Source organism: Rhyacophila brunnea, unplaced genomic scaffold, assembly GCF_057557595.1.
Source record: "Rhyacophila brunnea isolate RB1 unplaced genomic scaffold, BYU_Rbru_1.0 scaffold_8, whole genome shotgun sequence".
Classification (NCBI taxonomy): domain Eukaryota; kingdom Metazoa; phylum Arthropoda; class Insecta; order Trichoptera; family Rhyacophilidae; genus Rhyacophila; species Rhyacophila brunnea.
In genome coordinates, this window is record NW_028233350.1 from 38,890,127 (window position 1) to 38,944,315 (window position 54,189).

Here is a 54,189-nt window from a genome sequence, read left to right on the forward strand (position 1 = left end):
AATTGCTGCATCTATCTACCTGTTGATACGCAAAAAAATGTTTCACCTCTAAATCAAAGTCTTGAATCTTCTCTGTCGTTCGAATGGAAAGAAATCTTTTTCAAAAAAGGTTTGAATGTATCCAAAAAACGCAAGAAAAACAATATTTGCAAGAAAAGCTATAAAAAAAGCTTTCGACAAAAAATACAATATTACCTAAAGGGAGCATGGCTCTCCTCGACTTGTATTTTGGACTGAAAATATGTACGGCATAAAAACTGCTCGGACGTAAAAAATGGGAAGAAAACATAAAAAAGGAAGGCCTCGAGAAAAGCTGCTTAAATAGGAAATATGAGAAACTAAAAAACCTCTCGACAATGCTGAAGACTTTTGGAAGTTGCAAATTTAAAAAAATAAATAAAAATCATATTTTCAAATAATATTTGATTTATTATAAAATATTTTATTGGCTTAACAGTATTTCTTAAGTTAATAACACCAATGCTCCAAATATTCTAAAATAGATAAAAAGTACACCATGAAAATAATCCCCTAAAATGGGGGTTGCATTTTTGTCAAGGTTTGTATTTTTAATTCATAATACGATATCAGTCGAAAATTAAACTATGAAATATCAACATTCAATAGTAGGTACTATATTTTGAAACTTACGTATATTTATATAGTAAAAAATACACTTTATTTTTAATAGTCAGCACATTGGTTTTAAGTAAAAACGTTAATGGGATGTTCAGAACCATCCCTCACTGTACACTGCAAGGAAGCGATGATTCCATATAGCTCAACATTCTAAATTTACCGTTTCTGAGGATCCATAATCGTCCATGATCTGGTATCTGGTAAATATCCAGTGAGAAATCTATCGGTAATATTTCTCATATAGTTATTAGTAATAATCGGTCATATTATTATGATAACATTTCTTTTCATAAACACCAGCGTGTCTAATCTTTGTTATCCAGGTGGGCATGCAGATCTTGTTTATTAAAATAAAAATATGCGAAGCTTCAAAAATATTGTGTCCGATTTTGTAGAAAAAGTTTATACCTACCCCATGCTATTCTGTTTATAATCAGTAAAAATGTCAAACACATGTCAATTCGATTAGATTATTGTAGTACATATTTATTTGTTGCATATTATACTCTAGAGATTATTTTATTTATTTATTTATACCTATAACATATAATTTAACACATCCTTGAGAAGGCATTGATTGTGTTTTCCGGAGTGATGCTCGTCAACCGTAGACATATAATTATATTTTCAAGTAATAAAGGCATTTGGGTGATTTAAATTTTGAGCAACGTATCAATAATTAATGTAATATTAATCCACTGATTATATTATGTCCATGGCCCGCCCTCTAACTACCTTTGCTTTGCGATCCCAAATGTTCTGAAAAAATACAAAAAAAAGTATTTATAACTTTTGTTTATGTGCATTATCAGTATCCCTAATATTAATACTTACAGCGTCTCTGTCGTGAGTTAAATGAAACAGTTTTTCGACTCTCATTCAGCCAAAAGTTTTACTTTTATCAAGTCTCGTGCACTCCTCTACATATCCCTTCAATCTACTCTGCAGTAAATTGGCTCGCAAGACTTTCTGGTTACAGACCAACAACAACAAACAAACCGATCGCTGCCTGAGTGCTTATTGTTATTATTTTAGTTTGTTATAATCATTTACCCGCGTTCAATAAGCAATTTTTGACACTGGTAGATAGATAATAAAATGGCAGTTCAATGATACTTAATGAACTTAATAATAACACATTCATTGCAAAATTTCTAATGTGTAAACCTTACACATAAGACTCGTGCCATTATCTGCCTAAAGCATGGCTGCCAAATTTCGGGAAAGCAGGCCGTACCTTCCATCCTGAGGTCGCTATGGTTACCCAGTATATAACTGCCACTCCAAATTATAATTCATTTTTACATCTTTAAATAAATACCACACTCTGTAATAACTCTCTATTAACGTAACCCTTTCAAATCTAGCTTCCTAATTAAGGCACTTCATCGAAAGGGGAAAACCCTATCAATAGGTTAATTAAATACTAGAACAATATATAATGAACATACCCGCATATTGATTTGTAAACCTTGCTTATTGTAACATGCCTCAACGCCTCTCGCAACGTGTTCTAGGTCTGTGCCATATGATTCGATGTATTCACAATCGCTACTAACGTAGTGGCATGACATTGCTTGACGGGTATCCTAAAACCATAAAATATATTTTATTTCAGCAACGAGGTCAAATTTGGAACCCCATGGTACTGTGTAAATCAGTGGCGAAGGGTGGAGGTATTCTGTTAAGATCCGTCATAAATAGTGCACACTAAACTTTTTCAGTCAAAAGTTTTTATTTTTATTGAAATAAAACTACAATTATTTACAGATGGTGTAAGTTAGTTTTTAAAAATCAATTCAATGCTGCCTAAACCAAACCATAGTAGTTTTGGTATGCTATAGGCGATCCGACAAAATAGTGCACACTTTTTCATTCACACTTATTTCTTTTTGTTGAATTAATAATACATAGTACACGTCATGATGTTTGTTGGTGTTTTTTTTAATTAATTAAGCCCTGCCCAAATCAAACCATTATAGATAAAAAAAAATATTCTATCTATAAAATATCCAAAATGATGTGTGATTTAATGGCATAATATTAGATATTTTATAGATAGACGAGTATTTTTTTTTACTTTTATCTATTATGGCTTGGTTTCGCAGGGTATAATTGAATTTTTAAAACTAACCACCACTACCTGATATATCTATAATACTATGACTGATAAAGTTTATTGTGCACTATGTATGTCGGTAACAGCCTACTTACACCCCTCGCCACTGGTTTAAATGTATAGATGACTTATATTAACGTATGGGTAGTAGTTATATCTGTTTCACCATGCGCTAATCAAAAATTACGTTTTTGCCCATGCCTATATTATATGATGGTGAGTCTTTCCAAATTATTGTTTTTCCTTCTAGCTAAGTCACCAAATAAATACAGTATTCTCTAGAAACTCTTAATAGAGTCGATCTTTCATTTTTTTTTCTTATTATTAAAATGGAGATATTTGTCCTCTCTGCCAACCATGGAGTACTTAGCATGCCTATCGAACAATGATAATCAATAAGATACAATAAACTTACAGTTAATGAATTTCCACCAGCACCATGAACTAATAGCGGATGGAAGAATACTGTATCTCCACTCTCCATTGGCAGATATACACGTCGTTCTTCGGGCGCAATGTCCTCGGAATTTTTTATTTCATAAAACGCTAAATTTAGTTTACCCTGAAAAGAAGAAGATAAATATTTCATATAACATGAGGACAGTCAATACAAATTGCCGAAATAAATTTTGATTCTGCAATACAACATTCACAACCAGGGCTCGAAATTTACCGGAGCGCCGTTCCGGTTAGTGAAATCAGTAAAGTTATCGCTTATTGTTATATGGCTTATCTATCTCAGACGGCCATATTTTTTCCATGAAATGGAGCGATAATTTTGTCGATTTCATGAACCGGAATGGCGCTCCGGTCCATTACGAACTCTGTATCTATTAAGTATTCCTATATTATTTTTCTTTTTGTTCATCATAATCAGACAATCTTCACTAGTGGGAATCGACCGTATTGAAAAAAATACGTAATGCTAATTTGAATCGACCACAGTATTTGAACCTTTGACCCCCGGCTACTACTCTTGACTACTGATTAACCCAGTGGTTCTTAACAGTGGCGCACCCAGGATTTAATATTGGGGGGAGGCCAAGGAGGAAAATGTAAATTAGTCCTATAGGCTCTTTTTCTTCATCACATCCTAATTTCTCGTTTATCGGTCTTTTGTCTATTGCACTCGGTGTACCTACACCATGGTCCCCACATCCTGAAACGGGCCCTCGGGCTAGGATATTAAGGGGCACTCCTACCTACCGCTAAGATTAAAGGCAGTGTGAAAGACTACATTAACGTTTTTCAAATTATGTTTTAGTTAAACAGTGATAGCAATACAATGAATAATTGGCGATTTTTAATACATCTACTTTAATAATGGAGCTGTCGAGTATCGACACATAATAATCAAAAAATATATTGCACAATTATATAAGTAATTGAAAATGTTCATAGCCATGAAGTATAATAGCGCCAGGCGACTTTTGGATTTTAGGCGACCCAGGGATTGGGTTTCTAAAAAAACCTGACATAGTCGAAATTTTTGTGTTAGTAATTAAAATCTAAGAAATTTTTCTAAAAAGGGTGCTGGAGAATTATTACAAATCATTTTTTGCCGTGTTTTTATTTGTCTAAGGCCAAAGGTATAGTTTATTGGCTTTCAATTTCAGTGTTTAAAGTTATTCTGATAATTTTCATTTTTGGGGGGTGCCTGGGCCCCTTGCCCCCCCCCCCCCCCCCTGGGTGCGCCACTGGTTCTTTAAACGTAACCTTTTCGAAGTCACGGTGCACTTTTGATCATGAGAAAAAATTGCTGTGCACCAAAATAAAACGGTCAGAAAATAAAGAAAAATATACGGACATAACTTTTATTACAAATTAAACAGATTAACAGTCAAAGAAAAAAAATATTAAAGATAATATAATATATAGACCTAAGTAATGAAAAAAAAACTGTAACTAAAATTACCCTTAACAAAATCGAATTTATTTTATGTGAAAATCGATCAATGTGATCGGATTTTGCAAATTTCAGAAATATTAGGTCGAATATTTGATATACCTAGCTACCCTCAATTCTTCGTCTAAATTCGTAAGTCTTTCTCGTTTATTAGTTAAGACGGTACTTCAGTGAAACGGCAAATAATTTTCTACTATAGGTGCGACGAAATTTTGGACTGGCTGGCAGTCGGAGAACAAAAGTCGAGCTGTGAACACGTCAATTTGTTTTGTTATGGGGACGGGAGAATTAATTCTTAAATCGTGTAAAGATGAGTAAAAACGTTACCCATTTACTTGAAAAAGAAAACATGTCAATGAATATATTATTATTATTAGTAATAGAACAATAAACATAACATTAAATGGACGCATGTTGACTTTTTATGACAAATTATGTTTTGTGCTGCATGCGTCATTTGCACAATCTTCGCGTTGCGTAGTCACGATCGTTTTAGACCGTGCCCCAGCTGAAGTATAGCCTTAATGTTGAGAAACCGAGCTCACACAAATGTGATGTTGAAAACTGTAACAAGATTTTCATTGCCCTTATGTAGAGAGCTGGATATTCATCTTGGTCAGAAATACAAAATAGTTGTCCAGTGTTGCCAAGTAAAAATTTAAAATTTCAGTAGATTTTGACAAAAAATTCAGTAGATTTCATAAAATATCAGTAGATTTTGAAAAATGTGGTTTATTAGATATGATTTAAAACTAATAAGAATAACAATAACTAATAATATTAATTTATTGTAAGCAATGATGATATTAATGGGTAAAATGGCGCTCTTGGGTAGAGTTACAATGCTTTTTATGTCAATTTAGAAGTGTATAACATCAAAAAAGGTCATGCGTAAATCATTATAAGTTTATTATTAAAAGAATCATCAGTTAATTTACAATTATGGAGAAACACAAATATCAGTAGATTTCTTGAATTTCGAAAAAAAATATCAGTTGATCTACTGAAATTTCAGTAGACATGGCAACACTGGATCAACCATAGAATATTATTTCAAAATTTGATAACGTAACATTTTTTTTATGGCTGTTAAATGATAATTTTTTAAACCAATGAAACTTATATACATTCAATTAGCTCATATAACCCAAAAATATTTAAAAGGTATTCAACAATAATTGGTGTTATACATATTATTTAAATCATTATCAACCAGGATCAATCCACTGCTGGATAAAGGCCTCCCTAGCCTGATTCTATTCCTTTCTGTCATTTGAATTCCTGTATTTATCAAAATCGGTGATATTATATTTATCCTCATATTCATATCGTCATCATAACCATCGACCTGAACCAATCCACTGCTGGATAAAGGCCTCCCTACCCTGATTCTACTCCTTTCTGTCATTTGAATTGCTGTATTTATCAAAATCGGTGATATTATATTTATATACATATTCGTATCGTTATCATCATCATCATCAACTAGGATCAATCCACTGCTGGATGAAAGGTTCCGCAACCTGATTCTACTACTAGCAGTTAAACGAATTTGTGATACTATACCTATTTATATCATCCTTATCAACATCGACCTGAACCAATCCACTGCTGGATTAAGGCCTCCCTAGCCTGAATCTATACCTTTCTGCATTTTAATTACTGTATTTATCAAAATCGGTGATATTATATTTATCTACATATTCATATTGTCATTATCATCATCGACCTGAACCAATCCACTGCTGGATAAATCCCTCCCTAGCCTGATTCTACTCCTTTCTGTCTTTTGAATTGCTGTATTTATCAAAATCGGTGAAGTTATATTTATCTACATATTCATATCGTTATCATCATCATCATCATCAACTAAGATCAATCCACTGCTGGATGAAGGGTTCCCTAGCCTGATTATATTCCTTTCTGTCATTTGAATTGCTGTATTTATCAAAATCGGTGATATTATATTTATCTACATATTAATATCGTCATCATCACCATCGACCTGATCCAATCCACTGCTGGATAAAGGCCTCCCTACCCATATTCTACTCCTTTCTGTCATTTGAATTGCTGTATTTATCAAAATTGGTATACTATTATGGTAATGGATCTACATACTCATATCGTTATCATCATCATCATCAACTAGGATCAATCCACTGCTGGATGAAGGATTCCACAACCTCATTCTACTATTATTAGCGAAATTTCAAACTGTCTGACGTGAATAAAAAACCCATCCCGAAGATAAAACTATGGCGCCATCTATGCATACTTATCAATTATATTAAAATCCAACACCGCCAAGCCGTCTGCAAGACCTAGCGAGACAGACTGGCGAGAGCCAGCTGGCTCAGCTAGTCTACTTTATTACTTGTTATTTTTACCGAAATCCTTTCAATTTGTCAGTGGTTATCAAAAAAAATTTTTGAACAAAATGAATTGTCAAAGACTTTTCGGTTTTCACTAATTCGCGGATTTTTCTGCTTTTATCATTTTTCTCGCGGTGCACTTGCAACAACCTAGCGGTGCACAGGTTAAAAACCACTGGATTAACCTAACCTAACCCAGCCTAACCCAACCTAACATTAATAAAAAATAACAATATTTATTAGTTTTGTTACTTGAGGAATAGCATGCATGTGAAGGGGGTCCTTGTGCGTCCCTGGTAAGACGTACAAGCATCCATTATCCTTATAGATAGACTCCATTGCAGTCCAGCACCCTATAATCTTGTCTGCTGGACGAAACGGAAAATATGTGAGATCCTGTAAATATAATTATGATTGATATTACAAATCGAGTTAATATTTAATTGATTATACTGCAGATTTTATAATATATTCAGAATATTTAAAAGAAAATCTGTAGCATAAACGTAGAATTAATTATTTAATAATTATCAAATACAAATTAACCATATTATTATGAAATGTATTAAAATAGTTCGTACAAAATAACAAGTTTTTGTTTTTTTCTCAAACAATGGTTATTACATTGATCTGACAGTGCTATAATATATAGGTATGTTATCTATGGTTCTATTGTTCTATATAAAACTTCATTTCACATGTTTCGAACGTTCTATATTTAAAATTTGACTTTATTTTTTATGTTACGTTATTTCTACCTCCTGGTAACCATGTTTTCCTGTTACTTTACGATATTTTGTAACGAATTTTGGTCTTGTATTTCTTTCTTGCAAACGATTAAGATTTTTTTTCTTCAATAAGTTATCTATATATGGAACCGACAATATTATGGCTTTTTTTGCATCAAATTACTTTTGTCAACAAACATTTTCTACCTTTATTACCCTGAAAACAATGTAAGCAGGTACCCAAACTACTTTGATATTAAAAACCCCATACGTATTCAACATAGTTTTATTTTAAATTAAATGAATAACAAGTATTGAAGGAAATGTTTCAGTTTTAGTACATATGGATTATGTAATCCATCCATTTCTCGTAAAAAAAGTATCCATTAAGGCAGCCAAGATCCACATTGTAAAGCTAATGAAAAATATTGCAAAAAATTAATACATAATATTATATTTGGTTAAGAATATTCTGAATTTATTACAATAATATTGCACATTACGAAACGTGAACTGATAAACAATTTTAATACAACATTTTAAGATATCAAAAAGTGAAGCAATGGCAGTTATTCACTATCTAAGTGGACTTATTAATTCCAGATGTTTACGAATTATAAAATTCACATTCATATTATAAGCATTTTCATATAATGTGGTATAATGTATAAGTAATGTAGTATAATGATGTGTAAAGTGTTAAAATGTCTGTTTCTGAAACCGTGATTTGAGGTTTTGATATAGCGTATGGCAATACATGTTGTTTTGCAATCTATGTTAATTTATATTCACTATTAAGAGTATAGAACATAATTTCAGCGAATTATTACCAACGGTTTCTGGTAAAACTCTTATGAATCCTCCATGGGAATCGAAAGAGATTCCCACACAAACTAGTTGGTTATTAGGGGGAGTGTAGTGCTATCGGGGACAGAATTCAATACAATTCATGGGAAACATATCATAATCTTATTCAGTGGAGGATATGTATTGCAGATGAAAGACGGTAGTAGTCGTTCGTGATGATGGAGGAGGTGAGAATTTATTTACTGTTTCAAATAACTACAAGGGTACAATCGATGCAATATAATAAATATAACGGTAATTCTGTGTGTCTTTAATCGAAACTTGTAATCGAGTGAGATGTCCAATTGATTCTGAACTGCTATTTTATTGAGCGGCGCACTATGAAATAATATGTTGAAATTATTATGAAATATTAATAATTTGTAATGTTATGAAATTGCAGATTCGCTATCTCATAACAATACGAAATCATATTATATATAGGAACTGACTACGTGAAAAATGAATATTTGCTAAATAATATTATAATTGAGATCTGGGTTACATGAGTCCGAAGACAGCCACAAAACTATGGAATAATCAAAAATCTTTTATATACTACTAATGTTATCTATTTACCTGATGTGGTGGATGAATCGATGAACCTTTTGGTTTATTCAGCAGCATACTATGCATGCCCATTATGTTCGGTCCAACGAAAGCCTCCGCATAGTCGAGAAGTAGAGGAGACTCCGTGTACACGGAAAAAATGGGATCATTAAAAATGTCTTGAATCTGTAAAAATACACATTGAATTATTAAGAAACTGATGATTAAAATGGTTCAAATGCATAAGTAATCAAGTAGAATAACATATACATCTAGCTAGACCGAGAGCTGGGTGAGTTGACCAAATCAAGAGTGCCATGGATTTTCCACTGACAAAGATTCTGCGCGTCACTGAATGCTGAGAAGGGTAAAGTCGATGCATGAATATTGCTGAGTGCTGCCCTACGCCCAAATCAACTGTGTCATGATTTCCATCGATAATATCCCAACGACGAAAAGGAATAAGATTGATTTTAAAGATAAAACACAATATATTAGTAGTCAAATTACGCCTCTCATTAGCATGTATCAAATGTATTAAATACCAATAAGTAAGATCGACAACCACTTCTGGGGTTGGCACCACGAGTTGTGTATGCTATATCCCATGGTAGGCGAATTACAAAAGTAATTGCTTCTCTGATAGCTTAAGGTGATGTCTCTAGGTAAAGTTGTTATCGAAAAATAGCTAGAAAAGTTTATTAATCGGTAAATATATATTCAAAAGTAATGAGAAAAATAAAATAAAAAATTAAGATGTATCGTGGAGTTCTATATACCAAAAATACGTGTCAAATTCGGTACATTTCTATCGGGTGGTAAGAATGAATGACATAAGATTTATTATCAAAATTACGATAAAAATGTACGTAAATCTATTACCTAGGGAAACGCTAAACGTTAATTGGAATTTATTATATCCTTATATCTTTTTTTTCAAATTTAAAAAACATCGATTTGGAGGTTAGAAAGCATGCAATTAAAATCGAAACATCTCGGTTCAGACGTAATTTATCGCAAAAAACGTTTAGCGTTTCTATTAAAAATATTATTTAATAATTTTTAGGCTAGTTATTTAAATTTAATCTTGTATTTTTGTATATTAACGAATCGATTGTAAATAAAATGAATATTTGACAAGACTTTATCGACATATGCTGCTAACGCGGAAATAAATCGAGCTATTTTTGAAACAGTACTTGCATAGATTAAAAAATACATACACACACACATACATTGAAAATAAAGGTTCGCCAGGTACGAAGACAAAAACTGTGTTAATTCTGCTGTCAATAATTTTTGTTTGCGATATTGGAGCATATGTCAATGGACTACATATATCAACCTCCACTTTCTGAAATAGTGTTGTGTAATTATTTCAGATATTTATTACTGTTTTGACGTACCTACCTTTTATAAAGCGATTTTAAAATAAATATAGTTTCATAATAATATAAAGAAAGCATACGAGCGAAAATGCCTAAGATACTTCTGACACACATCAAATTTAATCTTTGTCTAGTAACTATACAATTTATCCATATAAATGTTAAGTGTTTAAAATGTTATAAGTAAAAAAAAATCGTCTATTCACGTGGTAGTCGCGAAAATTATGAACAATATACAATGTTAAAAATAATATGAATTGTTAAAATTTCTAGTCACAATATTATTCAAAGACAAATTAACCCGATCAAAACAGCCTCGACAAACTTCCACTTCACTAACTTTTGTTCTATATGTTTATCCTGGATACAGCGGCAAACACATTTTGAAAATAGCCGATATACTGGATTATTTGTTAGTTTGGGTAAGTTTAAGTTAGATTAGGTAATCCTAACAAATAATCCAGTATATAGGCTATTTTCAAAATGTCTTTGCCGCTGTATCCAGGATAACCGACCTGTACCCTAACTTTAATTACATACATACTATTGTATTATATTTGGGCCATCAAACGTTCATTCCTGTCTACGGCCTTAAAATTATTATCTACGTGCCTATATAACTGTATGCCGTCCTGTCAAAAAGTGGAGGTTGATAATTTAGTATGTAGAAAATAGAAGTTATTATTAGTCTCCATAAAATATAGGGTAAACAATTCAGTGAATGAACACATAAGAGGTGAATTTGAAAATAAATTAAAAACGATTAAATGAACTAAGAAAATTATAACAATAGGTAGGTACAATAAATTGTGTATAACCGTGGTATTACTAATTTTATGCCGTGATGCTTTGATAGTTGAACTTTTTATAATATTTGGATCACTATTTAGTTGCTCATTTATCTGCTACATCATAAAGTCGTAAATATTGTTTTTTTATGAAGCAATCATAAATACAAAAAATTAAGATCTACTTTTCAATCATAGTAGATGCCTAAGAATATGGTATAGGTGTTGATAATTTTTAATTATTTATTCGAGATCTTCAGGGAATTACAAAAGTCCACACCTAGAAACCACTGGGCCAATAAGGTTTCTTTTTATGTCTCCAAATCCATTTCACTTACACATTTATAGGTAAAATAAATAAAACTATCTTTTATTTTATCTTGCACTGTTCTTTAAAATCGACATTAGATTTTTTCAAAGAAATAACGTTCTGTCTTTTTCTTAGAATATTATGTAATCAGTGGTGCACTTACTTCAAATTCTAAATTTTTTTCTTACGTTTTACAATTTTTTTTTTAATTTGTCACTTATATTGTCCTTGGGTTTGCTTATCAAGATTTGTTCACATGTTTATTTACGTTTTTTCTTACCTCCAACTTCTTTTTTATTCAATTCGTTGCGTGTCTTACTTTATTCTTATCTCAGATATAGTTAGTTAGTTAATACAAACCGTCCACTCTGTGGAGGCCCATATGAACCCATTAGGATCGGACATGGTTGAAACGAAATGAATTGGGATGTCTATATAATATCGACATTGTCATAATTATAACTACAGTCGAACTCGGTTATTACAATCTCGGACATAGCGAGATCTCGGATGTAATGAGGAAACAGTCGTTGACATTTGGTATATGATTTTCTCCGTACATTTTTATTCACTGTTATAACGAGATACTTATCGGATATACCGAGCTAAAATACTGGTAATGTGTTGATCGTTTAAAGACATTTCGACCCTAAGCAATAAAATCCGATCGGACAGGATACCGCCGGGGACAGATTACGTTTATGACACTAGTTAAGTGTCTAATTGTTGTTTTCGCCGACAATAAAAATACCTATTCTCTGATATAACGAGTACCGCTTATAACGAGCACATTCAGCCGGTCCAACCTTCCTAGTAATAACCAAGTACAACTGTATATTCCTTATTTTGTTTAATAATAATTCGAATGGCATTTGTTTTGCTATTCATTTCATATCATTCTTTTATTCCACCTCTAGTAGAAATTCGATGTAATTGTCAATTGTACAAGATTAAACTCAATCTTATAAACATTTGTACTTAAATGTTCATTTACTACTATAAATGAATTTTACTGTAGAAAAATATTTATATTAATTCGTATTGACAACGTAAAAAAATCTGGTTCATTGACTGGACAGGATACCCTTGTATTGCCACTGTAAAAAAAACTACGGTAAACAAAATGTAAAAATCATAAACACTTTAAATCAAATCAAATAAGACATGTTAGAATTGTAAATATTTTATGGGGAAAATATGAATTGTAAATATTTTTACATAGGTAAGTAAATATATAATAAATTTAAATGCATTTTTATCAAGCTTATGATTTTTAATATGTGGCGACACACAATATTTTATTTTATATTTTATTGCCATCTGGTTGCGATCGACGAAAGTTTTTAGTAACACATTTTTAGAAATTCATGGTAGATGCCTGTAGATGCCTTTAGATGGCGTTGAAGTCACATTTGATCGTAAATTGAGGCAAAGAATTCGCCTTAAGTGGTGCTCTTGAAATACCCAGTCAAAGGGGTGTTGAGTGGGAGCTACTATGTCCGCTTCCAGGTCTGGCATCATGAATACTATTGTCGCAAGTAGACGAACCGCAAAAAAACTACATCCCTCATATTATGTATACTAAACCCCACTCAGCACCTGGACTAACCAAAGTTATTAATATATCTACGATTGTACTTTCTACACGTTGTTTTCAATAAATGAGTTATTATTTTCGGTGTTTGGAACAAACATTATTCGTCTACAAATCTTTGACGCATTATGAATTGTTAGAATCACGCATTGTTTTATTGTTTTACATGATAACATAATATTTTAGTACTGCATTTGTTAATAATTGAATTTTTTCAATGCAACAAAGTGACATTATACTTATCTACATAGTTAGATAGCGAAACAGGATAAAGCATCCAAAACACACTAGGTTCCTAACAAATTTTAATTCCAAAATAAGTATACATAATAATATACTTTATACAGTTTTGACATAATGTAATAAATCGTAGAATTATAAATTTCAAATTTTAACAGTGACATTTTCATAAAAAATGTATTTGTAATGTAAAAGAATTTTCTAGTCGTAGAATTGTGGATAGAAAAATTTGCGGTTGATTGTTTTCCAACAATCCATTATTTATATTATTACACTAGGTATCTCTATTTATTTTATATAATTAACTTACTTTATAGTATAACTGCACTCCTTTCTTGTCAGAATCTATCATAGTAATTTCTTTCATGAGAACCACATACTTTCCTTTTTCAACGACGCCATTGCATATGTCAGTAAAATGTGCCCTGAAAATATTGTAATAACTTGAGCAGTGTTTCCTAAAGTGGGCGATTTGAATCATAATAATAGTTGTTATATCATTCAAATACATATTATTATAATATATAGGTCTAATAATTAGACATACAATAAGGCAGAGCTTCCTAACCTCTTTGATACTCGTACTTCACCTCTAGAATTTTTTGATTAATACTTACACCCCTACATAATTAAGTCAAATGGTTTTTTTTTAAATTACAGATTGTAATACATATTATAATTCTGCGGGTGAACAAATTGATCTTGGCAACAAGCTTTTAACTCAGTGTTAAATCTAAATTGAGCAATTCTTATAAAAAATTTAAACAACAAAATTCGATAACTTCAAATATTTTGTCGGATTGCAAGCCGCGGTTTGCATGTAAATTAGAGTGATTCCTAGATGTTGTCTTGATTGACATAATAGAACTGAATCTAGATTCACAGCAGTATGATATTACAAGTTTAGTGGAATGAGGACATGGAATGCTTAACAACGAGTATTGGGACCATAGACTATAGATACATATTGGGACCATATTATGCAGTACTGAACATCAAAACACTTCTAAAACTGCTTTTAAATTACATTTAGATTTTCCCGCAATATAATGTCGCTTAATTTCAAAATCAGCCAAGTCCATAATGGATGAATAGGAGAAAAACAGCTTTTTGTTTTCTCAAGCGCACAGTCACAAGGGTGAAAGTTTATCGAGTATAGAATATTTAAAATTAATATACATATTCCACATTTCGATAATGCATAAATGCTAGAAAGCAGTAGTTCTTCAACAATTCACAAAAAAGTCAAAAATACCTAAAGGTGGACTTGGCTGATTTCGAAATCTAGCGACATTAATTAAACTAGACGATTGTGAAAGGAAATTAAATTGTACTATTGTGTATCAATTTATTTTTATGAGAAATAAGAATTGACATTTTTAAATAACAAACTAAAGTTAATTGTAAATAACATGGCCCCCCTTTAAATTGGGAACCCCTGCAATCACAGAACGGATTAATAAGATATAAATGCGAGAGCCCGTAATAATAGACTTTGAAGCCAGCTTTGGTTTTGAATTAATGACGGTTAGGCAATAAAACGCTAAAAATGCAAAATACAAAATGTCTCTAGATTGATTTTTCGCTTCGTTTATATTTATTTATTTATTACTACGTAATATCGTCACTGTTCTGGCAGAAGACACTAATTCGAAAAAATTACATTTAGTTAGTTATACCAAAATGTTCCTCATTTCAAACTCTACTGTCTGGAAACCTTCTTAATAAATTAACAGTCTTTATTTTAAAGTCATCCTTTTTACGATTACTTAATAAACTCATACGATAGACCATTTTAACAACTTCAAAGTCAAATTACTCAAAACTAGTATTCTCCAGTTAGTGTGTTCTGCCAGAACAGAGACGATATATGAATACAAGTATCATATCATTTGATCTAATTTTATGCAACGTAATCAGGCAAAGAGACATATCAGTGTAGTAAAAAGTGCAAAGTTATAAAAAGTAGGTACACTCTACTAGTCTACTCTATAAGCATACATTATCGTAGTAGATTTTATTAATATAAGTTACCTGCACGTTTCGATGATATCTTCCGAAATTAATCCCTTCATTATCATATATCCATTTTTCTCAAATAAATCTTTCTGTTCCTGACTAAAAACAATCTTAGGTCGAGAACTTTCTTCGCCAACTGATACACTGAAATAATAATACAATTACATATAATTAATTCATTCTAACAATTTATTTGCGTACTATTTTCAATTATTATTCATGACGTGTAACCTCAAAGGGATAGTGTTATACGAAACCATACCAGCGCATCTATTCTATACATAAGACTGCTTTTGCGCTTGTTAGTTGTAATTGTTAGAATAAGTGCTATGTTTTAACAGCACCTATCTTGGCTATGATAAATTTTAGAGCGAGATAGACAGTTTTGACTGTTTAGAGGGCTAACTTATCGTAATTGTTACAATAAGTGCTAATACTTCGATACAAACCTATCCTAGACAGTGACGTCCCGTGGGGGTAGGCAGATTGAGCGTCGCTTGGAGGCGGCAGTTACTCAAAGGGCGGCAAATCGAGGAGAATCATTTGTGTCGCTACATTTCAAAATCAGCCAAGTCCACCTTTAGGTATTTTTGACTTTTTTGTGAATTGCTGAAGAACTACTGCTTTCTAACATTTCTGCATTATCAAAATGTAGAATTTATTAATTTTAAATATTCTATACTCGAAATAATATATACTTTCACCCCTGTGACTGTGTATTTGAGAAAACAAAAAACTGTTTTTCTCCTATTCATCTATTATGGACTTGGCTGATTTTGAAATCTAGCGACACATTTGGTATACTTATAAAGAAATAGCTACATAAACTGTGTACTTAATAACGAAGATATCTTTCCTTTAAAAAAATCAGCTTGCTGGTTGGAAACAAAATGTATTAATTAACATAAAAGGTTTAACAGGACTGTATTTTTTTGTCGGGTTCGCGATGTCTAGTTTACTTCGGTTGCCCTTCGACGTCCTTGGTGACCAAAAACGACACGAGCACGGATGATAAAAAATATTGTACCTATTTATAAAAAATGGGGCGGCATTATGTCTAGGAACGTCACTGATCCTAGGTAGCTGCCGTAGCGGTCGAAAGCAGTCTTGTGTGTGGAATAGATAAAAGAAACTATTGAAGAAACCCTTGCAGATGGGTTTATGGTTTCGCTATCAAAATCGCTGCGACGTCTTTATACTTTCTAGCATAGACTTCGGTTGACTACTTGCTGTTTCAAATCGTAATGTACGAATATTTGTTCACGTAGGTATAATAATTATTAAGATCTATCGTTAGGTGTCAATACTGACTAAATTCAGACTGTGTCACTGAATTGCGAATTACGATGGTAGTGTTTTCAAATTATGTTACATTGTATTGTTGTTTTAATTTAATAAAACGCATTTTACTTTAATTACATTTAACTTTTTTAGCACTTTAAAAGTGGAATAATTACTACAAAAAAAATGCGTTTTATTAAATTAAAACAACAATACAATGCAGTTCCACCATGAATTGACAGTTAACAAAATAAAAGAAATTATGTTACATTCTCAAATATATTCGTTGAATAAAATATTAATAAAATATAAAATATTAATTACATTTAGGTACAACGCTTTTCTTACCTACTTATTTTCTAAAGATATTTTTAAGATAAAATTATATTTCACCTTGAGCTATTTTTCGTAGGAATATTATAGAGACTATTTCAGAATTTAACCTTGTCTACCTAAAACTCAAAACAAAATAATCCTATTTTACAAATTACCAATAAATTGATAAGTGTAATAACTGAGGGCTGAGAATTAAATTAGTATCGACAAGAAGTTATCTATTATTATTTACAATTAAAAAATGAATAACACTAATACGAGAAACAAGGTTCAAACAGTATAATTATTCCTAATATTGGATTACTACCCCATACGTCTTTTCCCTGTCTCACCCTCTCTCAAACGTTTACGTGTATGTTCTATCTTACTGGCTTTCTTCTAGTATTTCAGACTTAATTATGAGTCTGTGAACTGCTGCATCAGCTTTGCGGACTCTTTGTTTGTCAAACTTTATGTTACTACGCCTCCCTTTCAAAGAAATCTAATCTTGGCGCCTCCCCCATCTCTTTATTCCATTAAAAAATACAGACACATTGTTACGTCTGCAAATAATGTACATGTGCTTATTTTATTAGCACAAAGTGCTCTTTTTTCTACTAACTTGTTGACTGCGGAGCTTTTAATTACTATGTAATTACCGCATTTAAATAACATGCTAATTATATCGAATGGCCAATTAATTAGTGTACAACAGGTGTGCCGTCCGCGTTGAAAGGACTAAATGGGCCTGCATTGATTTATTCACTCAATTTTACCCAAATAGACAAGTTTAGCAATAAAGTTATCGTTCCTAAACAAATTTGTTTCTTCAATATGATTTGACTATTTTATATAATTTTTTCATGTACCGTTTAAAAAAAATTAAAATAAAATCGGTTAGGTACATGTTCAAACACGCGCGTTAACATGATCTTACTCCCCACTCCAATTTTAGTTTGTCAATTTATGGCTACGGCCGTATGTTGTAGCTTAACCACTGGGGAATGACAAAAGAAATGGCGTATTTCAAAAAAACACTACCTTATTCTTAGGTCAATAATTATTATAAAGCAATCATTATTCGTAGAATGTTTATCACACTTGAATGGTCAAAGACATAGCTTATAATTAGTATCTTTAGAATTATCTTCAAATGTGTTAATCTTGCCCATTTCCCCTCAAGGGGGGGGGGGGGGGCTGACAGGGCTCTAGCCTGGGGGCCCGGATTCATTGAGGGGCCGGCGTGGTGAGTCGACCAGATAATTGAGATAAACACACATCACAAACTTGCTCTAACAGTGAAAAAAGTGGCCAAGTATGAGGTGATGCATGAAATTTTCAATTGTCTCGATACTCGACAACTCCATAATTAAAGTGGATTTAAGTAGGTACTAAAAATATACTAAATACCCACAATTTTACACTTTTTACACTGCCACAGCAGGGCGTCATACTGCCATTAACCTTAGCGATATGTAGGGGGCCTGACAAAGATCCTAGCCTGGGGGCCCTATTCATTATGTGGGGGCCATAATAATATATAATATGTAGTTTTTAATTTTTTTTTTAATTAAGAAAACAAAATAGCTACCCACACTTCATTTAGTCGTTAACACCAGTCGGTTGTAACACCATTAGTAGATAGTCTTGATAATGGTGTTACAACCGAAATAGCTATCGACAAACCTTTTTTAAAAACCTGTAGAATTTAATATTAATTATATTTTCATTTCTTGAAAAAATACATTTGTTTAAATTACTGTTGGTTTAATATTCATCAAACGCACACATAATATGATAACATTGTAAATATTATGATAAGACTCACTTATTTATAGCGGATGTCAATTTGGGAGATGCATCATTTTTGATAACATTGCAAGCTGCCATGTTAATTAATTTTTAATTAATATGTTGTATTGGTGAACTATTTACTGTATTATTTATGATTCACTGTGTCTTATTTTTGTGTGTCCTAATTTTAAATACTACACAATAAGATTCATTTCGATTGCCAGATTTAGCATTTTTCGATAATTATTGTTTAAATAAAAATAAATCACCATCTGTATAATATAAATTAATAAATTTGTTTTGTTTTCAATTAAAAAAGATAACAATGTTAAATAAATATATCATCATCAACCGGGGTCGATCCACTGCTGGATGAAGGAAGGCCTTCCCTATCCCCATCCACCCTTCTCGGTCTCTAATTCTTTGCTGCCCCGTACATCCACCGCACTTAATGAGTTCGTCTATCCAGCGGGTTTTAGGGCGTTTATTGTCCCTTGGATATCACAGTATGACAGCATTTTTTCAACAGTCATCCAGCCCATTTCCATTTCATCTGCTTAGCGACCTCTGTCACATCGCGTACTCTTGTCTGCTTCCTTGTCCATTGGTTTATTTAGTGATATTTACGCGTTATGCCCAACATGCACCATGTCACGTTGCGCTACTCTAATAAATATATGACTGTAGAACTGTAGGTATACTAGTAAAGCTCTCCTCCCCGGCCTGGCCACGTATATTATCTATGCATCTGCCAGAGCCTCTACTCTCCCCTTGCGCATAATGACGAAACGCACTAATACAACATTTCAAGTTCCATTATTTCGAAAATAAGATCGGCGACACACATGTTTTTTTATATTACTATCTGGAAACTGTCCATTTGGAATCTATTACTAACTTGGTGAAGTTTTCAGATCGATAACGTCATTAAGATAGAAATTTTGCCTAAATGCCTAAATTTAAATAGAATGTATAGACACTCATTAGCACCTGTATAAGAATTTTAAGTTTCTGGATATATGGGAAGTAGACGAAAATTAAGCATGACAGAAAAACTTAACTGAAAAACACACTAGGTGTAGTGACACCGTGGCAATTTTAGGTACATGGAGACCCAGAGTACTGACAGGTTAGGAGGCACTTTACAAAAATAACAATATTCAATGTTATAATAAATATAGTAAGTAATAATTATGAGCCCAGAATTTTTTACACTTTGATTGACTTTTTACTCCCCGATTGCGAAAAATATGCATCTTTTAGATTTTGGTACTTTTTTATGAAGCAACTGCCTGATCTCCTTCATGGAAAACAATTAGTGACAGCAGCGGCGATTTTATTTGACGTAGATGACTCAATCGATTTAAAAGGGGGCCTTGAAACAGTCCAAACCAGTCATAACATTATACTGAAATCTTAAGCAGTGTCACCAGATACAATAATTGACAAAATATATGAAAAATCAATGAGTTGATGAAAATTGGATATAATCTCACAAGCAACTCAAAAAAACCAATGTAAACCTTTCGTAGATTTGAAAAATAAATATTATCTTCTTTTATTGACCATGATATCAGTAGATCTACTGAAATTTCTGTAAACATGGCAACACTGATCTTGAGAGCATTGAATCCATTGGCGAACAATGGTTATTCTAATATTTTCCGTGTGACCTCTGATCCAAAATTAGTGATCAATTAAAAATAATGTGAGTTTATTATACAGATAACTATATTAATTATATTGCTGATAAATGTCATTGACAATTAATTAAAGCCTATGAAATTGATTTTTTAACAAATCTAGCTAATACCTACCTACCATTGTTTATTCAGAAAAATAGTGATTAGCCAAGGAGTCACAATACAATATAGCAACCAATAATCAGTTGGGAACCCCTGTATTTGAATAGTCATTATGTATTTCGATTTTGTCTTGTAAAAAAAATGTCGTTTAAGTTGTGATTATATTGAGATTGTCACTGCGACAAATTTAGTCTATGGTTTCGTAAATTCAATGATGGAGTAGGTAACTTAGTAATGAGTCTCTGTAAATTCAATAATATTTTGAATAGAACCCAACCCGCAGACACAGTAGACAACATTCTTATAGAAAATACATGGTACCAACCACTAAAAACATGCGATTTTGACATGATTCGAAAATGTGTAGGCTAGTAGAAAATGATGAAAAACGTTCATTGAGTCATGCAGGTGTCGATGCAGTGCAGTACAACATGAGGTGACCTCACTGTTGTTCTGGTGATTTCGGCAGATTTTGCTAACTGACAATGTTCGTTCAAAGCAACAGCAAAAAAACATTTTAAACACCAAGAAAAACGACATGACACACTTTTTTCTCGTAGCGGCAGCTTACTGTAACGTCATGTGATATGCACCATTATATATTTCACACTTTAGTTACAAACATAACTTGGTTAATCACTTATTTCAAAAATAATAAAGCTTTAACTGACGTCATCTCACTTTAAGCTCTCCTAGCCAAGTGATACTTGGCTAAATAACGCAATGAGTATATGCCTCTTAGAAAGACCCTAAACCCACCACTCACTGACAGCATAGAAGACAATGCTGATACATTTTTATCCCGTTTGCAAGAAGTAGACAGGGCTAATTTGTATATTGTCCATGGTCGTTTATCATTAATAATGTTTATTATGTTCCTGTAGATCGGATTATCGTTCTTAGCCCCTATATAATAATTTCTTGTTAGCCGCCTATAATATTTATTTTACAATGTGAGTTTTGGAGTAATAAATAAAGACATTCCTAGGTTTAATTTTTCCATTTCTGTTTATTATAAATATAAAAATACAATGTCAAAACAGTAATTATACTTATAAATTTGGTTATATTATTTAACTTGAAATATAATATATATACATTATTAAAATAAGAATATAATCTCACCTTAAAAATAAAATAATTGTTTTTTACAGTGGTACCTATATAGGGTACCTATAGTTAATAAAATTTTCAATAGAAATTACATAATCCTGTATCTACTACAATCTATATAGTATTATTAACATATTCACGGACATGACGTCTATAAACGTCGTATTTTGTGAGATGTGATATGACAGGACGTCCATTGACGTCCTGTACTGTGGAACGGAATACGACACGAAGTTTATAGAAGTCGTATTTTGGATTAAAACAATATGTTCCCTGCTACTTGTTTCCATATTTCCTTACTTATATTTACTACATATTTCCATTAGATAGTGTCGTATCTTAAGACTTAACTCATTTCTATATATTATCTAAATTTAAAAAATATTATTTTTTAAATGTGTCGTACCACTAACACTTTTATTATTTACATGTATGTATATTATGAATATATTGCCAGATATTTTCTTTTATATAAGTACATATGATTATATATTACAAATTTTTATAGAAGTTTTTCCAAAGGTAATAAAAATCTCCCAATTTATTGATAAATATTATTTACATTATAATATTAAATTCCCATACCCAAACTAAATCACCATTTTTCTTCCATAGTTTATATCGCATATTATTATATCATTTTCAATAATGCAATATTATTATGTATATTATCTTGTTTAAAATGACAATAATAATTTGTTTCGTGTATCCCTTGAATTATAATTCAAGGCGTTCACCTCTGACAAGTTTTCCTCTAATATGCCATACAGTCTGTAAAATAAAAGAACATCACTTATAAAACTATGCTTCAGTCTCAAATGATTACTTTAGCATTTTTATGACAGCACCAATAATTTTGCTTAAAACAAATAATCTTAACACACTAAGCTGTCATTTTTGGGTTATCAAATTAGTAGAATAGATTTTTAAAACGTCATAACAACTATTTTTTTTCTGATTCCCAACAAAAATTGATATTTGTGTTCAGTATTGTTTGGCAAGCATAGTCGTTGGTCCCAGGTTCGAATCCTGGATCTGGCAAGTACACACATTGTTTTTCAATTTGTGTATGAGTCAGAGTATGGACCTAATAGGTTGAGCAAGTGGCTGACATCCATTTCTCGTAAAAACAAAATCTGTTAATACAAACCTCCACTCTGTGGAGGCCCTATGATCTTATTGAGATCAAACATGGTTAAAAAAAAAAATGTTTGGCAAATCATCATGGAAAGATACAGTTGTACAGCGTATACAAATCTATTTGAGCTATGTTTCGAGCACCACGTGAAACTTATTGGCTCTACTGTATATAATAATATAATACAGTGATTCACCGTCTAAGTGTGTATACAGTGGCGAACATTGGAGGTAGGTTGGATCCGATATAAATAGTGCACAAACTTTGTCAGTGAAACGTATCTGTTTCATTGAACTAATACTACAATGTGTAGATGTTCCTTAGTTTTTAAAATTCAATTAGCCTAATACAAACCGGATCACCCATAGCATACCTAAACAATTATGATTTGGTTAGGCAAGGTTTATTTGAATTTTAAAAACTAACAAGCACCATCTGCAAATTGTATGTTTAGTTCGATGAAAATAAATAAGTATGACTGAAGTTTAGTGTGCACTATTTAAGTTAAACCTTAACAGCCTACCTCCACCCCTCACCATGGATGTATTGTTATTCTTTTCATTTGTTATAATCGTTTACCTCTGTACTACAGTCATCGCCACTGTTAGAACCAGACTTTTCACAAAAACATATACTATGTTTTAATCTTCTGATAAAAGGTATTCGATGAGGCTTTGCTATTTGCTATTTAAATTGATACAGTCAAACAAACCTTGAAGTCAACATCCAAGCCCATCTTTTTGGCCATTTGTTCAATTTCTTTGGCAATGTTTTCCTGGCTTGTTCCATCTGTCTCGATGTATTTACAATCGCTGCTGGCGTAATGGCAAGATATCGCTTTACGGAAATTCTAAAAAAAAATACAAATTACAAATAAAAAAAAGTTTATTAGCAATGTCTTTTTCTGTGAACAATTTCTACGAAACATGATAGATATAAAATAATTTTTAATATAGGGAATAAATCCGTGTATGGAGTGAATATGTTGATATGTCTAAAAATCAGAGCGTTGGAGCGGAGCTCAGAGCAGGAGCACGGAGCTGTGGAGCAATAGGTTTTTACCTCCGGAGCAGGAGCGGAGCCGGAGCACTGAAAATTTGTAGTGCTCCACAGCTCCGGGTGTTTTTTTATTATTAAATTTTCGTCCTATAATGATACTAATAATGAAAATATTATATTTAACACTTTGCAACACTGGAATTATTTGAAATACGGTAACACTACCAAGTGATAAATAGCCTCACTTTTTTGACAGAAGAGGCAGATAATGAAAGACGATTTGCTGTCCGAAATTTTGTTTAAAATAAATAATAATGAAAAGTACGAATAATAAACCTTATTTCAAAACTACTTATTTTAAAACAAAATATCATTTGTATACATATAACACCTATGAAAACTTTTAACCCGGAGCGGAGCAGACCCTGAAGCGGAGCTGGAGCAAGTATTAGGTCCCGGAGCGGAGCAACTCAAAAAAGGGTCTGCTCCAACGCTCTGCTAAAAATATCAATTCTCAGGGAAACTCTTTGTAAGGTTGGTATTCAGTGATAAATCAGATTATATGTTTTTGGATGATTTAAAATTTTAGTAAAGCTTGTAAATTCTCAACAAACTAAAATTTTATAACATTCCTGATTTACCACAGAATACCAACTTTACAAAGACCTGTCCTGAGAATTGATGTATTTAGACTTATCAACATATTCACGCCATACACGGAAATATTGTAATAGTTTTGAAAAACAAAGACATTTTTATTAATTCAAAACTATTATAATGTGAAATGAAAATATTTGAACTGAATGCAAAACAATAATCAACAAGATTCGACAAATGACACATGACAAGAGCTACTCGGCTGACAGTTTTGTCGAAAATGCTTTATCATTTTGAACAAGGAATGAATGAATTTATTTTTGTACATAATGATTTTGAAATAAATAATGCATTTTCAAAAAAACCTTCGTTTATTTTTATTCTAAAATTGGAATCATTCCTAAGGAAATTGTACTAAAATAAGTGATATGTTATATGACATTTTGCTTTATGGCCAACGTCCCAGGAGTGTATTGCAACCGTAAGACAAGATTTTACACTCTCTAAAACTAAAAAAATTCATACTAAAGGTGTAGTGGAAAACATAACGTTCGACAAACAGCAATATGTTGTATCCACCAATTTGGATAAATAGATATTTTTGTTGATTTGAGTGAGGAGTTTTAGTAGGTACCTATATCTATGTAAAATAAAAGAAAATTTTGTTGAATAGTTTTTGTTTAAATTAATAAAAACAAATTGTACCAAATGAGGCCAAAAAAATAGTTGCAATATGTCGCAATTATGCCATAAAAATGTACAGAAGAAACTATTCACAGCTTCATCATACATTGCATTATACATAATATACAGTTTTTTGTGCCTTTTGCAAAATTTGTGAATTGTGGGTTACGACATATTGCTGTTTGTCGATATATTATTCATTAGAACCAGTGACGTCCCGTGGGGGTAGGCAGATTGAGCTTCGCTTGGGGGCGGCAGTTACTCGAAAGGCGGCAAATTGAGAAGAATCATTAGGTTTATAGAGAAATAGGGTACCTAACTTAGTAATTACGGACATATCTCTCCATTAAAAAATACAGCTCACTGGTTGGAAACAAAATGTATTAATTGACATGGAATGTTTAACCGGAGTGAATTTATGTCAGGTTTGCGATGCCTAGTTTACTTCCGTTGTCGTCTTTGGACGTCACATCCTTGATGACGAGCAATGACACGTGCAGATTTGAGAATTATATTTGAATTATAGGTAGGTACATACTCGTACTTATACTCGAACATCTTCTTGGCTACGTGTTAAAACTGCGAAATACAAGCTCCTTACATTTTTAACCGTAATACCATTATGAACTAACAAGCTCCACGCATTTAGTCGACAACAACGCCTTCCGGCGTTTGCCTAAATCTTCTTGTTGGAGGGTAGGTACCTAATTAATTTATCCAAATATTTTTGCCAGTCATTTAAGAGTTTTGAAAGTTGTCAGGTGTATTTTGAATTGTATCTGAAAACCGTGGACTCGGTTGTGGTTAAGAGTATGCACGTTAAGGTTGTTAAGATAAACAAGATAGAATTTGTCGAGGTCAATGGTGTCAAACAAAATATTAATTTTCATTTAAAATGGACTGACCTTAGTTGAATTTGGACCAGACCCATGCACCAATAGCGGGTGGAAAAATACAGTGTCGCCCTTCTCCATTGAAAGATAAACACGTTTTTCATCCGGTGCAATTTCATCAGCATTTTGTATTCCATGGTATGCTTTATTCACTGTGTCATTCTGTATGGAATAAATTCATATAAAACTAATTTATTACAAAACACTTGCATACCTATTAAAAACTTTATAATCATACTTATACAACACACAGACTGCCACCAAGTTTTACGTAAAATGATTAAAAAATGATAATTTGTTTTTTTAAATATTATTTGATAAATTAGACCCAACACCTCCTACGTAAAAAGTAAGAACTGCGTTTTTGGCTATTTTGGCTTAATTACCTTTATTAAATAATTTTAAAGATCATAAAACGATGGTATCGAGAAAAAAAACTAAAAAATTACAGTTTCAGCATTTAAATTAACGTTGTGGTGTCATTAAAATTTATTAAAATTGTACTACTGATAGTTACACCACAACCTTATATGAAGGAGGTGTCGAGATGCTCTATTTTAGGGTATTTTCTTGTTTATATGTTAACTTGAGCTGTAATTGGCAGTCATGGAGTCCATAGACTAAAATATAATGCAAACTTTTACGCCAACATAAATCTACGCCTAATATTTACGTGGCATCACGCTTAATTTCCAAGCTAATTAGCGTTTTCAAGTAAGTTTTCATGTTTTATGATACTACTTGTTTCAAAAATTGGGCTTCTGATAATGTTAGCCGGCTCGCACATCTAAACTCACCTCGTCTGCCGCACAGCCATAAATCATACCTTTTAGGAACATCGCACTGATGTTGCATATAGGCGCCTAGCGACAGTTGAGCATAACCTCTCGAAACGTGAATATGTATGGGGTGCGGCGGCTGGCGAGTTTCAACGTCTAAACAAGAATGACCAATTCGTAATGTGTGCGTATGCGTAACCGCAACACTCGCGGCTTCGACTCGCAGCCCGAGACGAGTGCGATTTTGCAACACTACTACATGTTTTTTCCAAATTAAAATTATGCATTCTACCAATGTGCGGGGCTCCATCTGGAAACGTGTGTATTGTGAATAACGATGACGTCACATCAATGTATTCAACATGTATGCAGACGAGAAGAGTTTAGATGTGTGAGCTTGTTTAGTATAACGTACATGTACCTAATCTGCTATAGTGGTGAATTTATAAAAAAAAATAATTACATAGGAACATCAATGTTTTATATCCCAGTATTTTGATTTTTTTTTTATTTTATTATTTGTTTCTTTATCAAAAATTACATTGACTATGTATGTAAAATAAAATATATTACATCAGGATAACTGTGATGATGAAGGACACCTTTATGTGACCCTGGCACAACGTATAGGCATCCATTATCTTTATAGACGGGTTCCATTGCTGTCCAGGCTGCAACAATTTTTTCAACGGGACGGAACGGGAAATAATGAAGGTCCTATAAACATAATAATAAAAATAATATTTTATTTGTAGTAATTAAATTATACTGAATTAAAATTAAAATAATACAGTTTAATACGAAGGTAAACCCTGCCTAATTCAAGCCATAGTAGACAATAATAAAAAAATATTTCATTTATCTATTAGATATCTAAAATAATTATGTAATTAAACCATAGATAATTTTAGATTTTTTATACATAGAAGAATATTTTACTTAAATTTAAAAAACGAAAACAAATAAGTATTACTGAAAAAGTGTGCACTATTTTTGTCGGATCACCCATAGCATTATAAACAATTATGGTTTGGTTAGGCAAGGTTTAATTGAATTTCAAAAACCAACCCACACCATCTGCAAATCGTATTCCTAGTTCAAAAACAAATAAGTATGGTTGATCAAGTTTCGGGTGCACTATTTATCGTCGCTGTATATTAAATACCTTCTATGTGGTGACTTTGACGAAAATGAGTTATTGATACCACGTGGTGCGCATTTTTTTTTCTACCATATGGATTAATATCACTTGTGGAAAGATCAAATAAAAAATTAAATCACCAAATAAAATCAATATTAAATTAATACTATGTGAGAGCATCCAAAAATATGCAATTAATTAATAATTAATCCTATGTGAGGGTCTGCCACAATAGATCAGTATTAAAATAATCTTATGCGAACATGGCATGTTTACACATGATTCAATGTATTCAACACGGCGCATATAGAATTATTCCTATGTGATAAAAACATGGAAAAAGCTACGATGTTACCATTTAATAATAAATATAATATTTAAAAAAAAATATAATTATCCAATTTAAATTGTTGATTAGGATCTACAAAAAATGTTAAAACATTATTATAATATAATGTTATTTATTATTGTTACAATTTTATATTATTATTATTGTTACAATTTTATAATATTATTATTGTTACAATTTTATATTATTATTACAATTTTATATTATTACTATTGTTACAATTTTATATTATTATTATTGTTACTATTTTACATTATTATATTATAACATTTACAATTATTTATATATTAACAGTTTTTTTTCGATTATCTCAGAATATGACTCAAACCACATAGGAGGTATTTAAAATACAGTGACATTATGTCGAATCTTAACAACCTACCTCCACTCCTCGCCACTGATGTATTGTGACCTCATTGAGAATCAGAGCCCCTGAATCAGAAGCCAGTATACAAAAGAATTGGACTCCGAGAGTCGCCTTTCTTATGTACTTATTTGTGATTTAGGATTCTTCTAATTGGCATATTTCTGAAGATGTTCCAAATTATGTATGTTCAATATAATCTTAATAAATCTTTGAATGTTTTACCTGATGCGGTGGATGAATGGATGTACCAGGCGGTTTATTAATCAGCATACTGTGCATTCCCATTATGTTTGGTCCGACAAAAGCCTCTGCATAATCAAGAAGTACAGGTGCTTCGGTGTACAAGGCAAAGACTTCGTCATTCAATATGTCTTGGATCTATTAATTTATAAACTCAATATAATAATGCGTACAGAAATAAAATCATCATGACTATTACAATATTTTTCAACTGCCCAAGAAATTTACAAGAACGTAACAAGTGTTACATAATTCGGGACTGATGTACATGTTATCAGGACCTGTAGCCGCAGAAATCGACCTCAACTTTCTAGATAAACGTAGACAACACACAAAAGACACATATATGAAACTAATATATCACACCCACCATGGGCGCGTGGCTTAAGCGTCGTGGGTACCAGGTTCGAATCCTGGGTCTGGCGAATACACATATTGTTTTTTAAGTTGTGTTTGAGTCAGGGTATGGACCTAATAGGTTGAGCAAGTGGCTGACATCCATTTCTCGTAGAAACAAAAAAAATCTGTTAATACAAACCTCCACTCTGTAGAGGCCCATATGATCTTAATAGGATCGGACACGGTCGAAAAAAAAAATGTCATTTGTACTCTTTTAATCCTCGAAATCTTAATCACAATGAAAAGCTATGTGCACTTTGGTCATCATTCTTATCATTTCTAGGTTTAAAAGTGTGGTAAAGACTTTACATTACTAAACCAATTCTTTTATTCTACGACTAATTCACAAGATTTGAGAATGTAACATTCTATATATTGAACATACAAAACTTGAAATATACCCGTTAGAAAAAATCACATTTGAAAAAAATGTGATGCCCGACGAAATTTGAACTGTATGTCACATTCTCAAATCTTGTGAATTATTCGTTGAATAAAAGAAATGGTTTATTAAAAATTGTTAACAAATTCAAGTAAACATTATAACTAAATATTTGGCAAGAGCCGGGCGTCGGTTAGTAATTAAGGCAATTAATGATTCCTTGATTTAAAAACACAAACACCATAGTCAAAAATTTCGCAATTTAATAAACTCTTCATGTAGGACCTACTAGTTAAAAGTATCGTAATTAAGTACGAGGCTCGTAGCTTACTTAGTTAAAGCATATTGGCGCAATACCAGTAGATATACCGTTTTTTTCAAATGTGATTTTTTCTAGTGGGGATATATATATCTGAGTTATTTTTAAGTTATGTATATTCACTTTATATTACATTTAAATCTAAAAATGATAAAATGAATGACCAAAGTACACACATGTTTCCATTGTCATAAATTGTAAAAGTATCTAAAATAATCAAAAATATTGTAATCTTAACAGATAATAATTGTTAATATAATTATTTTAAATGCATGAGATTTGGGCATTGTCAGATGATGCAAAGTTCGTTTGTCTATATTATACTCTTGTCAAAAAGTGGAGATTGGTTCCTAGAGACACTACCAGATATGTACATAAATCCATTTAAATCAAGAACCAAATGAATGTACTGTACCTGTATTATACCATTGCATTAGATTAGAATTTGTTGTATTCGTGTTAAACGGTGTTAACCAATGACTAATCATGTTATTGTGAGATGTACAACTGCTTGAAGTTAATACAATATTATATTTACATATCAAAGCATTTGTTCAAGGTGTCATTCAGACAAAAATAAATACAAAGGATAAGATTATAATTATTATTATAGCGGTATTAACCGATTCAAAGATCACTTTCTTACCTACGTTTCAATTCAATATGATCATATTAATAAGTCAGTAAAAATGAGAAAAACTGAGAATGGCTTAATTTGAAAATGAACAAGTGATGTGGTTTTTGGCATACTTTATTGTATAAAAATTCTCCTTTCTTAGCGGAATCCATCATCAAAATTTCTTTCATGAGCACCATTCCTCCTCTATCAGCGACTCCATTACAAATGTCAATGAAATGTGCTCTGAAAATATGGATTATATTAATTATTTATATTTTTTAGGAATTGCAGTCGAACTTGGTTATTACGACCACTGAAATAGCGAGATCTCGGTCGGATGTAATTTCCTCATTCGTTGACATTTTAGTTTATGATTTTCTCCATACATTTATTCACTTTTATAACAAAGCTACTTCTCGGGTATACCGTCGACATGTCGATCGTTTAAAAACAACATTTTCAACCCTAAGCAATAAAATCTGACTGGGTAGGATGCCGCCGGGATTGGATTACGTTTATGAGAAGTTAAGTGTCTATGTACCTATTGGTGTTTTCGCTGAACATTGAAAAGGTATCTACGCATATGGTAGAAATTACATGTAAAAAATCCAAGCTTTGTGAAGTCAGTACTTAGGTACCTACCAGCGCTCCGCCTACCAGCGCTCCGCCTACCAGCGCTCCGCCTACCAGCGCTCCGCCTAACGGTGGCTCAGCACTTCATTACAATAAACAACTTCTTTTGTGGTTTATAAATGCCATGCTTGTTTTGGGGATTTTTACGATGGTTTTCAGATTTTCTATGTTCTATGCTTAAATAGAATTTGGCGCGAAAAATGTTATATAACGAGTAACGCTTATAACGAGCAAATTCAGTCAGTTCCATCCTCCTCGTAATAAACAAGTTCAACTGTATTATGCAATATTATTAGACAGGGTAGACGGTGGGTCTGAAAATACATAATTTATGAAGGAAGCAGTTTCTTTTGTGATTCATCTATCTGAGACGACAGTGTATAAGTCACAATGTCTAAGTGATCGTGGCTCCCATTCCTCACCTCCGTAACTTGGTAATTCAAGGATACCACGTGTATGCCTCAGTTTCGTGTGGATAATATTAATAAGGGACTTTTTCTTCAGTAAATAGTATACCTGAGGTGATAGCAGTGGCGAAGGGTGCAGGTAGGCTGTTAAGATCCAACATAAATAGTGCACACAAAACTTTGTCAGTCAAACGTATTAGTTTTCATTGAACTAAAACTACAATGTGTTGATAGTGTTTGTTAGTTTTTAAAATTAAAGACTGCATAATCCAAGCCATAGTAGATAATTAACAGTCAAAAAATATCCAAATATTTATAAAATATCTAAAATTATGCCATTAAACCATACATCATTTTAGATATTTCATAGATAGAAGAATATTTTTTATCGATCATGGTTTGGTAGGCAGGGCTTAATGGATTTCAAAAAACTCCCCAACACAATCTGTAATATGTATTCTTAATTCAACGAAAACAAATAAGTATAACTGAAAAAGTGAGTACTATTTTTGTCAGATCGCCCATAGCATACCTAAACTATTAGGATTTGGTATAGGCAGGATTTAATTGAATTTTAAAAACTAACCAGCACTATCTGCAAATTGTATTCTGTATTGCTGACAAAGTTTAGTGTGCATTATTTATGTCAAATCTTAACAGCCTACCTCCACCCCTCGCCACTGGATGATAATATATGACGTCATGATAACAACCCCGGAAGTGGTCCCTCCTTAACATGGTATCTGAAAGGCACGATGTACACACACTCATATTCATAAGCGTAATATTATGATATACGCACGTTGACTTCTGATATGTGTTAAATAGGTACAAATTGTTTGATAAGATCATTCTTCTATTTCGAGATCTCTTGGTTCTGGTGCTACTAGCCTGTAGTTCTCCACTGTTGACTCAGTAACACTCTTATGGATTGGAGTAACCTTTGATATATTCCACAACTCCGGAAAGATAGATTTCTCCATTATGAGATTGAATACATATTATGTATTGTTACGACTGTGTTTAGGAAAAAGGACGTAACCCTCGATTTTACGAAAAGTGCTTTTATTAGATATTAACAACGTATACAACTAAATACATGTTCTGTAAAAAGGAAGTAAGCCGAAAATGCCAAATTATTATCTAAATTCAGGTTTTAATTGAGCTTCAATTAAGTTTTAATTTAAGGAAAAAAGCATTTACACTCAATTTTAATAATTTTTCTGTAATAACTTCTTTAATTATTGTTAGATCGAAAAGATATTACACCAAATCATCAATTATCATGCACCTAATGTGTGTGCCTATTTTTTTTTTTAATATTAAACCAAAATCATTCAAATAACGTTTTTGCCCCTCCTGTAAAATTTGTTCTGTGAGGGTTACGCCCTTTTTCCTAAACACGGTCATAATTATTAAGAAAGTGGACCTTTCACAAAGTTGAATGTTTGGATCTAGTAAATAAACCCAATCGGTTGAATGACTGGCTAATTGTCAATAATATCTCATAAAAACCTTTTTAAGATAACTTCTGTATTTTAGAAGCATTTATATTTACTATCATTAGGTCCCACGCACGGTGGCCGCGTGGCTTAAGCGCTGGACTATCACGCCGTGGGTCTCAGGTTCGAATCCTGGGTCTGGCAAGTACGTTAGTAAGTTATTTTTCAATTTGCGTGTGAGTCAGGGTATGGACCTAATAGGTTGAGCAAGTGGCTGACATCCATTTCTCGTAAAAAAACAAAAAATCTGTTAATACAACCCTCTACTTTGTGGAGGCCCATATGATCCTATTAGGATCGGACATGGTCGACAAAAAAAACATCATTAGGTCAATATGAATTAATTGCATATTGTGTTACTAATTTTAGAGTTATAATATTATTATGTATTAAATGCCTATAATCAGTGCATAAGCTGATAAGAATTACCTGCATTTATCGATGACATCGTCGGTAATTAATCTTTTTATCAATAGATATCCACATCTGTCATAAAAGTCTTTCTGAAATTGACTTAAAACAATTTTTTGTCTGGAACTCGGATCGGCCGATACACTAAAATAACAAAAAATAAAATCACAGTCTTATATCATTAATTAGTACTTTCAATAGTTTAATGGGCCTGAACTACTGTCACAACAGTTTCATCAATATTATAATAAGTATTATGCTCAATCATTTTGAGTTACGTGAATGTAAAAAATTATGTTATTATAAACTGACAGTAAAAACGCAAGAAAATTGATTAGTCAGTTCAATTCCGGTAATCACGAGTTTAAGTTTTTTATTCCTTTTTTACTGAGCGGTGAATTTCGAATTATTCAGTAGGTACCTAAACTTTGAAATATTGATGGGTAACATGACCATTTATTTTTTTCCTCAAAATGGGATATCTACTAATTTTTAGGTAATAGTTAGTAGTAGGGTAGGCAACACCCATGGTGGCCGCGCGGCTTAAGCATTGGACTATCACGCCATGGGTCCCAGGTTCGAATCCTGGGTCTGGCAAGTACACATATTGTTTTTCAATTTGTGTGTGAGTCAGGGTATGGACCTAATAGGTTGAGCAAGTGGCTGACATCAATTTCTCATAAAAAAACAAAATCTGTTAACACAAACCTCTACTCTGTGGAGGCCCATATGATCCTATTAGGATCGGACATGGTCGGATAAAATGTGTATTTAAGAAAACGCATATTTCTTCATAGTTTTTATTTATTAATGAAAAGAACAAGAATGAAAATGTAAAAATACTTAAATAATTTATGAGGTCTAATGTTTTTCTGAAGAACAAATATTTTGCTTAAGAATACATATTTCGTTTTGATTTTTGAAAAAAGAATAAAATTTTTGGCAGGATTTCTTGAAATTTACTTAACTAATTAACATTGCTTTAAGAACTGCGATATGTAGCTGTAATTTTTTTTAAATAAGAGAAGAGACCTTATCTACCAGTGCTTTTCTATTGATTTTTTTTGATTTTTGGCGCCATTTTTTAATTGTTACCATGGGTTGCTCTCTTTCTGAAAACCGGATATTTCAGCGTCCCGAAGCTGTGCTTGGGGACAACGGGATAGGCTATCTAAAAACGGGACGGTACCGTTCAAAACTGGACGTAAGTAAGGTCACGTTAGGTATGGGTGTTTTAATTATGATGATTTAATTTTTTAATAATTTCATAATCCTTTATGATTCTATCTACCACTAGTAAATTAACAGATAGGTAATACAAATGTGATGTGGTATATTATAGCAACCACTTTCTGAAAAATAGGCCGGATTTTTATATTGGTTGTAAAATTTTCAGCGATTTTGATTTTCAAAAATTTTAATCATACATATTTTAATTAATTATTCTTAGATCGTCACTATGACAGTTTGCGATAACTATTGAGTACGTCATATTTTGATCGAACTCATAGTAATAATCATAATCAACAGACAAAATACACTGTACTGATCATAATATTGATTATTATCTTGTAATACAATGGTAGGCACGGGCACATTATAATATGCACAATCTGTGTATGTGCAGGAATGCTAATAATAATATCCATGTAAACAAGACTTACTTGTTCACTGTCGGCCTTATTTTTGGGGACAGATGATTCTTGATAACTTCAATACGACGAGCTGCCATTTTCAACCGTTTACTAGATTACACTTGATAAATAACAAACAAGATTTTCACTCGACACAAGAATAGTAATTCCAATTTTATCACTTTATTTCGTGTTTTCGTGAAGTTCGAAGTTGAATGTCGAACTTTTTGACTTTACTTTTGATTTTGACAACCCAGTTGACAGTGTAGCCAGTGTTATAAAACATTTTTTTTTTTTTGACCATGTCCGATCCTAATAGGATCATATTATTATGGGCCTCCACAGAGTAGAGGTTTGTATTAACAGATTTTGTTTTTTACGAGAAATGTATGTCAGCCACTTGCTCAACCTATTAGGTCCATACCCTGACTCACACTTATTTGATTCCAAGTAATCTTTTAAAAAAATATTTATGAATGTCCGTAAAATGTAGTCAGAGTCAGTCGATTTTCCACATACAAATTGAATATTATTTTTTTACAGTAAACATTACCGACACGTCGTACCAATATGAAAATTACGAAAATGTTAATTATAACGTTTTCTAACCTGCAGTACACGTCAAATAAGCTAAAATTTAGACTGTGACTTTCACATTTTTGTGTACACTTTCCGATAACGTAAATGTCAGTTACATAGACTAGTCAGTTACGTACATTCTAAGCGAGCTATCAGCGACCATAGTTGAAGTCTGATTCATAGAATTTATGCTTGAAATTCAATGTTTCTCATCTCCAAACACTAACTATTTATGAAAATAAACTGAGAAGTAGTCATGGGTATGTGTTTTATCATTGCAGACTTTTGTACAATACGAGTTGTAGGTTTTGCTCGACCGGTTGTCAAACAATCGATATTTAGGTTATGTCCGAAAAGTGCAAACATTATTTACCATACGATGCATTATTGTTTTCAGGAGGGTTATTCAGCTACTTCCGAGGGCTCTTGGGAGCCCGAGAAATGCGAATTCTAATTCTAGGACTAGACGGAGCCGGAAAAACAACAATTCTATATAGATTACAAGTAGGAGAAGTTGTCACTACAATACCTACCATTGGCTTTAATGTTGAACAAGTACAATATAAAAACTTGAAATTTCAAGTCTGGGATTTAGGAGGACAAACTAGTATACGGTATGCTTACATAAAATGTAATACTTGTCTTATCTGTACATTATTACTCCCATAAACAAAATATGCATATGATTACAATGTTAAACACACATCTATTTTGACAGCTGGTATTATGAATTAATTGTGGAAACACAATTCCACCAACATCAAACATGTGTTCAATAATTTTTGATTTGATAATTGGTTGTCATAACTAACCTTGATAAATAAGTTAGGCAACGTCTTGTCACGTTCGTGTATGCGACGATGTGAAATTATATTAAATGTCTAACAGTTGAATTATACGAATTGTTACTACTTACGAAGTTTATCCAGATCCATTGTAATGCAGCATTCAACTTTAAACATTATTGACAGTTTAATTAATAATCATTAGTGTGCGGCACACGCTAATGGTTATTCTAATCTTATAAATGACATGCATAAATTAGAGAATTTCAATGTGTTTTACAAATAGTTTTGGTGCTTTTGACTGGTCCTCCACCGTCTTTATCTGTCAGTCGCCATTTTTGAATTCAGCTATCTTTTTGTCATCGAACTATAGTAGCTAGTAGTTACACTTCTTACGACCGAAAAATGCTAGTCGGCGAATTCAATTAATTCTATTTTTCAAAATTGTGGTATTTTTAACATACTATACTTTTTTAATAGTACGCGGAACAAAATGTACTATAATTATACTGCCGCTCTTAGGAAGAAGGCAGTAAAGCGAAAAAATGGCAAATTGAGTTGTGAATGCCATCTGTGAGAGAATTTTGTATTCTATCTAAGTTGTGAACAAAGAAAGCAGTAATATTACGAAAAAGCGCTAAATATCGTTAATAAAAAATTGGACATCTGCATTTTTTCACATAATTTTTAACATAAAGGCAGTAACCGCTATTTTCTTAGCAAAAAGGCAGTAAAAGAATCTACCTACCACAGTTACTGCTTTTATGCTAAAAAAGATACTCACTTTCGCATTGGTGACAACTTCGCAAGTAGGTATCGAACTGTCAAAAGTATCCAGTTTACCGCGATAAAGACAAGTCTTCACGCTGTTTAAAACACATTTTAGAAGTATTTAGGAATTCTAATTTATAAATAATGAACGGAAGGTAAGTTTATGCACAATATATTGCACGCAAAATCAAATCTTGACGAAAGTTGCTGTATATATGTGTCTTGGAAGCGTCACAATTTAAATGCACTGAAAACCACGGAACAGTATAGAATCGACTGTAAAGAGGCTGTAGCACAGGCTATACTGATTCATGGTATGTTTTTCAGTCGATTTTCAAAGAGTCATTATGCTTCCACACATTTAAAAGTGTTGTCTTTACCCAAAGAATAATAGCTTTTAACGAATCATTTGTGCCCCTTAACAAGATGTCCACCAAATACGTGAAACCGGTGGCAGTAATTTGGCATGAAGGCATTGCTGGTAGAAAAGCTAATGACATAATATCTTCATATCATGCTTTTTTATGCAATACCGTGGTAAAGAAGTAATTAGGTACTCTATGAGTTGACAATTGCAGTGGCCAAAACAAAAATTGGTCACTGTTTTCATATTTTATATATTATAGATAGGTATTGTAAATAGCAAATATGTCAATATAAATAAATAAATTATTAAGTATTTTGAGAAGGGGCATATATTTATGTCAGCGGATAGCTTCTACCTCCAGGTAGGGCTATCAATGAAAAAAAATGGGAAAATATATGATTTTCAGGACTTTAAAAGTGCTGTGTCCAATGCCAATTCTGAAAAGTCACTGTCTGTGACATAAACGTCACAGACTTTCTTATTTGGAAAGATGAATCATCCTAATATAAAATTAATAACATGAAACCACGAGCTTATGTCAGCGATATGACTCAGATAGAGTTTAACAGAGGAGAATACTTTATGAAGTACCTATTCTTCTGATTTTGGGGTGAAATTCTTAAAGGCGGATTTTTTTAATAAACCCATCCTAAAAGTATTAACTAATTACTTGAAATGCAAAAAAGTAGAAAATCTTAGCAAGAAGGCAGTAAGTCGGCAGTTACTGCTTTGTTGCTAAGAAATCTAAAGTAAAAATTACTGCTACTTCCAAGGAACAAGGCATTTTTCGATTTTAAAAAAAAATAATTACTATTTCAGGTTTAATATTATCACCCTTCTATTTTTAAATCCAACTCACAAAAAAAAATACAGTTTTTTATGAATTCATGGCCTAGAAATCAAAAAAACACATATTGTCGTTTTTCTCAAAACTATGCCAGACCTAGTTACTGCCCTCTTCCTAAGAAGGGCAGTATAGTTCAGTTGGCAACACTGCGCTCACTGACAGATGACAGCGAGTGACGGCGGAGAACCAGTCACAAGACTCATAGTTTTTGTGCTGCAATTCCCATTGGTAACACTGAACGAGATGGCAAAAATTTGCTAGATACATGAAAACTTTCTAGAGGCAATCATTTACACATTTTTTTTTACAAAGGGTGCCTGTTGAAGATAGATATGGTGTAGTAGATAACAGGAAAAAGACCTAATATAGCCATATTTACAGTACTAATAATAAAATAAAATAATAAAAAAGAATAAAAGATATCGTCACTGTTCTGGCAGAAGACACTAATTCGAAAAAATTACATATTGAGTTAGTTATACCAAAATGTTCCTTATTTCAAACTTTACCGTCTGGAAACCTTCTTAATAAATAAACAGTCTTATTTTAAAGTCATCCTTCTTAGGATTACTTAATAAACTCACATGATAGACAATTTCAAACATTTTAACAATTTCAAAGTCAAATTACTCAAAACTAGTATTCTCCAGTTAGTGTGTTCTACAAGAACAGAAACGATATTATATTTACCTTTTTTACAATAGATTTTACACTAAAAAAGACTAGTCATTAAGTAAAATAGATATTAAAAAAAAGTAATGCCCATCCGCGTTTCGAATTCGGTCTAGAAAAGCATGTATTTATTTTTACAAAAATTACATCGCTGTATGCCCCAGAGCCCTGTTAGGCTCAAATACCAACGGTCTCAGGTCACCTGATAGTATGACATTGTGTGTGTGTTTTTACATAATATGTGTAATCGTATGTATGTGTTGTGTGCGTAAAATATTTCAAATTATTTGGAGCCTTCTTTTTTTTAGCAGGCAATTAATTTATAATTCATACCTACACACCGATGTCGGCAAATCATATTATTTTTGTGGAATATTAAATAATGAGGTTATTATTTAAACACGTTGATAGGCAATTAAAAATTAATTATAGGTTAAAATAACCTCTTAGTATGGAGTCTTCACCAATGCATTACACAGATATACAGTATGGATTCAGTGTAAGAATTTGATAGTGAATCACCACAAAATAAACATGAAATCTAAACATATTGTATGGTTTTAACACAATGGCTACGGGCACTTTTAATTTATTTTGTAATTAACGTATTATATGCATTTGAAAAGCGATTAGCAAAAACACAAATTTTTGTGTCCCGTAAGCATTGAATTGTCCAATTTAAAAAAATGAATTATTTCTTTTTTTAGACCTTATTGGCGATGCTATTATGGTAATACTGACGCTATCATTTACGTAGTGGATTCAGCCGATAGAGACCGAATAGGTATATCTAAAGATGAGCTTCTTCACATGTTAAGAGTAAGTCTTCTTCTTTCTTTTTTGGATCATATGAATTTTTCTTTCCAATGGACTTTGCATAGAGTAAGCAGTAATATCTCTCATAGTCTACAAAGTGTCACCTATTGAATACGTTTTTAATAACTCATTTCAATAGAAGCATATACGTCACGTTTTGTCAAAATCTTAACTTAGTAGATCCTCAACGCATTATAAAGAGCAAAATGAAAAAAAATATGTATTAATATCAATTGGCTCTACAATCCAGTGTGGATTTTGACCACCAAATGTAAAAAAAATATATATTATAATTTTAGTGTTTTTTGTAAACTGTTGAAATTGTAGAATCTTTTTTACTTAGCATAATAGAAATATGCTAACTATATAAGTACTTTTATTTGAGTCGCTTAGTCGCTAAACCTGCTCTGGGCACTTTTTCAATAAAATTAGTTTTGAATGTACGTATGTACCAGTCTATCAAGGTGCGAGTTTTAAATTCCACCCTGTTTTGTCAAAAAACCAAAATAAATATTGACTTGAGTCGCCAAATCTGCTCTAGGATAAATAATGGGTTACTAAATCTGCTCTACATAGCCGACCAATCTGATGTCACAATTCAAACCGTGCTTTTCATCATAATAATGTTTCAATCGCAATACAAACCTTACCACTACTAGCATCAACATCATCGTAAATGCACAAAACAGTTTTTCGTGGTCAAAACTCAAAAAATCCTCCAGAGTGGGTTTAGCCACTCAATTAGTAGGTTGCGAATTTTATAATATTCAACTTCATTGCAGTGCTGAATGTGATGGGTTTGTTTTTGACAGGAAGAAGAGTTAGCTGGGGCAATACTGGTTGTATTGGCCAATAAACAAGATATGGCAGGGTGCTTAACGGTAGCCGAAGTGCACCAGGCGCTGGGGCTGGACGCCCTCAAAGATAGAACATTCCAAATATTCAAGACGTCCGCCACCAAAGGCGAAGGCCTCGACCAGGCGATGGACTGGCTCTCGAATGCCCTCCAGGCAAAAAAATAACACCACCAAATAACACCCATAAGCCTTTATTAAGTTATGAATTATTACAAAACGGATTTTTACGTAGGCTGCCAGAGAATATTTACCCGCTGGGTAAAATGCAATCAATAAAAAGATGATATTTTGTGAATATATTTTCACCCCGAATTAAAAAATATATTGGCTGCTTTTGAAACTGGCAATAAATGTTTTTATACATCCTGGGATCTCATTTTATATTGAGTCGGTTTATTTTTTATGTAGAATCCAACAAAAAAGAAATGTTTGAATATTAATTACCTATATGTAGCATTTTCAAAATGTTTATAAACATTACTTTTTTTATATTTTTACATAAAATCGCCAACTTAAAAGTTTTTCAAGAGAAAGTATTATTTAAATTTAATTTCAATAATAGTTGATAAAATATTAGAAATGAAAGTAAAATAATTTGAAAATCCTCTCCATAGAAAGCAAACAATTAAAGTGAATATTAAACATTATCGTATGTTTCTGAAAAAAATCTTAATATATGTGACCTGAAGTTTTGAAAGTATTTCTTTTATATTAATTAAATGTTCAACGTCATATCACAATGTATAAATTATGTACATTATTTAATAACCAAATTTGTTACACTAAATATTTAATCGATCGGTGTCGGTATTATTGGACTCTGTAAATTGTAAGATCAAGTCTGCGATGTATTTTTGATCTTATTTATTCTGTCAGGTTTATTTCATAAATGGTTCAGTTCATAGACGGCTGTAGGGGCCATCGACAATGTTAAATAACTGGATTCTAATGACACAACTTTGGATGCAAGTTGCCTAGTTATAATACAGCAGATCTGTCTAACTGTAGGTTTATTATATAATTATCCAACCTTTGACTGGGAAAAATACAATTTACTCACAATCCCCTACCAAGATCAACTCCTTGGGATTTCATACACTTTCTGGAATACCTCTGGGAATGGAGTACAGCTGGACCAACGCATTATGCATAATGTCTTCTCCTGACTCAAATCAGGTATCTTTCAATGGAATTTTTGGCTTGGAAGATAGCCAAAAATCACAAGGACCCATGAGTATCTGGCGAATCACGTCATGAGTACTGTGCTTAGTCAAGAAACTCTGAGTCAGATGCAATAAATGGATTGGTGCGTTGTCATGATGCAGCTGCCAAATTCCCGCTGGCCCAGTCTTGCCAACTACTATAATTATAATTTTACTCTAAATATAATAAAAATACTATAATTTTGAAGGATTCATTTAACCAATAATCATCATTTGAAAAGACGGCAACACTGCACTGGCCATAGATCATATCTTGCATCTCACTGCATTACAAAGGCAACAGAGTAGGACCCCAGATAGTACTCTGCAACCTTGTCATTTCAGCTTATTGAGGGCCAATCGGAATATTCGTTGCTCTCCACCAATATTCGGCCATCTTTGAAACAATTGTATTTCAAAAGTCTAATAAATATTCTCAATGGATTCTTTGGGTATCACTAAGTTTTATGCGATACGGGTTCTGAGTACATTGCTTCAGGGTGAATGCCAGCGACCGACGCTATCTGTGGGCAGAAAAAAATCATATGTACACTTGAAGCTGCCATTCACCTCCCCAATGGAGAAGACCTTCCATACTTCATTTGTTTCTTCCGGAAAAAATAAAGTTTGGATACTAATACCTTGATATTGTTTCTCATTAACTTTTCTAGACTCTTGTAAATTTGCAGTCTGTTTTATCTAGTGATACATTTATGAAATAAGCCTTCTATTATATTAGATGTGTTGTAATAATTAAATTATACGGAGTGGATTGGAAACTGAGTATATGTGAAAAGCAAAACGAACTCTGTTTTAAAGTTTTGCATGTAAATATCTTTTTCATCGCTGGTCCCAGATATAGTAAAACATAATAATATTTATTATAAGAATGGGTTCTGAATGTGTGTATGTCACTGTCAAATCGGACAGTTAAAAGATCGTCAAATGGCTTTTATGTGTTTATTATTTTCACCTAGTCCTGTATAGGTATTCATTCCAACTTAATGGAAGAGCGTCATCCAGTTCGCTAAGATATTCAATATCAGCTTTATTATATTTGCATTTCGGTAAAATAATAATATTAATGAATAAAAAATTAATAAAAACTACAACATACCATTTTTAATTTTGCCCCATTTTACTATTACCGTGGCTTAAGTTGTGATTATATTATGCTGCATGTCGAGTACTATCACGTGACGTCACAGTAAGCTGCTGCTATGGGAAAAAAGTGTGTAATATCGTCATTATTTTCTATCGAGTTTAAAATGTTATCAGACTGATGCTCCCATCCCGTAGCATATTTTGAACCTTTAAACGAACATTATCAGTTAGCAAAATCACCAGAACAACAATGAGGTCACCTCATGTTGCACCGCATTGCATCGACACCTGCCTGACTCAGTGAACGTTTTTTATCATTTTCTAGATGCCTACACATTTTCGACTCATGTTAAAATTGCGTGTTTTTTGTTTTTAGCGATTGGCACTATGTATTTTCTATAAGAATGTTATCTATTATCTATGGTCTGCAGGTTGAGTATATTGGATTTACAGAGACTCGTTACTAGGTTACTCCATTGAATTTACAGAAATCGTGTTCATTCAAAATATTCTGCAAAATGATGAAACCATAGATTAAATTTGTCGCCGTGACAGTACACGACGTGCATATCAATATAATCACAACTTTAATTGCAATATAGAAGAGGAATTATCTTGTCCCAAGGCAATAATCGTGTCTATCGTGTCTCCCAGCGAGGGAGGGTTTGTCAGCCATCCAAACATTGGTAAAACATTCGCCCAAAACTATTTTATTAATGAATAAAGTGTTTAATAATTTTATATTACAATATTATAGATTAGCGTTTGATTCATAATAGAATTTTTGTGGGAGATTACAGTAAACAAAATTTTGAGAAAAGTATACAATATAATCTTGATTATTGAAATCTGTATTTGGCTAAGATACATAATTATGCAATACTCCATTTTTTCTTCTGGATACTTGACCCGGAGTAGTATAGTTGTTGGCAATCTTGCACTCAGTTTGTGCACATTTTCTGGGATCACACTTTGTTTAAATAATGAATGAGCAACATTCGAATGCTATATATACGTAAATACTACCTTTCCATATTTTAGGATAATATGTTACATTTTGATTTGTCCATTCTTCATTGAGATTGTATTTAATTATTTACGTGTAAAACACTTTAATAATATTAACCGGTTCTAAGCCTTCAGCGAGTTTTCTCACTCTATGAGGCCGTGATTGATAGGCTGCACATGTAAATTTCGCTACTTATCTCGTCCGACGTTAAACTCAAATTACTAGCCACTGTCGATTGATTTGCATAATCTAAAAAATTAAACACACAGTGACATCTGTTTGAATAATTATGAAATACTAGGACATAAATTATCAGTATTACAGTGATTTTAGTAAGAGCCTCACTCCAGATTCAACATGTATTGTAACTGCGGCCTGTCAGATACTGCCATAGTAATATCGTGAGGCATAGTAAAGGTTAATACACTTTTTTTTGTTGCTTCTCAATATATCAATAATAACGTCTTGTAGTAAGAGGATGTCATTTACATGTTTCTCTTTTCTCTATTAGACTTAAAATAAGTGTCTAATAACAAAAAGTGATAAGTCACACATGGTCAAAATCTAACGAAAATTTACAGAGACCGATAAGTGACATAAAGAAACGTTATAACCAATTTTATTTTCCATATATTTATTACAAAATGGGGTTTGTCAGCTAATAGAAATGGCCACATTATTCTAATATGAAAATAAAATACAACTAACGTTAAAACAAACCAGTTACGCTTGACGCATAAAAATGTAATTTACCACTAATGTTGAATAATTGTGGATTTATCAGTTTTTGTAATTAGACCTGCCATGTTAATTATGAGGGTTGTCTGTAAAATAAGATCTCCAAGGCGAGGAACGCTTTAATGCAAGATCCGGCAACACTGGCGTGTAGCTTGGTTCCCCACCCTGTCTACGACGCTTAGTCTTGGTTTGGTAGCCGTTCGCGATGGAGCTTCCACTCGCCGCTGCCGCCAGGTGTGAGTTACGTTCTGTTATTCGTTTTTTGTATGCTAAAGTTATGTGAAGTGTATGGACATCAAAAACGTGCAAAACGAAAAATGGTGAAAAAACGGACGTACAGACGTCCATGATAAACAGTGTGCCGGACGGCCATCAGTTTCGGACGACTGGAACAATTGAAAAATTGGAGAGGGTAATGCTTGAAGATCGGCGGGTGGCAATTCGGGAGCTGTGCAAATTGATCCCTGATGTCAGTAAGACTACTATTGACAAGATTTTGACAGAATATTTGCATTATCACAAGGTGGGTCCCCAAAATGCTCACCGAAGATCACCAACGGCAACGAGTTGAAGAGGCCCGCGAATTCCTTAATTGCTGATCAACCAATTTGAATGGGATAATGTCACACACCCCTCCTATAGCCCGGACCTAGCACCAAGTGATTATCATCTCTTTCCTGCGTTGAAGTCTGAAAAAATGCTACACTGCATGCAAAAATGCATCAATCGCAACGGGGGTTATGTAGAAAAATAGAAAGTTCAGACTTTCCAACAATGTTGTAATTCATTACAAATAAACGTGTTTTTCTTTGTGAAAACAAATTTGAGACCTTATTTTACAGACCACCCTCGTACTTTTTTTTCTCGTAGTTTGGTTAAGTGTAAGAATGTGTAATTTCTGTGTTTGAGAATTATCAATGCTTTTATTACATTTGGAAACTGTTTGGAAAGTTCTCATACTACTAAACCTTGCTTAATACTTTGTTGTCTCCGGTTTTCCTCAAATGATAACATTCTTGCCAAAAATATCATCGGAGACGTCTTGAAGTTGAAGCCTTCTGAAAATAACACATGTGTTGGTCAATTTTATTTATTTCGTACTATATTTGTATTTAAGCAATATTTGTATCAAGCAAAAATGTTGAAGAAAGCCTTCTTCTATTTATAGTAATTGAGCCTTAATACGTGAAACAAAAAACAAACCCCCAAAGTGGCAGCGTTTAACTATGAATATGTGCAGATGCGATTTCTTGTGAACTATTGTGGACTCTGCTAACATTGCACATTCTGTTGTAACGTCTTATCGTTTCTTGTTTAGTACACTAATTTTCATACAAACCATGAATAGTTAAAAGGGTTTGTGGTTGACGTTGCATAGAAAAATAGTACTTATCTCAAACTGAAAGTTAATATCTGATGCAGTGGAGAAGGGTGGAGGTAATCTGTTCAGATCTGACCTAAATAGTGCACACTAAACTTTGTCAGTCTAATGTATTTGTTTTCACTGCAATAAGACTACAGAGTGTATAGATAATTTTTGTTAGTTTTTAAAATTCAATTAAACGCTGTCTAATCCAAGTCATATTAGATCTATAAAATAACTAAAATTACGCGATTAAACCATACATCATTTTAGATATCTTATAGATTGAAGAATATTTTTTATTGATTGGTTTGTGTAGGCAGGGCTTAATAAATTAAAGTATGACTGAAAAAGTGTTCACTATTTTTGTCAGATCGCCCATAGCATACCTAAACTATTATGTTTTGGTAAAGGCAAGAGTTTAATTATTTTAAAAACTAATCAGCACCGTCTGAAAATTTTATTCATAGTTCAATGAAAATAAATAAGGATGACTGACAAAGTTGTCGAATCTTAACAGCCTACCTCCACACCTCGCCACTGATCTGATGTATTCATTAATTATATTATTGGATAGGTTTTGTCATTGTTTATTAAAAACACTCCAACTTAGTTATGTAGGATCTTTATTTGATATATTGCCTGACAGACATTTCTTTTTTCTGCTCAGTGATTAATGCTTCTACCTAACTCTGTGAGATGTCTATATAACTACTTGCTTCTTTGATGCGAAACCACAGAAGGCTCCATTTGATAATAGAAGGGTTTCTTCAACAGCTATTTATATATTATTATCTATGCTATAATAGTGTATTTTTTAATTATTAAAAACATACAATTGTAAAATTATGATGAATTATTAAAAGAATGTTGATGTTTTCTCATAAAGTAGTGTTTTTTAATTAAATGGTTTCATTATGATTTAAATTATACCAATAATAATGAATATACTATATACCATGTACATCATTGCCAGCATGTTTTTTGTTATCTACAATATTTTTGTCATTCAATTCATTCCCTCTGAGCATAATTATGTTTTTATGACGTATGTGAGTTATGTATAATGTACCAAAACATGATACGCTGTATGTTTATGTAGCTAGGGTCGTGTCCAGGTTTTTTATACTTGACAAAAAGAAGGCAACTAACTTAAATGTTTAAAACGGGAATTATGTTTGAAACTCCTGGGAATTATAGTGGAACCTTGAAATTTGCACGACAAAAAGTAATGAGTTAGTAGTAGAGTTCACTGTGAGATATTGTATCGGAAACAGATAGCCGTATAACGTTGACATAAAATTCATATCTAAATAAAACACTTAAAAAAATATGTAATAAAAACCACTGGAATATAAGGAAAAGACAAAAGAAAATAGGTAGACAAATAAATTCGAAATACAATCATATCGTATAAATTTATATAAAATTCTAAATGATTCAAAAGTAGGTTAGTATGTAGGTGCTCGTAAGTATCAAGTCGTACCTACCAAATATCTGATAATAATGACAGCGTTATTAACAAATATTTGATACTAATCAATATCAAATTAATGTACTTATTGAATTTAATAAAGTTGGAACATTACTGTCTGCAAGGCTCTACAAACAATGGATATTTTTTTGATCTTAATGCTACATGGCTATCTGTTTCCGGTACAACAGCTTGCGATGAAATCTAATATGTACAATTCACGTGTAACCTTCTTTGAGTGCATGGATTTACTGCTGACAGTACGTATTATCGCGGCCATAACAAGAAAATGCACATGTAAACACATATTGTCATGCAAGTTGCAACATTGCATGCATGAATCAAAAAAGTTCGGAAGCTTCTGAATTTCCATGCGACAGTTGGGATTTTTTCGATCTGCGCCTGTGCAGTAGAATGATAGTGGCGAACCTAACAGCAAAAAAACAAACTACACCGCAGAGAGACTCATTTTGAGGTAAACCGATTTTTACGACCTCTCAAATAGTACCACAAAATGACATCGCGTCTTGCTCTCTCGAAGAATGAGATTGGAGAGACAGTCAGCACTTTTACGTGCAAACAGTTATTGTCACGATAGTTTAAAATACACACTATTGCTGCCAGTAAATCCATGCACGTGTACAGGTGCTATTACATTCTTAAATGTTGTGAATTATTCGATGAATAAAATAAATAATTTATTTTGGATATTTCTTTCGATATGGCTTTTGAAAAAGCTACAAACATGTCAAGTAGTAATGGCATTACCACTATCTAAACAGATCCAAATGAAAATTTGAAACGAATATTTGGCTAGATTCATAAGATGTTGTCTATGCGAATATGTGTCTCGAAATCCCGCGTTTAACTGAAGTTTCCACTTAACAGAAAGTCAAACATAACCCACATCACTGAAAAGTTGTAGAAATCCTGTATATAAAGTATGTGCTACAAAAATGAACATAAACAAATCGTTTTTCAATTGATATTATATTTTGGTTCTTTCCTATTCACAATGTTACATCAAGTTCAGATGGTTACATAAAAAAATGGTATGTCAAGGTTCCACTAAACATACGTACAAATCTCAGTAAAAGAATCTAATATTCATGGGGTTACTGCCAAAAGTTGGCAAGTCTCGAAATCATATGGTGTTATTGCAATATCAAGTTTGACATGCCCTCTAAAATCAGGCATAATTCTAATTTCTTTGTGCTTTATGTGCATGTTCTGTATATTGGATGACCTTGATTTTTTTTTCTAGCATACATTTATAATATATAGACACGTAATCCATTGTTGACTCTAAATATGTACCCAAATTGTCGACTTACCATCTTTTGCAGCAACCCCACGAATATAACCTCTTATAATTAAAGTAAAACACAAGGTGTACTTACTCCACATAGTTTAACGATAATCAATGAAGCTATTCAATACACAAGGCGGCTATCGACGGTAGTTTATCATATTTATTTATTGAGTGCTTAATTTTTACAATAAGTTAACCGTCTAAACTGTCAAAAAGTGCAATGTTGTAACAACCCCTCTCTTGACTGTCTTAATAGAGCGAGGTAAACAGTTTTGACAGTTAACTTATTGTAACAATTAATCGCCTCAATACATAAACATGATACAGTGATGATATTTATCACTTCAGCCGTCGATAGCCACGCCAAGTCTGGTTTTGTCCGCTTCAATGGGGAAATTGATCCTGATTATTATTAAACTATGTAAAATGAGTACTACATAATCGTCTCTGTTCTGGCAGAACACACTAACTGTAGAATACTAGTTTTGAGTAATTTGACTTTGAAATTGTTAAAATGTTTGAAATGGTCTATCATGTGAGTTTATTAAGTAATCGTTAAAAGGATGACTTTAAAATAAAGACTGTTTATTTATTAAGAAGGTTTCCAGACGGTAAAGTTTGAAATAAGGAACATTTTGGTTTAACTATCTCAATATCTCATTTTTTCGAATTAGTGTCTTCTGCCAAAACAGTGACGATACTGTGTTTTATTTTAATTAGTACAATGCTTTCCATCAGGAATTGACAGTTGACACCATTCAAGAAATATATAACCTTCATTTTCAGTCACATATTGTGATTTTATTAGCACGCAAGATAGAGATAACTCTAATCAATATACTGCATAATATTATTATATATTAAAGATATGACAATTTTTCATCTCCTAGAATAAGGTGTGTGCATAGTTGATATTATACAGAAAAAAAATAAACAGGCTTATTATTTTATAAACTTGTCGAGTGATTCGGTACCTTAAAATAATTGCCTGCTTAGGTCACGGCCCTGTATTTAGTTAATGTATAAAAATATGTATTGAAATTAATTTTATTTATGATTATTATGATTCAATAAAAGGCGCTATAATATTGATAAATGTGGTTGTTCTAATTTCGTTACGCAAGAATTTACAAAAAATCCTATAAAACAGTGATCAGCCCAAATGTAAAACGAGGCGTATTAGCAAACAGGTGTTTTCTTTATAAACTTGTCAAGAGATGGTCGAATACCACCTTTTACGTATTTGAGAAGGTTATAGGGAGCGGAGGAGATAGGAGTGACTACATGGAAGTACACAGTTTTTGCATTATCAACAAAAATCTAAATTTTAATAAACGTGCGAAAGTAGAACGTTCAAAAGCCGAGGGCCGCCCATATTTTCAAATATTTTTTTATTCAATTTCGGTTTTATAACTATGTTCATTTCATATCTCATATTTTAAATATTACTATATTTTTAAAGATTGCAATACGAAACCTTGCTATAAAGAATGGAACTCATGTAATCTTATCTAAGGCTTATAATTTTATGAATCACTAAGCTGTATCACTCACACAAACTCTGTGTGACAAGAGCTCATTGACTTGATGTTGAGAAATATTCTTCTAGCAATTAATACACTATCATGTACATAGGTATCAAATATTTCCACCTAAGTCTGATGTAAATTGTTCATAAGTTATGAATAATTATTTATTGACAGATAATTGTGTCAATTAAATGCAAAGTAATGCAATTATTTTGATTGCATTTCTGAGTTCAGATTATGTTGGTATGAAGCAAAGAATTTGGACTATAAATAGAATATAACATTTGAAATTACAGTCGAACTTGGTTATTAACACTTTACGGTCCGGGAACGCCACATTGGCATCCTTAGCGAGCCGAACGTTACGGTCCGGTGACGCCGACGTGTCGTTTTAACTTACGCATATCTTTATTGTGAAAAATAAATATGAAATTTAATATTTGGTTGCAACATCTATCGACAGATGGTTGAATGACATGTGCAAGAAGTAAAATCACGATGGAAAAAAAAATATTTCGGGGTTTTTACAGAGATGGCGGACGTAATACCATTCAGTATTTTTTGTACCTATACCATATTTTTAATTAGTTACAAGCCCGTTTCTAGACGGGTGAATCACGAGACATAAACAAAAAAAGGTAATAAACACTCAGTTATATTCCAGTGTCTCATTTCAACTTCGAAATTTAATTTTCGACCCTTTTCAGTGGCAGTCAACCATTTATGAACCTGCATTCTTTTTTAAAAAAATGAATGCGATTTTTAGCTATGAAATTGCGTGCTATTTGATATTTTGTCTTTAATGGTTTACTACCCATGAAACGTCCACCATGCTTCATCATCCATGATAGAAATTTTATCTTGAAAATGAGAACAGTTATAAATGTGAACTTTATCGCGTTGTTATTTTCGTTCGCTTTTTTCGGGAGATTATTGCTTGTGTAACTGCATAAATAATAGCTATTATTATTTATATTTGTTGCACTAATTTCATTGAAAAAATAATTAATCTAAGTATATTTTAGCTAGGATATATATTTTTTATTAGTTTTATCTCCAAAAACACTTTTTAAAATGGAGGACCAATCGTTTTTAGAAGAAAACTATGCGGATTGTATGTCAGATATTCCCAGTGACTGTGAATATATCGGAGATTTTAGTGATATTGAAACAGACTCATCTGCTCCTTTGAGAACACGCCCACGTACAAAATATTTTGCGAGTGATTCTGAGGATCTCCGCCGAGAGAGAACAAGCTATTTGAAGGATTATCAGGAGTAACATTTGACACTGATAATTTAAGTCCTGAAGCTAAATCTAAAAAATGAGTGGACATAACCATGTCGGAGTTAAAAAAGGGGTTCGGGTTGGTGATAATAATGGAAATTGTCAGAAAAGCGACTCTGTCTTATTGGTCGACAAATCCACTTATAGAGACTCCCATATTTTCGAAAACTATGCCACGTAAGCAGTTTTTCAAATATTGCGATATTTACAATTCACTAATAATGAAAAATGAAATTTCACGATTTTTTGTTGAACATAAAGTTTGGATCGAGGATATACAGACATCTGAATCAATTGATGTTGCGGAAACGCATGCATCTTCTATATCTTCTGATACAGATTCAACCCATAAAACCAGTTCACCTACTTCATTACAAAGTATAGGCAGTATAAAATTACATCAAATATCTCCGCAATTTTCAGTCACAATCAAATATTTCCGCAACTAATAAACGTTTAAGAAGAAAGTGTGAAGTGTGTTCCTCACATAAACTTCGAAAAGAACCTATTTACATGTCCAAAGAGTGTAAAGTACCTCTACATCTACATATTGGTAATTGCTTTTCTTATCATTTAAAAAAGTGTATTAGTTGTTAGTTCATTTTACATTCATAGTTTTATAAACTATTTCAAATAATTTCAGCTTTAGTGTTTGATTTGTTTTAAATCTACTCGTACACTATATTATTATGTGCCAATAATTATTTCGTGCCTAGCCAGTTTATCTAAAGGTATTATCCATAAGATTGAGTGTTCATTCAAATATTTTTGTGGAATATAAGTAGATGTTTGTTTTACAATTTATTGCTCATAGATTTTGTTATATGATTTTTTTACGCACGCCTCTGCACTGTTATTGGATTGTCTCGATTCTTACAAAAATACCAAATTGTAATAAGCGGTGGGAATGTATATGCGTGCATTTTATTTAATTGAATTTACTCGAAAATATGCACGCCACTGCACTGCCTCAGCCATAAAACCCATAAAACCAATAAATCAGATTAGTGTTCGTTCGGGAATGAATGTGCATTTATTTTTAAACACTTCACAGTTTGTGTGAAGTCTTTGTTATTTTATTATATTTGATAATCAGAGATATGAGTAGTAGCGCTAAAAATGAATTGATACGTATTCTATAGCGGTGTAAAACATTTTGTATTTGAATATTTTATTACATTTTTTAATTAAAAAATAATATATTGTGATTGCTTTATATCAATAGGCTGTTTCCTTTACATTATATTTAACAAATTGAACTAATCTAATAACATATAATAAACAATTTACGAAAATTTACAAATTATATACTTTACCTTTATGGAACGCGGGCCAGAGGTTGACAAGTGTTAAATAAATGACACAATTTGATGCATTGATATATTTTAAGTATTTTCTGAAAATTTTATTGAAATATATCAATAGGTTCAAAAGTTATGGCATTTTTAACTTTGTGATCGAAATTTGTTGATTTTCATTTAAAAATACCGGATATTGGTGTAGGTACGTCGCAAAAATTCGCGGACCGTATAGTGTTAAGAGGTAGATGGGACCGACTTAATTTGCTCGTTATAAGCGTTACTCGTTATATCAGAGAATAGGTATTTTTAAATGAGCGGTCACATAACACAAAAAGTCGCAATTCAAACAAAAATATACAATTAGAATTTTTCCCCGAAACAAGCATGACATTCATAAACTACAAAAGAAGTTGTTTATTGTAATGAACACTGGTAAGTACCTATTGACTTCACAAACCTTGGATTTTTTTCATGCAATTTCGACCATATGCATGGATACTTTTTCAATATTGTCGGCGAAAACAGCAATTAGGTAGGTACTTAAGACACTTAACTAGTGTCGTGAAATGTTTTTAAACGATCAACACATTAACAGTTTGGTATACCTGATAAGTAGCTCGTTATAAAAGTGAATAAATGAATGGAGAAAATCATAAACTAAAATGTCAGCGAATGTTTCCTCGTTACATCCGAGATCTGGCTATATCCGTGATCGTAATAACCGAATTCGACTGTATTTTACGAGCACATGAAGCATGGCTTAATTGGTATACTCCATAAATATTACGAATGTTTAGTTGGCATTCTAAATTTCTTACATATTTAATGACAGCCATTCTTTTATGTTCATCGTGATTACTTATTTCGAATACAG

The 54,189-nt window shown here is 32.3% G+C and overlaps 3 protein-coding genes across 3 annotated transcripts; 1 reads left to right on the forward strand and 2 right to left on the reverse strand.

The window, feature by feature from the left end:
* Nucleotides 1-2,193: 2,193 nt before the first annotated feature.
* On the reverse strand, nucleotides 2,194-18,987 carry LOC147064205 (phytanoyl-CoA dioxygenase, peroxisomal-like). Its single transcript, XM_085958674.1, has 7 exons — nucleotides 18,926-18,987; nucleotides 15,517-15,645; nucleotides 13,793-13,907; nucleotides 9,193-9,348; nucleotides 7,292-7,435; nucleotides 3,191-3,320; nucleotides 2,194-2,228 (listed from the first exon to the last, which is right to left on the reverse strand). The coding sequence occupies exons 1-7, from the start codon at nucleotides 18,985-18,987 to the stop codon at nucleotides 2,194-2,196; spliced, it is 771 nt and encodes a 256-aa protein (XP_085814800.1).
* Nucleotides 18,988-22,221: 3,234 nt separating this feature from the next.
* Nucleotides 22,222-35,567, reverse strand: LOC147064206 (phytanoyl-CoA dioxygenase, peroxisomal-like). The gene is made up of 8 exons (XM_085958901.1): nucleotides 35,333-35,567; nucleotides 33,687-33,812; nucleotides 30,847-30,958; nucleotides 28,979-29,134; nucleotides 27,473-27,616; nucleotides 26,133-26,282; nucleotides 23,660-23,797; nucleotides 22,222-22,580 (listed from the first exon to the last, which is right to left on the reverse strand). Exons 1-8 carry the CDS (start codon nucleotides 35,398-35,400, stop codon nucleotides 22,527-22,529), a joined length of 948 nt encoding a protein of 315 aa, XP_085815027.1. The 5' UTR covers nucleotides 35,401-35,567; the 3' UTR covers nucleotides 22,222-22,526.
* A 445-nt stretch (nucleotides 35,568-36,012) lies between these two features.
* On the forward strand, nucleotides 36,013-43,285 carry Arl1 (ADP ribosylation factor-like 1). The gene is made up of 4 exons (XM_085959103.1): nucleotides 36,013-36,141; nucleotides 36,279-36,495; nucleotides 40,031-40,142; nucleotides 40,952-43,285. Exons 1-4 carry the CDS (start codon nucleotides 36,138-36,140, stop codon nucleotides 41,159-41,161), a joined length of 543 nt encoding a protein of 180 aa, XP_085815229.1. The 5' UTR covers nucleotides 36,013-36,137; the 3' UTR covers nucleotides 41,162-43,285.
* The last annotated feature ends 10,904 nt before the right edge of the window (nucleotides 43,286-54,189 follow it).

Bases quoted from the DNA above. Each gene is read 5' to 3' on its own strand.
- LOC147064206 (XM_085958901.1), bottom strand. From the start codon at position 35,400: ATGGCAGCTCGTCGTATTGAAGTTATCAAGAATCATCTGTCCCCAAAA. The intron at 30,959-33,686 runs GTAATTCTTATC...CCATATTTTCAG, and splicing joins GATGTCATCGATAAATGCAG to AGCACATTTCATTGACATTT. The intron at 26,283-27,472 runs GTAATATATTTT...TATTCCATACAG, and splicing joins ATCATCACAGTTATCCTGAT to AATGACACAGTGAATAAAGC.
- Arl1 (XM_085959103.1), top strand. The intron at 36,496-40,030 runs GTATGCTTACAT...TTCTTTTTTTAG, and splicing joins GGAGGACAAACTAGTATACG to ACCTTATTGGCGATGCTATT. The intron at 40,143-40,951 runs GTAAGTCTTCTT...TGTTTTTGACAG, and splicing joins AGCTTCTTCACATGTTAAGA to GAAGAAGAGTTAGCTGGGGC.
- LOC147064205 (XM_085958674.1), bottom strand. From the start codon at position 18,987: ATGGCAGCTTGCAATGTTATCAAAAATGATGCATCTCCCAAATTGACA. The intron at 7,436-9,192 runs GTAAATAGATAA...TTATATTTACAG, and splicing joins CGATTCATCCACCACATCAG to GATCTCACATATTTTCCGTT. The intron at 3,321-7,291 runs GTAACAAAACTA...TCTTCTTTTCAG, and splicing joins ACATGCATGCTATTCCTCAA to GGTAAACTAAATTTAGCGTT.